Below are 72,089 nucleotides of genomic sequence, written 5' to 3'. Positions count from 1 at the left end.
GAGATGCCTGTCGAGAACTTAAGGTCCTGCAGGCTTCTCCCTGTGGCCAAATACCGCAAGGTAGCGACCAGCCTCTGCTCCGGAGTGATGGCTTGCCTCATGCAGGTATCCTGCCTGCTAATATAGGGGGTCAGCAAAGCCAACAAACGGTCAAAAACGGGGTCCGTCATCCGGAGAAAGTTCCTGAAATCCTCAGGATTATTCTCACGGATCTCACGGAGCAAAGGCATGTGACAGAACTGGTCACGCTGAAGCAACCAATTCTTGGTCCATGAACTCCTCCTCGCCCTGTTCATGGACTGGTCTTGGGCTGAAGAATAAACTACAGCACCAAGCACATACAATGCACGAGCTCTACGACGAGTACGTACAGGTAACATGGCTTCAAAACGGTCGGCTGGTCAGAACGCACTAAACAGAACGCACTGAAGAACAGCAAGGCCTGTGAAGAACGACCTGAAAATCAGGAACGAGCGGCCAATAAAACAAAGATTTCTCAATGCCAACTGACCAAACGCACTGAAAAGCAGATACAAACCTCACAAGCACAGACTGAACAACAGTTAAAACGAACTGAAAAATACGAGTCTCACAAGCGCGAATCGTCTCTCACCAAACTTCTACTAACACGAGATAAACACGAGATTAGCAGAAGGAGCCCAAAGGGTGTCGTACGGGCTATTGAACTTCCGTTTTATAGTCTCGTCGGACTTGGTGTACGTCACCGCGTACTAGGCTGTCGTACTTTTGTGTGGTCGTGTGTGTGCAAGTCCGTTCGTAAGAAAGTCTGCCGCAAGTCCGCCGAAGGTACGTCGGAAGTATGTCGGACAGGCTGTCGGACTTTTGTAGGTGAAAAGTCCGACCGTGTGTACGTGGCATAAGTGTAGTATTTTTCCTAAAGATGACATTAGGTTTTTCTGGAAGTTTAGGACCCAGAATGTTATCACTTTTTAATACTTGCCAATGTTTCTTCACAGTCTTGTTAGTCCACCAATAGGGATGAGCCGAACACCCCCCTGATTTAGTTCGCACCAGAACCTGCGAATGGACTGCAAATTCGCTCGAACTTTAGAACCCCATTGAAGTCTATGGGAGTCTATGGGACTTGAACGTTTAAAATCAAAAGTGCTAAATTTAAAGGCCAATTTGCATGGTATTGTCCTAAAAGGGTTTGGGTCCTGCCCCAGGGGACATGTATCAATGCAAAAAAAGTTTTAAAAATGGCTGTTTTTTCGGGAGCAGTGATTTTAATGATGCTTGAAGTGAAAAAAAAAAGTGAAATATTCCTTTAAATATCGTACCTGGGCGGTGTCTATAGTATGCCTGTAAAGTGGCGCATGTTTCCCGTGCTTAGAACAGTCCCTGCACAAAATGACATTTTTAAAGGAATAAAAGTCGTTTAAAACTGCTTACGGCTTTAATGTAATGTCGGCTCCCGGCAATATGGATGAAAATCAGTGAGACAAACGGCATGGGTACCCCCCAGTCCATTACCAGGCCCTTTGGGTCTTGTATGGATATTAAGATGAACCCTGCACCCAAATTAAAAAAAGGAAAGGCGTGGGCCCCCCAGGCCCTATATACTCTGAACAGCAGTATACATGCGGTGCAAACAAGACAGGGACTGTAGGTTTGTTGTTAAGTAGAATCTGTTTGTAATTTTGAGCTGGTACATTTTTAAAGTGTAGCTTCAGCCAAAAAAATCTATTTTTAAGCTTTTTGGAAAACATAGGGAAGGGTTATCACCCCTGTGACATTTGTTTTGCTGTCTGTGCTCCTCTTCAGAAGATTTCATCTCACATTCTGTCCCAATGTCAAATGTTTTTTGACAATTTGGGGTTTTTAGTGAAACAAGGATTGGTGATAAAGCATCAGTGGAGAGGAGACACATTTTTCCCATATTAACTCTTACAGGAGAGAATTTCCCTTCCTAGGGGTAGATTTCATCTCACTTCCTGTTGTCTCCTTCCGTTTGCAAGTAGGAGTCGTTTGTAAGTTGGATGTTTGAAAGTAGGGGCCTGCCCTATATACTCTGCAGAAATTGCGGACTTAGGTGTTGTGTTGCCACAACACTGTAAGCCCTCACAGTTACTCTTGGTGGGCGCAGGAATGGGCTCTGCTGTGAAATATTAGATCAAGAATTGTAATTACATGCTCCTGTTGAACAGAGTCAGAAAAATTGGGCCTATGGTGGTGGTGGTGCTGGTGCCACAACACTGTAAGTCCTCACAGTTACTCTTAGTGGGCGCAGAAACTGGCCCTGCTGTGAAATATTAGATCAAGAATTGTAATTACATGCACCTGTTGAACAGGGGCAGAAAAATTGGGCCTTTGGTGGTGTGGTGGTGCTGGTGCCACAACACTGTAAGTCCTCACAGTTACTCTTGGTGGGCGCAGAAATGGGCCCTGCTGTGAAATATTAGATCAAGAATTGTAGTCAAATGTCCCTGTTGAACAGGGGCAGAAAAATTGGGCCTTAGGCACTGGTGCCACAACACTGCAACCACTCACAGATACTCTAGTTGGAGCGCAGGAATAAGCCCTCCTGCAAAATATTGCATCAAAAATTGTAATTACACGCCCCTGTTAAACAGGGGCTGAAAAATTGGGCCTTAGGCACTGATGCTGGTGCCACAACACTGCAACCCCTCACAGATACTCTAGTTGGAGCGCAGGAACTAGCCCTGCTGCAAAGTATTGCATCAAAAATTGTAATTACATGCCCCTGTTAAACAGGGGCTGAAAATTTGGACCTTAGGCACTGGTGCTGGTGCCACAACACTGCAACCCCTCACAGATACTCTAGTTGGAGTGCAGCAACGAACTCTCCTTGCAAAATATTGCATCAAAAATTGTAATTACAGGCCCTTGTTAAATGGGCTGAAAAAATTGGGCCTTAGCCACTGGTGGCGGCGCCCAGAACCAAAAATATTCTTACATGCTATCAGCATGATCATTGAGGAGGAAGAGGATAGTCACTCAGCATAACAGGATTGTCACTCAGCATCAGCATAGGCCGTCTTGGAGGGATCTGACATTTCAAAAAAAATTATTCGGTTACATCAGCATCAGGTGCTTGGTAGCTGGTGGTGATCCAAGACTGATTCATTTTTATGAAGGTCAGTCGATCGACCAAATCAGTGGACAGGCGCACCCTGTGATCGGTTACGAAGCCTCCAGCAGCACTGAATGTGCGTTCCGAAAGAACGCAGGATGCAGGACAGGCCAGTAGCTCAATTGCATACTGTGCAAGCTCTGGCCAGTGATCCATCCTCAATACCCAGTAACCCAGAGGATTTGTGGTGGGAAACATGTCCAAGTTAGATCTTGCCCCTAGCTATTCCTGCACAATGTAAAACAGACGCTGGCGATGGTTGCTGGAACCGATCATACCTTGAGGCTGCGGACTAAAAAATTGTCTGAACGCATTGGTCAGACGGCCACCTTCTCCACCGCTCCTTCTGTGACTGACCGAAGCCTCAGCAACACGTTGTCTAGGAACAGGAGTTTGTAACCTCCCAGTCTCTGTGAACGCGTTGCACAGACCTTTCTGCAAGGCCTCCCGAAGATGTTTCATCCTCTGCTCCCTCTGCGACAGCAAGATAAGGTCCGCAACCTTACCCTTGTAACGTGGATCAAGGAGGGTTGCCAGCCAGTATTGATCCCTCTCCTTGATACCACGAGGATCCTTCCGCAGGCTTTGCAGGATCAGGGAGGCCATGCAGCGTAGGTTTGCTGAGGCATTCGGTCCGGAGTCCTCTGGGTCACTAAGAACGACATGATCCGCAGACACCTCCTCCCAGCCACGTACAAGTCCATGGGTTTCTTGAGACTGTAAATGATCCCTTAAAGACTGCTGCTGATGCTGAGTGCCAAGCTCCACCTCCATGCTGACACAATCCTCCTCTTCCTCCTCCTCCTCCTTGTCCTCTTCCTGTGTGATTGGCGGGCACGCATTAACACTGTCTGGATAAAGGGGGCCTTGAGAGCTAAGGAAGTCATCCTCTTCCTGCCTCTGTTCTGCCTCAACTGCCCTGTCCATTATTCCACGCAGCGTGTGCTCCAACAGGTGGACAAGGGGGACAGTGTCACTGATGCATGCACTGTCACTGCTCATCATCCTCGTGGCCTCCTGAAATAGTGACAGGAAAGTGTATGCATCCCTGATCATGGCCCACTGGTGTGGGGAAAAAACCAAGCTCCCCTGACCCTGTCCTGGTGCCATAGTCGCACAGGTAGTCATTGATGGCACTCTGCTGCATGTGCAGCCGCTGCAGCATGGCCAACATTGAGTTCCACCTGGTGGGCATGTCACAGATTAGGCGGTTCTTGGGCAGGTTAAATTCCTTTTGGAGGTCAGCCAGCCGAGCACTGGCATTATATGACCTGCGGAAATGCACACAGACCTTTCTGGCCTGCCTCAGGACATCCTGTAAGCCCGGGTACCTGCCGAGAACCACTGCACCACCAAGTTAAGGACGTGAGCCAAACAGGGCACATGGGTCAGTTGTCCCTGTCGGAGGGCGGAGAGGAAGTTGGTGCCATTGTCACAAACCACCATACCTGCCTTAAGCTGGCGTGGCGTCAACCACCTCTGAACCTGCCCCTGCAAAGCTGACAGAATCACTGCCCCAATGTGGCTCCTGTCCCCCAAGCACACCAGCTCAAGCACTGCATGGCATCTTTTGGCCTGCGTGCTTGCGTAGCCCCTTGAATGCCTACGGAGCACCGCTGGTTCCGAAGACAAATCAGTACAGGAAGAGGCCATGGAAGAAGAAGAAGAGGAGGGGGTGGAGGAGAGAGGTGTGGCAGAATTACCACTAGTAGTATTTTGGAGGCGTGGTGGCAGAACAACCTCCAACACTACTGCACCCTGTCCTGCATCCTTCCCAGCTGCCAGAAGAGTCACCCAGTGCACGGTGAAAGATAGGTAACATCCCTGTCCATGCCTGCTGGACCATCAGTCATCAGTAATATGCACCTTATCTCTGACCGCCCTGTCCAGCGAGGCCAAGACATCGCCTTCCACATGCCGGTAGAGAGCCGGAATCGCCTTCCGTGAGAAAAAGTGGCGTTTGGGAACGTGCCACTGAGGAACCGCACATTTCACAAACTCACAGAAGGGGGCAGAGTCTACCAACTGAAAAGGCAGCAGTTGAAGTGCTAGCAATTTAGCCAAGCTAGCATTCAACCGCTGGGCATGTGGGTGGCTGGGAGCGAACTTCTTTCGGTGGTGCAGCAGCTGGGGCAGGGAAATTTGCCTGGTACAATCTGAGGTCGTTGTACCGATAGCAGATTGCCCCCCAAGTACTTGGCTGTGACACACCTAATTCTACACCTTCATTCCTCTCAGTGCAGGTCTCAGAGAGGACTGAAGGTATAGTGGGGTTGGAGATGCCAGCTGATGAGTAGCAAGGAGAGGTCCTCTTTTCTTTGGTGTGGGTCTTTTAGGTATTTTCTGGTGCCCTCATCTCAAAAAAGTCCCACATGAAAGAACTTTTTGAATAACGCGCAGAGACAGCAGCGCCCTGCACATTCAGAGCTCTGTGGTGTGATGCAGTCGGTGTGCTGCCCTTAAGCTGGCCCCTGGAGGGCATCCTGCCTCGTTGGGGATGTGCCTCCTCTCTCCTATCAGACACCCACGTGGAGTCAGTGACCTCATCATCCCCTCCCTCCTAATCACTGGAGCAAAGCTGGCAGTATGCTGCAGCTGGGGGGAAATGACTGCCAGATTGCTGTCCTTCTTGGGCACCCCCTCTCTCTGGGTTCACATTACTGCCTTCCTCTAGCTGGGTACCATCATCAGAGCCTTCAAAACGCTTGGCATCCTCCTGGAGCATGTACACAACACTGTGGTCAAACAGTTCGGGGGACTCCTCAGGAGGACATGGTGGGGCTAGGGAAGGAGTGACTGATGCCATTGAACCAATGCCATTTTCTGCTTTGCCAGGCAAAGTACCCTGAGCCTGGGTAAGAGAGGATGAGGAGGATGAGGACGGCTTGGTCATCCACTCTACCAAGTCTTCCGCATGTTACTGCTCAACGCGGCCAGCTGCCGAAAAAAAGGACAAGCGTGTCCCGCGGCCACGTGCTGATGAGGATGCACCGTCTCCACGACCAGCACTGTTGCATCTAGACACAGAGCCTGCTTGCCCTCTTTTATTGGCTTGTGACTGTCTGCCTCTCCTTGTTGGCCTTCCAGACATACTAATGGCCTGCAGTGAGATGTAGCTGCACAAAGCTGGGATGTATATATATACTGATACTGCAGCTAGCAGAATCAACTGCCTGCCTGTAGTATTATTAGTATGAGAACACCAGCAATTGTCTTCAGGTAGCTTTAGGTGCACACTTTGCAGAGGACACAGTACACGAACAGTAAATACTGTAGCTGCCTGACTGTGGTATTAATATAGGATCAGAAGAACACCACCAATTTTATTCAGGTAGCTTTAGGTGCACACTGTGCAGAGGACACAGTACACGAACTGTAAATACTGTAGCTGCCTGCCTGTGGTATTAAAAGGAGCAGAACAACAGCAATTGTCTTCAGGTAGCTTTAGGTGCACACTGTGCAGAGGACACAGTACACTAACTGTAAATACTGTAGCTGCCTGCCTGTGGTATTAATAGGAGCAGAACAAAAGCAATTGTCTCCAGGTAGCTTTAAGTGCACACTGTGCAGAGGACGCACTACACTAACTGTAAATACTGTAGCTGCCTGCCTGTGGTATTAATAGGATCAGAAGAACACCACTAATTTTCTTCAGGTAGCTTTAGGTGCACACTGTGCAGAGGACGCACTACACTAACTTGTAAATACTGCAGCTGCCTGCGGTACTGTACTAATAGGATCAGAAGAACACCACTAATTTTCTTCAGGTAGCTTTAGGTGCACACTGTGCAGAGGACGCACTACACTAACTTTTAAACACTACAGCTGCCTGCGATACTAATAGGATCAGAAGAACACCATCAATTTTGTTCAGGTAGCTTTAGGTGCACACTGTGCAGAGGATGCACTACACTAACTTGTAAATACTGCAGCTGCCTGCGGTACTGTAATAATAGGATCAGAAGAACACCACTAAATTTCTTCAGGTAGCTTTAGGTGCACACTGTGCAGAGGACGCACCACACTAACTTGTAAATACTGCAGCTGCCTGCGGTACTATACTAATAGGATCAGAAGAACACCACTAATTTTCTTTAGGTAGCTTTAGGTGCACACTGTGCAGAGGACGCACTACACTAACTTGTAAATACTACAGCTGCCTGCGGTACTGTATTAGAAGGATCAGAAGAACATCACTCATTTTCTTTAGGTAGCTTTAGGTGCACACTGTGCAGAGGACACACTACACTAACTTGTAAATATTACAGCTGTCTGTGGTACTAATAGGATCAGAAGAATACCACCAATTTTCTTCAGGTAGCTTTAGGTGCACACTGTGCAGAGGATGCACTACACTAACTTGTAAATACTGCAGCTGCCTGCGGTACTGTACTAATAGGATCAGAAGAACACCACCAATTTTCTTCAGGTAGCTTTAGGTGCGCACTGTGCAGAGGACACACTACACTAACTTGTTAATACTGCAGCTGCCTGCGGTACTGTACTAACAGGATCAGAAGAACACCACTAATTTTCTTCAGGTAGCTTTAGGTGCACACTGTGCAAAGGACGCACTACACTAACTTTTAAATACTACAGCTGCCTGCGACACTAATAGGATCAGAAGAACACCATCAATTTTCTTCAGGTAGCTTTAGGTGCACACTGTGCAGAGGACGCACTACACTAACCTGTAAATACTGCAGCTGCCTGCGGTACTGTACTAATAGGATCAGAAGAACACCACTAATTTTCTTTAGGTAGCTTTAGGTGCATACTGAGCAGAGGACGCACTACACTAACTTGTAAATACTGCAGCTGCCTGCGGTACTGTACTAATAGGATCAGAAGAACACCACTAATTTTCTTCAGGTAGCTTTAGGTGCACACTGTGCAGAGGACACACTACACTAACTTGTAAATACTACAGCTGCCTGTGGTACTAATAGGATCAGAAGAATACCACCAATTTTCTTCAGGTAGCTTTAGGTGCACACTGTGCAGAGGACGCACTACACCAATTTCTAAATACTGCAGCTGCCTGCGGTACTGTACTAATAGGATCAGAAGAACACCACTAATTTTCATCAGGTAGCTTTAGGTGCACACTGTGCAGAGGACGCACTACACTAACTTGTAAATACTACAGCTGCCTGCGATACTAATAGGATCAGAAGAACACCACCAATTTTCTTCAGGTAGCTTTAGGTGCACACTGTGCAGAGGATGCACTACACTAATTTGTAAATACTGCAGCTGCCTGCGGTACTGTACTAATAGGATCAGGAGAACACCACCAATTTTCCAGGTAGCTTTAAGTGCACACTGTGCAGAGGACGCACTACACTAACTGTAAATACTGTAGCTGCCTGCCTGTGGTATTAATAGGATCAGAAGAACACCACTAATTTTCTTCAGGTAGCTTTAGGTGCACACTGTGCAGAGGACGCACTACACTAACTTGTAAACACTGCAGCTGCCTGCGGTACTGTACTAATAGGTTTAGAAGAACACCACTAATTTTCTTCAGGTAGCTTTACGTGCACACTGTGCAGAGGACGCACTACACCAGGGGCGGACTGACAACTCATGGGGCCCCCGGGCAATAGGAGATTATGGGGCCCCCAGGCAATAGGAGAAGATTATGGGGCCCCCAGGCAATAGGAAATGATGGGGCCCCCAGGCAATAGATTATGGGGCCACACAGTATACACACACATACAGTATGCACACAATATACACACACACACACAGTATACACACACACAGACACACAATATACACACACAGTATACACATACACACACTGAAAAGGTACTGGAGAGGCAGGGATCTTCAGGTAGCACTACACTAACTTTTAAATACTACAGCTGCCTGTGCGATACTAATAGGATCAGAAGAACACCATCAATTTTCTTCAGGTAGCTTTAGGTGCACACTGTGCAAGAGGACGCACTACACTAACTTGTAAATACTGCAGCTGCCTGCAGTACTGTACTAATATGATCAGAAGAACACCACTAATTTTCTTCAGGTAGCTTTAGGTGCACACTGTGCAGAGGATGCACTACACTAACTTGTAAATACTGCAGCTGCCTGCGGTACTGTACTAATAGGATCAGAAGAACACCACTCATTTTCTTCAGGTAGCTTTAGGTGCACACTGTGCAGAGGATGCACTACACTAACCTGTAAATACTGCAGCTGCCTGCGGTACTGTACTAATAGGATCAGAAGAACACCACTAATTTTCTTTAGGTAGCTTTAGGTGCATACTGTGCAGAGGACGCACTACACTAACTTGTAAATACTACAGCTGCCTGTGGTACTAATAGGATCAGAAGAATACCACCAATTTTCTTCAGGTAGCTTTAGGTGCACACTGTGCAGAGGACGCACTACACCAATTTCTAAATACTGCAGCTGCCTGCGGTACTGTACTAATAGGATCAGAAGAACACCACGAATTTTCTTCAGGTAGCTTTAGGTGCACACTGTGCAGAGGACACACTACACTAACTTGTAAATACTACAGCTGCCTGCGATACTAATAGGATCAGAAGAACACCACCAATTTTCTTCAGGTAGCTTTAGGTGCACACTGTGCAGAGGACGCACTACACTAACTTGTTAATACTGCAGCTGCCTGCGGTACTGTACTAATAGGATCAGAAGAACACCACTAATTTTCTTCAGGTATAGAGGATACACTAAATTGATAGGTAAATCTGATACAACATTGGTTGGATCTCAGATACCCCATAAATACATGTAGGGACTCCACGCTGCCCCCCCCCCCCCCACAGAAAGAAGGCGTCATCAATGTAGTGTTTCCAAAAAAAGGAGATGTGAGTCCCCACATGTAAACAAAAAATCATTTTCCCATAGGGCCATGAATAGGTTGGCTAGACTCTGGGCAAATTTAGCCCCCATCGCAACACCAGTGGATTGTAAATAAAATTCTCCTCCGAAATAAAAATAGTTATGCTCCATGGAAAATGCTAATAATTTTAAAATAAATTCCTTCAATGTATTTTTTATTGCCTGATCTTTATTAAAAAAATATCTAACTGCCATATACCCTATTTGATGTGGGATAATGGTGTATAGAGAAGAGATGTCCGCTGTAACAAGCAAGACCTCTCTCTCTATATTAAGGGCAGAGACCTCATTAATGATTTGTCTAGAATCCTTCAAAAAAGCCAGAGTTTTACTCAGCAACGGCTGTAAGAAAAAATCTATGAATTTTTCTATACGGAATGTTATTGAGTCAATCTTGCTAACAATAGGTCTGACTGGAGGTTTTTGAGAATTTTTATGCACTTTTGGCAAATAATAAATAATGGGTATCCTCAGGGCTAGAGGAACTAAAAATTATTTTTCCTTTTCGTTTATCAATCCTTTTCTATACAAACCCTGTATTAGGTTATTTAATAATCATTTATATTCATTGGTGGGGTCTTTTTGGAGAACTTTATATGTATTTTTATCTGACAATAAATAATTAAATTCCTCCAAATATTCCTGTTTCTTTAATAACACAATTCTCCCCCCCTTATTATTTTATGCCCTCATTGTCAATACTTTGTTGTTTATTGTTTTTAAAAAACACTTTTTGCAAATCAAGCAGAACCAACTCTTTAAATATCCCGTTGTTGGGTGGCTGTTTACCAGGAGGGTTAAATATTGATGTATTCCTCAAACCTGTTCCAGGTGGCCTAACCCAATTATCCTTACCTTTAGGCATAACAAGAAAATGCCTTTTGATTCTCATTTTTCTGACTTATTTTTGTACATCAATAAGTGTCTGAAATTTATTTAAGGATTTTTGAGGATCAAATTTGAGTCCTTTGTTTAGTGTGTTTTTTTCAGCATTAGTGAGTGCTATTTCACTCAAATTAAATATACCCTCACATGTTAACTCTTTCTCTTTTTGGGAATGGCTCCGCTTCCCTCCCCTTTATCCTCTTTTTGTTTTCTCTTTTTTACTTGTCCTTTCCCTTAAAAATTATCCATCTTAGTTCTTAAGGGGGACTATACCTTGAGACCCATTCTGACGTCTACTATTATCTTGTGATGGTCTGTACTCCCATTCACTATATGTTAGATCATCATCTTGGTTCTCCGGATAGTTTTGTATTGAACTATACCGGTTTTCTGTTGGAATTTCATACCCATAAGAGGCTCTTGGAGAATTCTGATACTCATTATGATAGCTCCCTCAATTGGGCTTACTTTCTGTATATTCATCATAATTATCAGTATAATCCATTTGGGGCTCTCTTCCTTGCTGGTATTGATATGAATAATCATAATTGTCATATTGTGATTTAAATCATCTGTTCTGATTATATTGTTGGGGTCTTCCTTGGTTGTTAGAACAATTTCTAGGTTGGGGATAGGGATGAGCCGAACACCCCCCCGGTTCGGTTCGCACCAGAACCTGCGAACGGACCGAAAATTCGCACGAACGTTAGAACCCCATTGACGTCTATGGGAATCGAACGTTTGAAATCAAAAGTGCTCATTTTAAAGGCTAGTTTTCATGGTATTGTCCTAAAAAGGGTTTTATGGACCTGGGTCCTGCCCCAGGGGACATGTATCAATGCAAAAAAAAGTTGTAAAAACTGACGTTTTTTCGGGAGCAGTGATTTTAATGATGCTTAAAGTAAAAAAAAAAAAAGTGAAATATTCCTTTAAATATCGTACCTGGGGGGGTGTCTATAGTATGCCTGTAAAGTGGCGCGTGTTTCTCGTGCTTAGAACAGTCCCTGCACAAAATGTCTTTTTTAAAGGAAAAAAAGTCATTTAAAACTGCTTGCGGCTTTAATGTAATGTTGGGTCCTGGCAATATGGATGAAAATCAGTGAGACAAACGGAATGGGTACCCACCAGTCCATTACCAGGCCCTTTGGGTCTTGTATGGATATTAAGGGGAACCCCGCACCCAAATTAAAAAAAGGAAAGGTGTGGGGCCACCAGGCCCTATATACTCTGAACAGCAGTATACAGGCGGTGCAAACAAGACAGGGACTGTAGGTTTGTTATTAAGTAGAATCTGTTTGTAATTTTGAACGGGTACATTTTTAACGTGTTTAGCTCCAGCCAAAAAATCTTTTTTAAGCTTTTTGGAAAACATAGGGAAGGGTTATCACCCCTGTGACATTTGTTTTGCTGTCTGTGCTCCTCTTCAGAAGATTTCACCTCACTTTTTGTCCCAATGACAAATGTTTTTTGAAAATTAAGGGTTTTTTTCTGAAACAAGGATTGGTGATAAAGCATCAGTGGAAAGGAGAAATGTTTTTTCCCATATTAACTCTTACAGGAGAGAATTTCCCTTCCTAGGGGTATGGCGAAACAAACACTAAACGGCCGGGGCAGCAAAGTGTAGCAGAAAAGGTAGGACCTTCCTAGGGGTAGATTTCATCTCACTTCCTGTTGTCTCCTTCCGTTTGCAAGTAGGAGTCGTTTGTAAGTTGGATGTTTGAAAGTACTCAGCAGAAATTTGGGCCTTAGGTGTTGTTGTGGCCACAACACTGTAAGCCCTCACAGGGCCCTGCTGTGAAATATTAGATCAAGAATTGTAATTACATGCCCCTGTTGAACAGGAGCTGAAAAATTAGGCCTTAGGCACTGGTGCTGGTGCCACAACACTGCAACCCCTCACAGACACTCTAGTTGGAACGCAGGAATGAGCCCTGCTGCAAAGTATTGCATCAAAAATTGTAATTACACGCCCCTGTTAGACAGGGGCAGAAAAATTGGGCCTTAGGCACTGGTGCTGGTGCCACAACACTGCAACCCCTCACAGACACTCTAGTTGGAACGCAGGAACGAGCCCTGCTGCAAAGTATTGCATCAAGAATTGTAATTACACGCCCCTGTTAAACAGGGGCTGAAAAATTAGGCCTTAGGCACTGGTGCTGGTACCACAACACTGCTGTCAGGGTACCACTGGCGCCAGACCTGGGCGTTTGCATGCGCCTATGCGCCGGCGCGCTCCGGTACGAACCTTGCAGCAAGTTCCTGTTGCTTCCAGGCATCAGCGTGGCGCTCGGGCACGCGCGGGTATGCGGTGCTTGTGCACGCGTACGGGCGTGCGCGCATTCGCGTTAGCGCCGGTTTGGCACCAAAGTACACATAAAAGTTCCCCTGGGCCTCTGGCACATTGCTGCTTCGTCTCAGCTCTGTGATTCCTGTAAATCTGCACCTGATTGATCGTTACCTATCTGACTCGGCTTGTCTGACCATCCGTCCCGCTCCCATCTGACCCGGCCTGCCTGACTACTCTACTGCTGCTGCCTGATACCGTTGCCGACCTCTGCCTGCCTACCGACTCTGCCTCTGCCTGCTGTTATTGCCTGTCTCATACCCCTGCTGACCCAGACCGTCTGACCCTGCTTGTGCCTGCTGTTGTTCTTGCTGTTGCACCTTCAGCTTCAGCTCCAGTGATCTCTGCACCTCCAGTGTTCCAGCTTGCTGCCTCCAGTCTCCACCTGATCTGCAGTCCAGCCATCCCTGTGGGATCTCTCATCACTTCAGCATCAGAGACTCTGCTCAACAGGCACTCCTACCCCACTGTGCTCAGGAGACCACTGTCCCCACTCCAGTGGCTCCTGAACCAGCGTTGTATGAGAGGTCTTCTCCTACAAGTCAGGCTCTACTACCAGGTACCTAACAACTGCAACCCCTCACAGATACTCTAATTGGAACGCAGGAACGAGCCCTGCTGCAAAGTATTGCATCAAAAATTGTAATTACACGCCCCTGTTAAACAGGGGCTGAAAAATTGGGCCTTAGGCACTGGTGCTGGTGCCACAACACTGCAACTTCTCACAGAAACTCTAGTTGGAACGCAGGAACGAGCCCTGCTGCAAAGTATTGCATCAAAAATTGTAATTACACGCCCCTGTTAAACAGGGGCTGAAAAATTGGGCCTTAGGCACTGGTGCTGGAGCCACAACACTGCAACCCCTCACAGAAACTCTAGTTGGAACGCAGGAACGAGCCCTGCTGCAAAGTATTGCATCAAAAATTGTAATTACACGCCCCTGTTAAACAGGGGCTGAAAAATTGGGCCTTAGGCACTGGTGCTGGAGCCACAACACTGCAACCCCTCACAGAAACTCTAGTTGGAACGCAGGAACGAGCCCTGCTGCAAAGTATTGCATCAAAAATTGTAATTACAGGCCCCTGTTAAACAGGGGCTGAAAAATTGGGCCTTAGGCACTGGTGGCGGCGCCCAGAACCAAAAATGTTCTTACAAGCTATCAGCGTGATCATTGAGGAGATAGAGGATAATTACTCAGGGTAGTCACTCAGCATCAGCATAGGCAGTCTTTGAAGGGATCTGAGATCAGCAGGAAGCATCAGGTGCTTGGTAGCTGGTGGTGATCCAAGACTGATTCATTTTTATGAAGGTCAGTCGATCGACCGAGTCGGTGGACAGACGCACTCTGTGATCGGTTACAAAGCCTCCAGCAGCACTGAATGTGCGTTCCGAAAGAACGTTGGATGCAGGACAGGCCAGTAACTCAATTGCATACTGTGCAAGCTCTGGCCAGTGATCCATCCTCAAGACCCAGTAACCCAGAGGATTTTCGGTGGGAAAGGTGTCCAAGTCAGATCTTGCTCCTAGGTATTCCTGCACCATGTAAAACAGACGCTGGCGATGGTTGCTGGAACCAATCATACCTTGGGGCTGCAGACTAAAAAATTGTCTCCACCGCTCCTTCTTTGACTGACCGAAGCTTCAGCAACACGTTGTCCAGAAACAGGAGTTTGTAACCTCCCAGTCTCTGGGAACGCGTTGCACAGACCTTTCTGCAAGGCCTCCCAAAGATGTTTCATCCTCTGCTCCCTCTGTGATGGCAAGATAAGGTCTGCAACCTTACCCTTGTAACGTGGATCAAGGAGGGTTGCCAGCCAGTATTGGTCCTTCTCCTTGATACCACGAATACGAGGATCCTTACGGAGGCTTTGCAGGATCAGGGAGGCCATGCAGCGTAGGTTTGCTGAGGCATTCGGTCCGGAGTCCTCTGGGTCACTAAGGACGACATGGTCCGCAGCCACCTCCTCCCAGCCACGTACAAGTCCATGTGTTTCTTGGGACTGATCCCTTAAAAACTGCTGCTGATTCTGAGTGCCAGGCTCCACCTCCATACTGACACAATCCTCCTCCTCCTCATCCTCTTCCTGTGTGATCGGCGGGCACGCAGGAACACTGTATGGATAAAGGGGGCCTTGAGATCTAAGGAAGTCCTCCTCTTCCTGCCTCTGTTCTGCCTCAAGTGCCCTGTCCATTATTCCATGCAGCGTATGTTCCAACAGGTGGACAAGGGGGACAGTGTCACTGATGCATGCACTGTCACTGCTCACCATCCTCGTGGCCTCCTCAAATGTTGACAGGACAGTGCATGCATTCCTGATCATGGCCCACTGGCGTGGGGAAAAATAACCAAGCTCCCCTGACCCTGTCCTGGTGCCATAGTCGCACAGGTACTCATTGATGGCCCTCTGCTGCGTGTGCAGCCACTGCAGCATGGCCAACGTTGAGTTCCACCTGGTGGGCATGTCACAGATTAGGCAGTTCTTGGGTAGGTAAAACTCCTTTTGGAGGTCTGCCAGCTGAGCACTGGCATTATATGACTGGCGGAAATGCACACAGACTTTCCTGGCCTGCCTCAGGACATCCTGTAAGCCCGGGTACCTGCCCGGGTACCTGCCCAAGAACCGCTGCACAACCAAGTTAAGGACGTGAGCCAAACAGGGCACATGGGTCATTTGTCCCTGTCGGAGGGCAGAGAGGAGGTTGGTGCCATTGTTGCAAACCACCATTCCTGCCTTAAGTTGGCGTGGCGTCAACCACCTCTGAACCTGCCCCTGCAGAGCTGACAGAACCTCTGCCCCAGTGTGGCTCCTGTTCCCCAAGCACACCAGCTCAAGCACCGCATGGCATCTTTTGGCCTACGTACTTGCGTAGCCTCTTGAACGCCTACGGAGCACCGCTGGTTCCGAGGACAAAGCACAGGAAGAGGCCATGGAGGAAGAAGAAGAGGAGGGGGTGGAGGAGAGTGGTGTGTCACAATCATTAGTAGTGGCATCTTGGAGGCGTGGTGGTGAAACAACCTCTAACACTACTGCACCTTGTCCTGCATCCTTCCCAGCTGCCAGCAGAGTCACCCAATGCGCGGTGAAACTTAGGTAATGTCCCTGTCCATGCCTGCTGGACCATGAGTCAGCGGTAATATGCACCTTACCGCTGACCGCCCTGTCCAGCGAGGCATGGACATTGCCTTCCACATGCCAGTAGAGAGCTGGAATCGCCTTCCGTGAGAAAAAGTGGCATTTGGGTACCTGCCACTGAGGAACCGCACATTCCACAAACTCATGGAAGGGGGCAGAGTCTACCAACTGAAAAGGCAGCAGTTGAAGTGCTAGCAATTTTGCCAAGATAGCATTCAACCGCTGGGCATGTGGATGGCTGGGAGCGAACTTCTTTCGGCGGTGCAGCAGCTGGGGCAGGGAAATTTGCCTGGTACAATCTGACGTCGGTGTACTGAAAGCACATTGCCCACAAGTACTTGGCTGTGACACACCTAATTCTACACCTTCATTCCCCTCAGTGCGGGTCTCAGAGAGGACTGAAGGTATAGTGGGGTTGGAGATCTCAGCTGATGAGGAGCAAGGAGAGGTCCTCTTTGTTCTTTGGTGTGGGTCTTTTAGATACGCTTGCCAACGAACTTCATGGCAGGTCAACATATGTCTGGTCAAGCATGTGGTGCCCAAGCGGGAGATGTTTTGGCCACGCGAGATACGCTTGAGACATATGTTGCAAATAGCAGCGGTGCGATCTGATGCACTCGTCTCAAAAAAGGCCCACACCAAAGAACTTTTGGAATAACGCGCAGAGACTGCAGCGCCCTGCACATGCGGAGCTTTGGGGTGTGATGCAGTCAGTGTGCTGCCCTTAGGCTGGCCCCTGGAGGGCATCCTCCTCCTCCTCCTCTCTCCTATCAGGCACCCACGTTGAGTCAGTGACCTCATCATCCCCTCCCTCCTCATCACTGGAGCAAACCTGGCAGTATGCTGCAGCAGGGGGAGCATGACTGCCAGATTGCTGTCCTTCTTGAGCACCCCCTCTGTCTGTGCTCACGTTACTGCCTTCATCTAGCTCAGTATCATCATCAGAGCCTTCCAAACGCTGGGCATCCTCCTGGAGCATGTACCCAACACTGTGGTCAAACAGTTCGAGGGACTCCTCAGGAGGACATGGTGGGGCTAGGGAAGGAGTCACTGATGACATTGAGCCGAGGGAAGAGGCCGCGTTGGCAGCTGCTTTGCCATACAAAGTACCCTGAGCATGGGTGAGAGAGGATAAGGAGGATGAGGAGGGCTTGGTCATCCACTCGACCAAGTTTTCCGCATGTTGCGGCTCACCATGACCAGCTGCCGAAAAAAAGGCCAAGCGTGTCCCACGGCCACGTGCTGATGAGGATGCACCGTCTCCACGACCAGCACTGTTGCCTCTAGACACAGAGCCTGCTTGCCCTCTTTTATTGGCTTGTGACTGTCTGCCTCTCCTTGTTGGCCTTCCAGACATACTAATGGCCTGTAGCTGCACTAAGCTGGGATATATATATATATATATATATATATGTACTGATACTGCAGCTAGCAAAATCAACTGCCTGCCTGTAGTATGAGAACACCACCAACCTTCTACAGGTAGCTTTAGCTGAACACTGTGCAGAGCTCACAAAAAATAACTTGTAGCTTATTTAGCTGCCTGAGGTAGTGATAGGAACAGGAAAACACCACCAACCTTCTACAGGTAGCTTTAGGTGAACACTGTGCAGAGCTCGCCAAAAAATAACTTGTAGCTTATTTAGCTGCCTGCGGTAGTGATAGGATCAGGAAAACACCACCAACCTTCTACAGGTAGCTTTAGGTGAACACTGTGCAGAGCTTGCACTACAGTAACTTGTAGCTTATTTAGCTGCCTGGGGTAGTAATAGGATCAGGAAAACACCACCAACCTTCTACAGGTAGCTTTAGGTGAACACTGTGCAGAGCTCGCCAAAAAATAACTTGTAGCTTATTTAGCTGCCTGCGATAGTAATAGGATCAGGAAAACACCACCAACCTTCTACAGGTAGCTTTAGGTGAACACTGTGCAGAGCTCGCACTACACTAACTTGTAGCTTATTTAGCTGCCTGCGGTAGTGATAGGATCAGGAAAACACCACCAACCTTCTACAGGTAGCTTTAGGTGAACACTGTGCAGAGCTCGTCAAAAAATAACTTGTAGCTTATTTCGCTGCCTGCGATAGTGATAGGATCAGGAAAACACCACCAACTTTCTACAGGTAGCTTTAGGTGAACACTGTGCAGAGCTCGCCAAAAAATAACTTGTAGCTTATTTAGCTGCCTGCGGTAGTGATAGGATCAGGAAAACACCACCAACCTTCTACAGGTAGCTTTAGCTGAACACTGTGCATAGCTCGCAAAAAAAAAACTTGTACACTAACTTGTAGTTTTAGCTGAACACTGTGAGGAGGACGCACTACACTAACTTGTAGCTTTAGCTGAACACTGTGCAGAGGTCACACTACACTAACTTGTAGTTTTCGCTGAACACTGTGAGGAGGACACATTACACGAACTTGTAGCTTTAGCTGAACACTGTGAGGAGGACGCACTACCCTAACTTGTAGCTTTAGCTGAACACTGTGCAGAGGTCACACTAAACTAACTTGTAGCTTTAGCTGAACACTGTGAGGAGGATGCACTACACTAACTTGTAGCTTTAGCTGAACACTGTGCAGAGATCTCACTACACTAACTTGTAGTTTTAGCTGAACACTGTGAGGAGGACGCACTACACTAACTTGTAGCTTTAGCTGAACACTGTGCAGAGGTCGCACTACACTAACTTGTAGTTTTAGCTGAACACTGTGAGGAGGATGCACTACACTAACTTGTAGCTTTAGCTGAACACTGTGCAGAGGTCGCACTACACTAACTTGTAGTTTTCGCTGAACACTGTGAGGAGGACAAACTACACCAACTTGTAGCTTTAGCTGAACACTGTGAGGAGGACTCACTACCCTAACTTATAGCTTTAGCTGAACACTGTGCAGAGGTCAAACTAAACTAACTTGTAGCTTTAGCTAAACACTGTGAGGAGGACGCACTACACTAACTTGTAGCTTTAGCTGAACACTGTGCAGAGGTCTCACTACACTAACTTGTAGTTTTAGCTGAACACTGTGAGGAGGACGCACTACACTAACTTGTAGCTTTAGCTGAACACTGTGCAGAGGTCGCACTACACTAACTTGTAGTTTTAGCTGAACACTGTGAGGAGGACGCACTACCCTAACTTGTAGCTTTAGCTGAACACTGTGCAGAGGTCAAACTAAACTAACTTGTAGCTTTAGCTGAACACTGTGAGGAAGACGCACTACCCTAACTTGTAGCTTTAGCGGAACACTGTGCACTACACTAACTTGTAGTTTTAGCTGAACACTGTGCAGAGGTCACACTAAACTAACTTGTAGCTTTAACTGAACACTGTGAGGAGGACGCACTTCACGAACTGTAAATAGTCTAGCTGCCTGACTGTGGTACTAATAGGATCAAAAGAACACCAGAAATTTTCTTCAGGTAGCTGTAAATACTGTAACAAGACAAGCCTGCCTGTCAGTAGGAAGATAATAGGAATGGATCTAGCTAAACTGAATACAGTGTATATATATATATACAACACCTGGGATGCATATATATACACAATACACTGTAAGTGCAGCGAACTCACTGACTGTCCTGCCTAATCTAGCTAACTCAAATGAAATGACACTGTCTCTCTCTCTCTCTAAGCACGCCGGAACACACTACACAGGGCCGCCGTGCTGGCGGCCTTATATAGTGTGGGGCGTGTTCTAAACCCCCTGAGCCATAATTGGCCAAAGCCACCCAGGCTTTGGCCAATTACAGCTCTCTCTACCGACAGCGCTGTGATTGGCCAAGCATGCGGGTCATAGTGCATGTTTGGTCAATCATCAGCCAGGATTGCACTGCGATGCCGCAGTGAATTATGGGCCGTGACGCGCCACAGGAATTTGGTGCGAACGGCCCATATCGTTCGCAATTCGACGAACGATCGAACAGACGATGTTCGAGTCAAACATGAGTTCGACGCGAACACGAAGCTCATCCCTAGTTGGGGATATGTATATTGGTTTCTGGGGGAGTTATAAGGTTTATTCCTATGTTGACTACCCCTTCCATTCTGTTGTTGGGGTGTACGTCCTCCCCTCCCCCAGTTTAAACCCAAATCCCTATTTTTAGGGGTGGGTGGATAAGAAAGAGACAGAGAAAGAGACAGAGACAGAGAAAGAAAGAGAAAGAGACAGAGAAAGAGAAAGAGAAAGAGACAGAGACAGAGACAGAGACAGAGACAGAGAAAGAGAAAGAAAGAGACAGAGACAGAGACAGAGACAGAGAAAGAGAAAGAGACAGAGAAAGAGAAAGAAAGAGAAAGAGACAGAGACAGAGAAAGAGAAAGCAAGCGAAAGAGAAAGAAAGAGAGAGAGAGAAAGAGAGAGAGAAAGAGAGAAAGACTACCGCAGGGCTGTGAGTATAGCCCGAGTAAGCCCCACCCACCACCTAGGAACACAGAGGAAGAGAAAATTGAACTGCTGTGAATCCTGGGAAGAACAAAGCCTGCTTGGAGGACCTTTGACTTGTGGGACATGTAGTTCCCTAGGGACTGGGGGAACTACCAACTCCCTATCGTTGGTAGTTGACCATGAACAGTCAGTGACAGTTCAGTCACAGTTCCAGTAGCAGGTGGTGTTTTTTTGGGGGGGCAAACAACCACCCATCCACCCTGAGTGGGACTCACCCCCGCGCTGTTTGCCAGTTGGTCCGGGACTTACCTCATCATGGCGGGTGGCAGGTAGCATGGTGCAGAGGCTCGGCGCCATGTCCCCCATGGCAGCTTCTAGCTCCTTCCCTCCTCCTAGGGGTAAAATAGGATTGCCTGTCCTTTCAACCAATCGGGTGACTGGTGTCAAAATCCGCTTCCTGATTGGCTGGGAGGAGGATCAGTGTTACAACAGCGAATATTGATTCGCTGTTGTAACACACCAGGGTAGGCTCAAAGTGCACTCTCTAAGACCCAAGCCCATCCTATATTGAAGCCTATTAGAGCCTCTGGCTCTAATCGGTGCTTAAAAAAAACAGCCCCTCCACATTGGAATCCATGCGCCGGTGTCCTGAAAAGGGACCGGACGCATGGATAGGGGAGGCGGCGATGGATGGGGGGTGGCATCCATGCGCCCTTAATGGATGGGCCGCCCCTGCAAAGTTCTATAGTGGTGCTGATGGAGCGCCCCCCAGAACAACACAGCAATGCCTATATGCAGAGGATGGGTGTTAAGTCCCACCATCCATGCTGCCATATATATGCCCAAAGAGGTTGAAGGAGAAGTCCAGCCAAAGCTTGTTTGGCTGGACTTCTCCTATGGATCTCAGGAGTGCAGTTCGTTTTGCACTCCTGTGACCCATTTTTAGCAGAGAGCAGGCTGAAGTCCGCTCTCTGCTGATGTCAAAAAAGTCGGTCCAGGCACCGCGCCATCACGAAAATAAAGTCTGGATCCAACAGGTGCCTGGACCGACATCCGGCTCAGCCTCTCAGCGAGCCGCTGAGAGCCCAAGCCGGCCACCCCCTCCTGTGAATGACAGTCTACAGCTCTCTGCACGAGGAGCTCTGAAACTCCATGCAATCAGCAGTGTTCGATCGCTCGGTTCTCAGTGCAGAGGTGACGGGGGACAGGAGGTAAGTATGATTCCGCAGTGAAAAAAAAAAAAACTTTTACTTCTCTTTTAATCAAGCACTGTAGACCTTAATTCATAATAAGGTCAATACCCTGGTGAGATCTTTTTGAGTACTGGTGTATGGAACTGAACTATTAGGAGGGATTCATACACAGTGATAGTTAGGAGATAAATGATCACAAAAGATACAAAGTTATATATTTAGAGATGTATTTCTTTATTTGGGCTTTTTGCTACATTGTCACAGTTGATATTTTGTCTCATTGTTCATGGTTTGATTTTATACAGAGAGGATTGCTCTTGAGTTTTCTTTTTATACATCTGACATACTAAAACTTTTGACATGGTCAAATACTGATCAGAAGGGTCTCCAGCCATGTCTTGCAGGGTTCAGCGTCGGTTTTCCAAATCAATGCTTCACTGCAGTTTAGAAGCCAACAGCAGGAGGTTTTGTAGCCAAACTTCCACCTCAGTTTCAGTGGAGGACGTCCCCATGATCCGAAGGAACCTGAAAGAGGATTCATGTACAGTATAGTCTGAGAACATTCCCAAACATTGAATAGTTCAAAAACTCCACTCAAAACATTTTTTTAGGTGGCTTTCAGTGGGGTAAAGGCTTAGTCAAACCTTTTGGACCATGGTTATATTATATTCATATTTAGGATGTAAAACATAAGTGTGCACAGTATATTTCATTAGGGTGTGCACCCCAAAGCTTCAATACACATGTGTGTGTGTCTATATAAAGTCTATATATATATATATATATATATATATATATATATATATACACATACATATTTTGAGAGGGACAGCAAATTTACACTGTTATACAAGCTGTACACTCACTACTTTACATTGTAGCAAAGTGTAATTTCTACGGTGTTGTCACATGAAAAGATATAATAAAATATTTACAAAAATGTGAGGGGTGTACTCACTTTTGTGAGATACTGTATATTTTATAATCACAAACATTGTCGTTGGATAATGCACCAGGCCAGTGTGCCCTCTGTTTTTATCCAATTACCAGTGTGCACTGTGATGGAGCCGTGTTCTGGATGAGAAAAAGCCCTGGGGAACAAGGTGATTAGGGTATGCCCAGCATCCGGAACACCCTGTGCGCATGCCTATATTAAAGACTTTTTAAATCTTCGTGTCCTTCTATGATCACTCTGTTCTCAGGGTGACAACACTGCTGCACAATTCATACCTTTCTTGTCCTCTCTTCCCTGCTATTTCCTGTCCCATTTTTCTACATTCTCACCTTTCCTCTACTGTTCTTAGCACTTCCTTTGCTTTTTCAGGCTCAGTCCTAAGATAGATCTGGAACGCGGAGAGGGTGGGAAAAAGACCCATCAGACTTGACAATGGCATTTGGATCTTGGTCACAATGTTTTCAATTCTGCAAAGGCAAATAGCCAATGTGAATTAATGAAGAGGTTATAGAAAACAAATGCAATCTTTACATTCCTATTATCAGTTATTTATATAGTGGGATCATATGCTGTGGCACTGTACAAAATAAATAAACAAGGATGAATAATACATATAATACCAATACATACAAGCCTGGTGACTAATTGCTGCTTCTGCAGCACATATAAAGTATACTGTATGTTAGCAATACATTAAAGCCCAACTCCGGGAAATGTGAAAATCCTCCCTTGCAGTGGGGCTGAGCCAGCATTGCACAGCAACGTTGACTGCTCACTTATTCTAGGGGAGAGTAACAGCATTTCTCCTTACCTGATCCTCCACTCCCCTGGCAGATGGCACTCCCCTATGCTCTGGTAGTGGGCTGTCCTTTGTCATCAACATGCCCAATGTAAGGCTATGGACCCCATATTAACCATGACAATGTCAGGACCTTAGAATGCTGGAGTGTGATGTAGAAGACCCTGAGGACAGGCCTAGCAGCATGAAGGACTAAGGATATAAATCTTTTTTGTTCCCTAGACCTAAACGAGCAAGTAACCCTTGTAATGTGGGAGTAGCCCTACTGCAAGGGATCATTTTTAAGTTTCCTGGAGTTAGGCTTTAAATGAGATCCCAGATGTGGTAATCTTATGATCTACCCCAGCCAAAGAGTAGGGACATCATGTCAGAGAAGAATTAAGCGGTATATGTGTATGCCTAGGCAGCATTGGCGGCGGCTCATAAGGGGTGTAGGGGTGCCAACCCCCATAATCCATGCGCCTGGTCCCTAATCTCCATGGAGGGTGCCAGATGCATGGATGTCAATGGAGTTTTTTTTTGAAGCACGTGATTAGAGCCTGAGGCTCTAATAAGCTTCAAAAAGAGTGGGCTCGGGGCACAGAGCGTTGCACTCCGAGCCCACCCACTTGTTTGACATTAGCAAATGAATATTCGCTAATGCCTTCCTGCTTCTCCTCCCGGGCAATTAGGAAGCGGGTCCTGAGACCCGATTGGCCGGGAGGGGATGCAAGGGGGAAGTTGCAACCTGGATGGGGTAAGTGCAGGGCCCGCGAGTGGAACGGGCGATCGATCAAGCAATGGCAGGGGGCGGGGGTGTTTGGGCTTAGTGAGGGAGCCAGATTTGTTTGCCGCCCCCTGTGTTGTATTTTTGCATTTGAGATAATATATATATGAAATTAATGTTTTTTTCCATCAGATTAGTTTTAACAGAAATCAGGTTGGGTTTGAGTGGATGCTTCTCAAACTAATGCCATGGTAACAAGTACACAGGCTGTCCTCAAACAATGGGAACTTAGATACCATTGTTGCATTTCAGTTGACAGTTTCAGTAGTCTATTGTCTCTCTAGAATAGATAAACCTATGGCATGTATGATACCAGAGTGCCATCTTGAGGTAGAATTTGAGAGTGCCTCTCTAATTGAAAGCTACAGAGATGTTTTTCTGTTGTTCAGTTGTTATGGTAAACAACTTGACATAAAATGGTTGTCAGGGATAAGCTGGACAAGACTCTCATCATGCCTTAAGACCCCATTCACACCTGAGCGTTTTGTAGCTTGAAGCTACAAAACGCTGGAGGGGAAAAAAAAATCAGTTATTCTCTATGGATATGGTTCACATCTCCACTCCAAAACGCTTGAAGCTCAAACAAGTTCTGGAACTTTTTTTTTTTTTTTTAGGCAGATTTGGGAGTTTTTCTGTTTTTTTACATTGGTGACCTTTTGACCTGTCCAAAATTGTGGTAAAAACCGTGGCAAAAATGTGCGACTTTCTGAAGCCTGAAAACGCTACGCTCAGGTGTGAATGGGGCCTAAGACCAAAGTGAAAAAATGTGGAACCAGCCAGAAGTCATTGAAGAAGAAGATACCGGATCTCCACAGCAATTGCTTTGGAAGAGTGAGTCCTAGTTGTCAACGGAGATGAACACACAGTAACCGGAGTTAAGTAACTTTCAAGTGTATTTCTACTGTTTACAGACCATAGTTTCTGCTTATTTTCTAGGCATCTTGCTTGATATGTCTGTCAGTCTTGATTTGTATTCCTAATATTGTGATAGTTTTGTATGTATGCCATTTTTGTTCAGTAAAAGCACATTTGCACACTGCAGAGGTCTCAGTTTCCTTGTTTATACTGCAAAGTAACCTTACTAGATAGACGCAAGCATAACACCCCCCCCCCCCCCTCAAAAAAAATTGAGCACCAGCCGCCACTGCTAGGTAGATAGTGGAGGAGGAAGCAGTGCTGGCTCAGAATTCTGTATATAAGGTGCTGGTGTATAATCCAGTGGTTGTCACTGCAGACATATCCGAGAGAAAACAGACTTGGATGCTCAACAAAACAAAAAATTCATATGATCCAAAAAGATAAGGTGACACTCCCAAAGCTTAAAAGGGGATCACCGTGTGACAAAGTCTATTTTGACATTTCATTAAGGTACAAGATTGTCAAAATGTCCTGAGGAAGGCGAGCTTCAGCATGAGCTTGTTGAGTGTTCCAAACCCCTTTATCTTTTCAATTATATGTATGTCTTGTCAGATAGTGGAGGAGGAAGCAGTGCTGGATCTGTAGACTTTCCATTAGAGAGACATGAAATGGAAGATTAAAGTTGAGAGTTCTATACATCCAGTGCATTGCGCACACACAGTTATATGTTTGTTTGTAAAATTATTATTTTAAATTAAATAGCAAAAGAAATCTGTAAATCAGATTATATTGTTCCATTTCTTAAAAGAAAAGCTTAAAATGAACCCTTTAAGCTATTTCTGAAAAGATTTGGCAGTAAATTCCCAACATTCAGAACCCTTTAAAGGGCTGGGGGAGCCGGTGACCAGAGGTTACTGTTGTAATATTTTGGCCGATTTATGTAGGATATTGTCTTAAAGTACCATATTGACCAGAAATTCAGTTGAGTTGTCCAAGCCAACTGAATTTTAACATATCAAAGAGACCCTTTGATATATTAATCTTATGCAAGTCTACCTAGGTGTGTGAGGTATGGCCTGTTAACCTAATTGAACATTTCAAAGGGTACATTGTTTACATACTTAAGGATTATGTAGGACCATAGAGGAAGTATTTATTGATGGTAATTAGACTTGAGGGGGTATTCATGGGAAACATTTGGTTGACCTAGCAGAACCCCCCCCCCCCCCCAGTGTCAGACCAGTACTTGAGAGGACATTCGAGCTGGCATTCAGTTAGTCTTGTCTGTGTGTGACTATGAAGGTGCAGGGCCAGGAAAAATGGGACTCTGAGTTATATTTACTCTGTTGGATTTTTGTCATCTGTGGACTTTGGACTTTGTTCTGTATTGAAAGTCAATAAAGTGCATCTCTCTGGAAGAATTGGGTTGCAGCGGAAGAGTACTTACATCAAGATTATAATAACTACTAATTAATTATCATACACCACTATACGATATATCACTACATTGGGGCCGTGACCCGTTCTTTGAATGAAATATCACTACAGTTACCACATATCAGATGATTGATATATAAAAGTAGTCGGACCTTCTTTTGTCGGGGTAAGGGATGGCTTCATACATTTCCTTGTATGCAGTCTTCATATTGTTAACCCTCTCATGCTGATATGGGGCCAGAATATTCATCACCTGAAAATAAGTGACATTTTTGTCTTTACACATGGAGACAAAAGGAGATATTTTTCAATAAATAATAATTTCATGATTGACCTGCATTTAAAAGGAGGGTCCACATTAAAACCCAACTAAACCTCCAGTTTTAGCCGGCTAAATACCTCCCGGGTGTATCAAAATAAAAGGTGTGCAAAGTCTTACACTTTCTTTTCTTTACAAAGCAGCCACAGTCTGAATAGAAAAGCCTATCCCCTGCCAGCAGCTGAAAAGATGAACCTTTACTCTCTGTGTGGAAGCAGTGGTCTCTCTCATGAGGTCCAACTTTGCCCCAGTTAAGTCAGACCCACAGCTCTGTAATCAGTAAAGCTCATGTGCCCTGCTGATTGTAAAGCCATGGCTATGACCAGTGGCGGCTGGTATTCTATGTAGAGGGGGGGACAGCAAACAAACCACTCACAACCGCCCGGTCATTCAGTCAAACACCCTGCCCCCATTTGATCGGCAAACCCCACACTTACCCCATCTAGGTCGTGGGCCAGCGTCTCCTCCTCGGTGTCTCCTGCTCGGCATCTCTTCCTCGACGTCTTCCCCTGTGCCTCCTCCTCCTCAGCGGCCAATACGATCCCTTCTCCCTTCAGCCAATTATTAGATATATTAATTCGCTATTATCACACAACTGGTTGGGCTCAGGGCGACCCTTTTTTTTAATTATGTGTTTAAAAAAAAAAAAAAAAAACATGATTGAAATCCATGCTTCGGGCGCCCTGTATGTAGATTAGGGGCTGTACATATGGATTAGGGGGGTGGCGTCCATGTTCCCATGTTCCCTGTATGGATGGGCTGCCACTGGCTCTGACTCAGCAAGTCAGGTGCCCGACCTCTGCAGAGAGACCGCTGCTTCTACACAGAGGGCAAGGGTTCTTCTCTGCTACCAGGGGACAGGCTTTTCTACTCGGACTATGGCTGCTTTTTCTGTTTAAGCAGATTGTAAGACATTGTTCACCTTTTTATTTTGATACACCTGGGATGTATTTCTCTTATTTCACCAAAATGTTCAACTGGGCTTTGAATAGAGCTGGTCACCTACTGCTGAAGCATCAGCCGATTCCTGCTGAATTGACCAAATTTAGATTCCTGTCACAACTCCCCCACACTCAAATTTGAAGCATTAATGGACAAATTAAAGCTGAACTCCAGAAAAAAAGTTCTCCCTTGCATTCGATCTACCCTGGCACTACAAGGGTTAATTGATTGTTTAGAAGTCAGGGGGGCCTCAAAAAGCTATTTTCTTTACCCAATTTAATTTTAAATGAATAAAACAAAATAGCATACCATAAACAATAGTAGGGGGCAGGGCAAGGGTAGATTTTTTTTTTTTTTTTGGGCTTTTAAATAAATAACAAAATGAATATGGTATGTGCCATACATTTCAATTCATCTCTCACTCCAGAAGACTGAGGACATCTAGTGGTAGGATTAGATTGCTGAGGGGTACAGGGACCTGTAGTTGGCAATCTTTGCAGACAGAGCCCCGGAAGGATTTGTCCCCTTAATGACCAAGCCATTTTTTGCGATACAGCACTGCGTCGCTTTAACTGTGCAGTCGTGTGACGCTGTACCCAAACAAAATTGACGTGCTTTTTTTTCCCACAAATAGAGCTTTGTTTTGGTAGTATTTGATCACCTCTGCGGTTTTTATTTTTTGCGCTAAAAACAAAATAAAAACTTCAATTTTGAAAAAAATACATATTTTAAACTTTTTGCTATAATAAATATCCAAAAAAATCCCAATTTTTTTCATCAGTTTAGGCCAATATTTATAAAAAAGAAATAAATAAAAATAAGCGTATATTGATTAGTCTGCACAAAAATGATAGCGTCTAAAAAATAGGGGATAGATTTATGGCATTTTTATACATTTTTTTTCTTTTACTACTAATATGGCGGTGATCTGCGATTTTTAGCGGGACTGCCACATTGCGGCAGACAGATCAGACACTTTTGGACACTTTTTTTTGGGACTATTGACATTTATACAGCGATCAGTGCTAACAAATAGCCACTGATTACTGTATAAATGTCACTGGCAGGGAAGGGGTTAACACTAGGGGGCGATCAAGGGGTTAACTGTTCCCTAGGGAGGTGTTTCTAACTGTGGGGGGAGGGGACTAACTAGAGGAGGAGAGAGATTGCTGTTCCTGATCACTAGGAACAGCAGATCTCTCTCTACTCCCCTGTCAGAACAGGGATCTGTCTGTTTACATTGATTCCCGTTCTGGCTCTGTGAGGAGTGTTTACGGGGTGGCTGGTAGACATCGCAACCTCCGGCCATGTGCATCGGCTCCGGCGTCGCGTCCCCTAGAGCCAACCTGCCGCAGTATAATGATGACTCCTGGTCGGCAAGCAGGTAAACACTGACTGGACTCAGGCATGTACTGGCCATCAGGACTACAGGGAGTTTCCCGGTGAGCCGATGGTTCAGTGGGCCAGGTCCTTATGCATAGTTCGGCAGCAGCGGGAGCAAACAGCGGCGAGCATTCGGGGAAGGTGGCCAGCGAGGAGGGCAGTTAGATGTGAGAGCTCCACCCCCTCCCTGACCACTGAAGAGGCAAACAGGAGCGGTGCTGCCACCCCGGCACTCCCAGAACCTTGATTCCTCCACCTCCTCCTCTCTGCTCCAAGAACAGTGAGGCCCGGGCTGGAGGACAGGCTGACTGGGGGGCCCAGAGGAAGAGGACAGGCAGGAGGTGGAGGCTGCCAAGGAGCAGAGCAGCGAGAGCACCCCTGGATCAAGAGGAAGACTCGGCGCTACCCGGCATCCTACACATACCTGTCCACACAGAGCCTGCGGAGGGACTGCAGATAGGGACAGTGCTATGTGGTCTGTCTCAGCCCTCCCCTCTGTCTCTCAGCCCCTCCTCTCTGTCTCTCAGCCCCTCCTCTCCATCTCTCAGCCCCCTCCTCTCTGTCTCTCAGCCCCCTCTTTCCCCCTTTCCCGCTGCCCCCTCTCAAACTCCCACCCCATCACGATATACAATAATGGCTGTGGCGGCCTTTTTGCTGGGCGTGTTTTTTTTTTTTTTTTTGGGGGGGGCAGCATTTTATTTAATTAAAGTGGGCCGGTCTGGATGAAGTCCAGGGCCAAATTTTTGTCCCAGTCCAGCCCTGACTGGGCTCCTTTCTATTCTTGGAGATGGGTTTTAAGCATTAATGGGGTTGATTTACTAAAGGCAAGCAGACTGTGCACGTTGCAAGTGCAGTTGCTCCAGAGTTTAGTAAAAGAGGTGAAGCTTCACTTTGCAAAGAATACCCAATCACATGGAAGGAAAAAAAAAAAGTTTTGCTTGCACATGATTGGATGATATAAGTCAGCAGAGCTTCCCCTCATTTACTAAGCTCTGCAGCAAATGCACTTGCAAACTGCGCAGTCTATTTGCCTTTAATAAATCAACCCTAATGTGTCTATATATGCACAACTATTAGATTATTCAAAGTGTTACTAAACCCACAACAGTAAAATCAGTCTTTATATGCAGTAAAGCATGCTTGATATGCTCACTGTGGAACCCAAGGGGTTAATCCTCCGTACTGTGTAAAAAGACTGTTTGAACCTGTCTTCTCTGATCCTCCCCTTCTTCCACTGTCCCCAGTCCATCTCCTGATACAACAGAGCCTTGGAAACACTGCACATGCTCAGTTTGGTGTGTATTGCTAGAGAGGTTTTTTTTTCTTGTGGAAGGGTGCATGTGATCAGCACAGGGCCAATCAGCACTGTCCAGGCAGAGGGTCAGGGGTCCTGCAGCCTCATAGGACAGTCAGAGGAGAATGAAAACTCCTCCTACAAGCTTTAACCAGACATTGATAGAAGTCATCACAAGACTGCTATATACTGATGATGAGAAAAGGTATTTAGCAGTTTATATTTACTAAAACTATTACATTTCCATGTTCTGTATACTGTGGGAGACCAGATATAGTGAATGCAGGGTCCTGGGTTTAGTAATACTTGAATGCATACTGTGCACTGTGTAATCTATTTGGAGTCAACACTGGACTCTCAGTAAGTTAAAAAATGAATAATTTACAAGTACCTCCGGGTTAATATTGTATTTAAAGCAAACATCTTAACACAGAATTACTGAAGCTGATAAAAGTTTTTAAAATCAGATCACACAAGGTACCAACATATATTATATTCATACTGAGGAGCCCCTGAACTCCCAGGAGCTTGGAATTCATACGAGGTCTACCAGCACACCCCCAGTACAATGCACTGCCACTTTCCGACCAATGGAAAGACAAGTATTGTACATGGAGTGGGAGGGGCATAGCTCTGACTTTGGAATCAGTCAGTATTTGCATATTGAGCGTCCCAGACCTGGAAGCCTCCAGAGTGCTCGGTACAGTGAAGAAAGGGGAGTGCAGGTGACTGCTTCCAAACTCTTATACTGGATTTTATATCATGCCAGGCCTACTTATCACTCACAAATACAACAGCGATATTTCAGACAAGGCAGTATGTAAGACAAGGGACACTGAAAACACAAAGATACTTACTTCTGTAAAGACCTCAGTCATCTGTTCTGAGCGGTCCTTGTAGTGAACTTCCATATCGGCAAAGTAGGTGAAGATAGCAAGACAACCTCCTGGCTTTAAGACCCGATCGACCTGAAATGATGACATCTACATTAATATATCCGCAAAAGTGTGCCCCTTCACTGATGAAATACTGATTTTATTAAAAAAAAACAAAATTGTATATTCTAGCATATAGAGTTCAGTGATGTGGGGAATATAATGTATAGCACAGGGTATAGAGTGCAGGTGTTTGGTGTATGTAATATATAGCATAGATTGCAATGATCCACTGTATGCAATATGCAGGACAGCATACATATAGTAGTTTAGGCTATGTAAGTTAAATCATAATGTACACTGTGGGTTTATTTACTAAAGGAAAATCCACTTTGCACTAAAAGTGCACTTGGAAGTGCAATCGCTGTAGATCTGAGGGGGACATGCAAGCAAAATAAAAAGCAGCATTTTTGCTTGAACATGATTGGATGATAAAATCAGCAGAGCTTCCCCTCATTTTAGATCTTCCCCTCAGATCTACAGCGACTGCACCTCCAAGTGCACTTGTAGTGCAAAGTGGATTTGCCTTTAGTAAATCAGCCCCACAGTGTACAGAATTCAGCAGTCAGGTGTATGTAATGTACAGCACATTTTATAAGGTGCAAAAGTCAGAAACAATGAGGCCCCTTTCACACTGGGGCGGTGGGTGCATCGGCGGTAAAATGCAGCTATTTTTAGCGGCGCTTTACCGTCAATTTCGCTGCGCTATTCGGCCGCTAGCAGGGCATTTTTAACCCCCCCCCGCTAGCGGTCGAGAAAGGGTCTGAAACAAGAAGACTTGCTTGTTTTTACCTCTTTTAGAAACTTCTCAACGTCAAACTAATGGGCAGAAGCAGACGCTGTTATTAGATCAACAGAAGCGTCACCAAGCGCCACCTCTTCAGCTGGACAGACACTGCAGAAAATGATAGGTTAGACTTTTAGTGACACCATCTGGTTGGATTGAAAGCATAACCCTGGGCTCTGCGCTTCTGACTTTTCTGCCTTATCCCTTCCCACATGACACAAAGGGGTTGGTCTGTTTATAAAGAATTCACAGAAAAATCACCCAATGAATCCTTTACTGACATGCTCCAGTCACATTCAGCCTGTTTTCATTGGAATGAATGTGTACCAGGCCAATGAGGCAGCCAGTAAACCACCAACAATGTCACATGTACAGTAAAACTTCCTCCCTAGTGGTGAACTGTGTTTATTACACACTAGAAGGGCCACGTTTATTAATTTATTTTACAAATGTAAGCAAACAAAAGAAAACAATATAAATTTAGGAATACCCACCAATTACCCCAAAAATGTCCTTTTGGAATACCCATCTATTACCCCAACATCACCCAACAATGTCCTTTTGGAATAACCACCAGTTACTGCAGGACTATGGCACACTTTGCATGGTAAACTTTCTTTAGCCCAAAGAGGTCTATCTATATCAGGAAAGGGGCTACTTGGTTGGGTGTGCTCACCCCAGGCCAAAAGGTTCCTGGTCCTCCCCTAAACATAACTAATGAAACATGTTTAGAATGTCCCCACCTGTATGTGACATTGGGTGACCCCGGGGCTTTCTTGGCCACCTCTATCTGAGCCTCACTGATGTCGATTCCGAGAACTTTCTTAGCGTATTGACAGAGAATTCTTGTGTTCTGCCCCGTTCCACAGCCAACGTCCACAGCAAATCCATACGGTTTGTATAACTAGGGAGACAGAAACATCTTCAAAATACATCACAAGGACACTGGTGTTGTTTTCAGTTTAACCTCTTGCTGCCCACATCATGCTTGTGTGTGGCTGCAAAGAGGGTGGGCTTTAAAGCCCTCACACTGCACATAGGAGTCCATGGAAAGCCAAGATTTCTGTGCTGTGAACACGCTCACTGCATGCCCCCAGCACAGTCATAGCCACAGCATAGCCAGCTCTCCGTCTCTGGTCCCAATCGGAAGCTGGTGGGACAGGCTTCCAATCATGTGTCCACTAAGAGCAAATCACGGCATAAAGACCCATTTAAAATGATGCCAAAGCTGGGTGGGAAGGGGTTACATTTATAATGTCATAACATTGATATGATATAGTTTGTATTTGGTTGAAAACAATTACAACAAATTTTTATTTCTTGCTATTGTCACCAATAACTTTAACTTTGTCCTTACTTAAATTGGACCTTCACTTGAAAGTGAAAGTTCTTCTCATCCTCCTCCTCATTCCCTACTCTGCCAGAAATGGTGTTTCTTTTTTTTTTTTTTTTTCTGGGAGCGGGTGCCATTTTCTGACAGGCCTAGGTGAGAACTATGCAACTTGGCATCACACGTCCCAGGAGGCTGCGGGACCAGTTTTAAAGCGCTGCACAATCTCTCACATGTGCAGTGGGGAGTGGGATTTCCTGAGGAAGTCACAGTCGGCTCCCAACATCAAGTTGGTGGCACCAGGGTCCTGCAACTGTGTGAAATGGCTGTGGGAGGAAAGTGAGGGACTCCAGGGACTGGTAAGTATCTTGGCCGGGCTACACACTCCAGGAGCATAGAAAAGGGACCCAAGAAGAGGAGGATCCAGGCTGCTCTGTGCAAAACGACTGCACAGAGCAGGTAAGTATAACATGTTTGATATTTTTAAACAAAAAAATAATTTAGTATCATTTATTTAATATTTAAACTTTTTTTGTTTTGTTTGTTTGTTAATATTTTTTACACATTTAACATATATTTACACATTTCCCATTTTAAAAAGTGCAAAATTGAAAAAAAATACACTTGATTTAATTTGTAAAGAACTTTGCAATGCTTTGTGCCAGAATAATAATTTTAGTGTCAACTTAAGCAGGACAAATTACAGAATAAAATGTATACTTTTATGTGCAGTAACACTATTTATTTTAAATTAACAATGCTCAAAAAAGTGATTTTTTTTTTCGTTTTGTTACAGTTTATTGTCTAAGGATTGTGCAAAAAAAAAAAATCAATGTTGCAAGACAATATCATTATTATTATTATACAGGATTTATATAGCGCCAACAGTTTGCACAATGCTTTAAAACATGGGGCAGACAGTACACTTACAATACAAATCATTACAGGAGGGATCAGAGGGCCCTGCTTGTTAGAGCTTACAATCTAGGAGGGAGGGTCAAGTGGAAACAAAAGGTAATAACTGTGGGGGATGAGCTGATGGAAAAAATGAAAATACAGTTGTTAGGTGTGGGTAGGGTAGGCTTCTCTGAAGAGAAGGGTTTTCAGGGGTCTTCTGAAAGCTAATAAAGTAGGAGATAAGCGGACAGATTGGGGTAAGGAGTTCCATAGAATTGGAGAGGCTTTGGAAAAGGCCTGTAGTCTAGCATGGGAGGAGGTGACAAGGGAGCTAGAGAGCAGAAGGTCTTGAGAGGAACGAAGAGAGCGAGTAGGTTGGTATTTAGAGACTAAGCTAGTGATGTAGCTGGGGGCGAAATTGTGGATGACTTTGTACGTAGAATTTTGAATTTAATTCTTTGGCCGAGCGGAAGCCAGTGGAGGGATTGACAGAGAGGAATGGCAGACACAGAGCGATTGGTAAGGTGGATGAGTCTGGCAGTGGCATTCATAATGGATTGAAGAGGTGATAGACTATGTAGAGGTAAGCAAATGAGAAGGGAGTTGCAGTAGTCGAGGTGAGAGATGACCAGCGAGTGAATTAAGAGCTTTGCTGTGTCATTGGTTAGAAAGGGGCGTATTTTGGAGATGTTGCGGAGGTTGAGGCGGCAGGATTTGGACAGTGATTGGATGTGTTGCTTGAAGGAGAGTTCAGAGTCCAGGACTACACCTAGAACCTTGGCATGTGGGGATGGGCTTATAGTTGTGCCATCGATTTTGACAGAGAGATCAGGGGAAGAGGCATATGGGGGAGGAAAAATTATAAGTTTGGTTTTGGCTAGATTAAGTTTAAGGAAGTGGTGATCCAGACTGATATATCTGAGAGTAAATTACTGATACGTGAGGAGACAGAGGGAGTGAGCTGAGGGGTAGAGAAATAGATTTGGGTGTCATCAGCGTAGAGGTGGTATTGGAAGCCATGGGTGGCTTTCAGTTGACCCAGGGAGGCAGTGTAGATTGAAAATAGTAGAGGTCCAAGAACAGAACCCTGAGGGACCCCAACAGAGAAAGGAAGAGGAGAGGAGGAAGTAGAGTTATAAGAAACGCTAAAGGTATGGTTGGATAAGTAGGAAGAGAACCAGCGAAGTGTACAGTCACGGAGACCAAAGGCCTGTAGTTTTTTTTGAGGAGGGGTGGTCAACCGTATCAAAGGCAGCAGAGAGGTCCAGGAGTAGGAGTACAGAATAGTGTCGATTGGTTTTGGCCGTTAGTAGATCGTTTGTTAGTTTTAGGAGAGCAGTTTCTGTGGAGTGTTGAGGACGAAATCCAGACTGAAGGGGATCAAGAAGGCCATTATCAGCGAGGTGGACGCGCAGTCGGTTGTAGACCAGACGTTCAAGGAGTTTGGATAAGAAGGGGAGCAAGGAGATGGGGCGTGGGTTGTTAAGATTGGATGGGTCCATTGAGGGCTTTTTAAGTATGGGTCTGACAAGTGCATGTTTTAGAGAGTTAGGGAAGATGCCAGAAGAGAGGGAGAGATTGAAGATGTGGGTTAGAGAGTGTAGTATAGGGCCAGAGAGTGAACGTAGCATTTATGAGGGAACAGGATCCAGAGGGCAGGTGGTAAGGTGGACAATATCATGAAAAGAAAGTTTTGTTTCTCCTTAAAAAAACAATTTATGTATTACCTTGTTATCTTAAAGTGGACCTTCAGTCATCTTTTTCAACTTTCCATCTATTAAATCTTCTTCCCTTGTTGTTGTTGTTTTTAATTTCGATAGTAAAACATTTTTTTTTTCTACCAGTAAATCCCTTATACAGCCCACTTCCTGTTTCTTGTCTGGTCATTAGCCTAGGTTCATGACATCATGATCAGCTCTCTCTCTCTCACTCTCCTGAGAGTTTGCCAGGAAGGGAGGGGGGATGAGTCATAAAAGGGCCAATGGGAGCTGCAGCTAGAGGTGTGCCTCTGTGTAAATCCAGGAAGTGAACAGGCAGCAGCTTCAGCTGCCCACAGTTAAAATGCATAGTTGCCAACATTGCAAAAAAAAAATGTGGGGCACTTTTTTGGCTGTAGGTGGAGCCGTATAATAATTAGGGGGCGGGGCATGCATTTGTGGGAGTGGCTTAGCAATAAAACAAAACAGCGACGTGCAAAAACGGAAATCATGGGCTTAAATGGGCGTGGCTCAAAGGGGGTGTGGTTAGAGTCTGAGATGAATAAGGGATGGAGAGGGAAAGGGGGAGAGAGGAATGAAGGGACAGCAGCCCCAGATCCTACACAACAATGAAATATGTGTATTCTAGAAAGTTTAACAATCAGCAGATAAAGATACTCCAAACACCTGGTGTTAGCTCTTCAATCATCCCGGCACCATGATTGTTATGGTGTCAGGATGATTGAAGCGCATTATTATTTCTATTATTACATTGTAATATAAAAATAAATCATTAAACTCACCATAATGCAGAATCAGTGGGATCCCTGTGTGTGTCACCTGCCACGTCGCCTGCCACCAGCAGAGTCTGTCCTTGCATCAGGTGTCCCCAGCAGAGTCTGTCCACGTATCAGGTGCCCCCAGCAGAGTCCCTCCTTGCATCAGGTGCCCCCAGCAGAGTCAGTATAGACCCCCTCAGTGCAGACCCCCCCCTCAGTGCAGACCCCCCTCCATCAGTGCAGACCCCCCTCATCAGTGCAAACCCCCTCAGAGCAGACCCCCCCTGCATCAGGGCAAACCCCCTCAGAGCATACCCCCCTCCATCAGTGCAGACCCCCTCAGTGCAGACCCCCCTTCATCAGTGCAGACCCCCCTCCATCAGTGCAGACCCCCTCAGAGCAGACCCCCCTCCATCAGTGCAGACCCCCCTCCATCAGTGCAGACCACCTCAGAGCAGACCCCCCTCCATCAGTGCAGACCCCCTCAGAGCAGACCCCCCTCCATCAGTGCAGACCCCCCTCCATCAGTGCAGACCCCCTCAAAGCAGACCCCCCTCTATCAGTGCAGACCCCCTCAGAGCAGACCCCCCTCCATCAGTGCAGACCCCCTCAGCAGAACCCCCTCCATCAGTGCAAACCCCCTCAGTGCAGACGCCCTCAGCAGACCCCCCTCCATCAGTGCAGACCCCCTCAGCAGAACCCCCTCCATCACTGCAGAAACCCCTCCATCAGTGCAGACCCCTCAGCAGAACCCCCTCCATCAGTGCAGACCCCCCTCCATCAGTGCAGACCCCCTCAGCAGAACCCCCTCAGCAGAACCCCCTCCATCAGTGCAGACCCCCTCAGCAGAACCCCCTTCATCAGTGCAGACCCCCTCCGCAGAACCCCCTCCATCAGTGCAGACCCCCTCAGCAGAACCCCCTCCATCAGTGCAGACGCCCTCAGCAGAACCCCCTCCATCAGTGCAGACCCCCTCAGCAGAACCCCCTCCATCAGTGCAGAACCCCTCAGCAGAACCCCCTCCATCAGTGCAGACCCCCTCAGCAGAACCCCCTCCATCAGTGCAGAAGCCCTCAGCAGACCCTCCCCTCCCATAACGCCCCCCAGGCCCCAGCAGTGAGCACATAGATAGAGCGGCCGCCGGTGCAGCGTCCGGCGCCGTGTGTTCAGTGGAGAGGGGAGGGGCCGATCCGTGCAAGAGGAGAAGCCGATCCATTGGCTGCACGGATCGAGCCCCTTTCCCCGCTCTACTGAACACAAGGGGGAGCGATCAAGCGGCGGCGGCAGGACCGGCCGCCATTTTACTGAAGCCCATCCCCAAAAATGCAAATTGCAAACATTCCCGATTTTCCCTGGGCAAATCCCGATTCGGGACAGCCTCCGACCGGGACGAGGGTCCCAAAATCGGGATTGTCCCGGGAAATTCTGGACTGTTGGCAACTATGAAAATGGCTGCAGCCAGACTCAATGGAGATTGATTTCTGCAGCATATTTGGCAAGTACAGAATCACAGTATATATAAAATAATATGTAAAGTGGTTGGAGGGAAGCTTCAGAATGGGAAAGATGTTTTTATTACAAATTATGTGAGCAGACTACAGTTCCTCTTTAAAGCGGAGTTCCACCCAAAAATGGAACTTCCGCTTTAAGTGCAGGCATGTCATTTTTTTTTTTTGCGGGGGGAGCGGATACCTTCTTTTTAGAAGGATCCAGCTCCCACTTCCTCCTGGGGCACAGGAGTTCACCTCTCTCCCCCTCCCTCTCGGCAATCATCCGGGACACGTCACAGGTCCCAGATGATTACAGTGCACAGCACGGCTCGCGCATGCGCAGCACGGCTCGCGCATGTGCATGCACAGTGAGTACCCACAGTGACAATGCCGGTGCCACAGAGAGGAGGGGGAAATGAGTGGGGCTTCGTTTGCCCACATTGCTGGACTGTGGAACAGGTGAGTGTCCAATTAATAAAAGTCAGCAGCTACACTTTTTGTAGCTGCTGACTTTTATATGGGTGGAACTCCACTTTAAGTAATGACAAAGTTATTACCAAATAATCAGGTCCGTAGCAGAAATGTGAAAACTGCTCTGCTCCATAGGGGGGTGAACAGGTGTGGGAGGGGAAGTGGTTACAATAAACTAATACATATAAACAAAGGCTTTCTTTTGGTGCTGCTGTCTTGCAAAAATTGTAATCCACACAAAGAAGTAACAAAGCTAAAAACAAACCACCTTTTTTCTGCTTTGACCGGTGTTAACCACTTCAGCTCCAGAAGCTTTACCCCCCTTCATGACCAGGCCATTTTTTTGCGATACGACACTGCGTTACTTTAACTGACAATTGCGTTGTACATAAATAAAATGTATGTCCTTTTTGTTCCCCCCACAAATAGAGCTTTCTTTTGGTGGTATTTTATTTTTTGCGCTATAAACATAAAAAGACCCACAATTTTGAAAAAAAAAAACAATAATTTTTACTTTCTGCTATAAAACACACCCACACCCTTCCCTGCTCTGTCCAATAGAAAAAAGGTGTTGGCTGGACAACCCCTTAAAAAAATAACTTTGCTTACTCTGCTCTGCTTACCTAAGCAAAGTAATTCTCTTTTAAATTTTACAAATGTAAGAGAGATAGTTGCACTACCAAAAGAGGTGAACCTGTGACTGTCCAAAGACAACTGTGCAAAAAAGAAAAAAACTATTGTCAAAAAGAGCAAATGATGAAACGCACAATGCAATAAAAATCTAATAGTCCATTGGTGCTATTAGTGCAAGGTGGAACCAAACGGCTTGACAGAAGATTAATCACACGTTCTGTTCATCAAGCAAATGTAGCACTCACCCCCGTAGGAGCTGCTGATAAATGTTCAATTCTGCACCCTGCCTATCAACCCCAAGAACAATCTCGGCCCCTCTGGCACACCTGTATGATGATATTAGTGCAAGACCCAACAGTATAGAGAAACACAGCAAAAATACACTATACAGTATATTTACCGTAACCAGGGGCATTACTAGCTCTACAAAAGATCTGGGGCTAGAGCCCATAGCAGCGAAGTAAAGAAAGTCATACGCTTGGGCGGGCATACATATGTATATAATATACGTGTGTGTGTAAATATATATATATATTTACACACACACGGTGGCTGTGTTTACGTTCCCCAGCAACATCCTAGCAGGCATCTTCACTGGTGAGGCTGTAGTGTTACAAACACTGACTGAGATCTTCCTGTGACTTCTTTGTAGTGCCCTGGTTGAGATCACTTCTGGAATTATCTCCAACCCTCTGTCTTCCTTCTGACTGTCTGCTTCAAGGACAATGAACCTGGCTGTTTCCAATTCAGCTTGATTGACACTCTCAGACAAACTACCTCACTGGGCTGTAACACCTTCTCATTCCGGTCCAACCGCCAGATCTTTCCCACTCCTTCAGGTGGGGCCTTCTCTTCCTGCACCAGGCGCTGATAGGCTTGCACACTGGGGGTTGAAGTGTTCTGTTCTTGAATAAGAGGTGCTAGCAGCCTTCTCACAAGATCAGTATTAGTCCCTATGATGAGGGAACTTTTACTAGCCCCTGGGGGACGAGGACAGACTACCGACAATGCATCAAAAGTCTCTGCCTTCCCAGCTACGGAGGGGTCAAAGACCAACTTGATTGGTAGATAGCCATCATAGGGGAAGTTCTGAGTCCCGAGGCGCCATATCTCCAGCTCTTCTAACTTCTGTGGCAAGTGTTTGAGGTGCTTGTCGTAGAAGTCCCTGTAAAGAAGAGTCACTTGAGCTCCAGTATCCAAGAAGGCATCGGTATAGATTCCCTCTACCTGGATGGAGACATCTGGAGAAGGTCCCACTAGTTTGGGAGGGAATTTGTGAGGATTGGCAGGCTGGGCCTGTTTGATAGCTTGTATCCCTACTACTTTATTATGAGGAGCCTGATTTGGGCTTGGGGAGTCTGGTGTGCACTGACTTCCCGATGCCGGACTGTAGGTGGCAGAAGGGGTAGATTTTTTTGGTCACTCGGAGGCTACAATGGAAGCCCTCTGCAAGGATTTTGACTTCCGTTGCTGTCTGGTTGCATTGTCATTTTTGGGGTGAGCCACTGTAGATGGGCACCCGGTTGGCTCCTTTAGCGGGGGCCCCTGGAGTTTTCCGCTGGCTTCTTGGCAGACATTTTCTTCAATGCTTTAGCAACTTCCACTGCAATATCTGCTAGGTTTTCCTCACTTGGGCACTGCGCGATAAAATGTCCTACCTCCCCACATTGATACCATATCGGAGCTGGGGAAGAGGTCACATTTCTTCTTCCAGCCGTAGAGGTGGGCACGACGTGTTTCACTTCTGAGAGAGACTTTTGTATATCAGCTTGGGCTTTCATCACTTCATCCACTTTCTGCTGAATCCCGCAGAAGGTTTTTTGCACAACAGTCTGCACTTGTGCCAGTTGAGCTATGGCTTGTACCAAAGTGTCAATGGGGTGGCAAATCTCTTCCTCTCGGCTGGTTTCTATTTCAGGTCCCGGCTGTATGATGCAAGCTAAGGCACCATGTTTGTGTCCCTTGGTAAGCTCAAGCCTTGGTACCTTAGCTGTAATCAGTGCCTCCTCTTCTCTGATGGTTTTTATTAGTTTAGAGCCCTGGGCCCGAAACTGTATCACAATGGGATCCAGTGGCTGTGCTCCTCTGATCATCTGAGACACTAAGTTCTTGGTTGCTACTTTGCCTTCCATTCCACCCTTCATTGTGATTTGGTGTAAAATCTGGTCTAGCTTCTCACCCTCCTTCTAATAGGTGTGAAAGAAAAGATAGAGTAACTCTGTGCAGTCCTCAGTTCCCCCATAGTTCTCTCGAAGTGCTTCTAGACACTCACAGGCAGCACAGCTGGGCTTGTCTCTTTTCAGGTTCCGAATCACATCAGAAGCTGGAGCTCACAGGCTTTCAATCAATCTCTGTCTTTTCACTGTGTTGGCTACCTCCCATTCTTCAAGTGCCTGGACAGCTTGACCAAACCAAGTGTCAAAATCGTCCTCTCCAGAGGGAACTCTCCCCGAGAAGAATCATAGCTCCTGATAGTCAGCCCCAGCACAAAATAAATTGCCCTTCTGGCATTTGGATACAAAGTCTCCCATGGCTGTAAAGAACTCTGGCCCCATCATGGCCAGTGGTCCCGAGGAGGGGGCTACTTCTTCAGCTCCCTTTGCTTGGCTGGAGCTTGTTGCACCATCATCTTGAACATCAACTTGAACATCTTGGTCCATTCTGGTGCTTATAGGGGTGCAGTCTAGAGGGGGGAAAGTAACAGCGCATCCAGGACGAGCCCCCACGTGTAGCACTCACCCCTGTAGGAGCTGCTGATAAATGTTCAATTCTACACCCTGCCTATCAACCCCAAGAACAATCTCGGCCCCTCTGGCACACCTGTATGATGATATTAGTGCAAGACTAAGCAGTATAGAGAAACACAGCAAAAATACACTATACAGTATATTTACCGTAAACTTGGTACCCGTCACTGCACCAGCTGCAATAAAGATAGATACTCACACATGGTATCAATTAACCATATGAAAGTTTACTGAGGTAGAAATTTAACACAATGAACAGTGTGATAACTCAGAGACAGTAAATGGCAATATAACAGTCAATGTAAATGTGAAACTGTATTCAAGGATCACCATAGATAGCATATGCAAACAGGTGCACAGTGGAACAGGTACCCAATACTAATCAACTGCTATACTGAGCACCTTCCCACTGAAACCTCCAAACACATACACATACCAACACTGCAGCAAAATGCTATGTACATGCAACAGCACAATACAATATATTTATGTCCTGTACTCAAGGGCTCCCCCTAGGTGTTAATACAATGTTCCAAAAGTAGAGTAAATGGTGATAAAGGTTCCTTGTCTTCAGAATCTTCGCTAGCCTAATGGTATTAGACTGCAGTATTTGTAATTCCAAATGGGGAAATAAGTAGAGAACGAACTGTAGAATAAGAAGATGCTGATAATTATGTACTGGCAAACAGAAGCAGTTATACTAGTTTCTCCTTAGCAGTGGATGTGATGCAGCATTAACTTCGTAGCCCAGGGAAGACAACCCTGAAGTTCCACTGCATGCAGTCTATGGATTAAGTGAGATCACTCTGGTGGGACTACAAGTCTATCTGGTAGTCTATAGATGACACACTTAGTCAACAGTACACTATATTGATCTGGGCAAGTGCCCACTCACCACAACAGGCCCAGATGCTTGCAAGGCTCCTTTCCTGATATCTTAGTCCGATTCAAGCCGGCACCGTCACACCGCACCACTCCTTCTGATGGCTAATGACTGTAATGCAGGAAACCTTTAGAAATCTTGGGTCCTCCGGTCCATCCGCATGCTGATCCAGCTGACTGTGCCCTGGAACTCCTCAGAGGCCAAACGATTCAGCTCCAAGCCTCACAGGCCGCAGTTTGTCGGTCCCACTCACAGACCTCACTCCAGGCAGGTGATGAATGGCGTCCCAAGAGGCTGGAAACATGCCATGCCTGTCCCTCTTATCTCCTTACCCAGCAGGCTGTGCTGTGACCTGGCATTGTGGGTAGGTGAACTGGGCATTGTGGGTCAGTAGTTCCCAAACTGATTTAAACACATGAGTCACTTCCTCAATGGTTTTATTTAAAACACAATACTGACATCCAACAAATGGTGTTCGATCGAACCAGCCCAGAAACAGATAGTATACAAGGAATTTTTATGAGATTGAAAAAATGTATTAACATCCGAATTACATTCCTCATGGGATATAGCTTTTCTGGAACGATATCTTAAAGAAAAGATGATCCCCAGAAGCCTTAGGTGGCATGGATATCCAGACAGAGGTGAAAATGAGTTAAACGTTTGGTTCTTATACCTCAATGCGGTAGATTTGGCCTTCCTGGAATTCTTGATAACAAGAAAGAAAACTAAGGCGGCCAGACTTCAACAGGAAATAAATGAAATAAAGGAAAAACTTATCCCTATGAATAAGGAAAGTTTATACCAGGTTTATACTAAAGAATTACGGGATATTATGGCAGAGGAGGAAGAGGAACAAAGAATAAAAAAGCGGAAAAAATACTAAAGAGACGTGGAGGACTACAAGTCCCAGAATGTCTTTAAGTGGCAGGGGATATATAAGGAAAATTCTATACAGCCATCAGAAGCTGTCAGTATGGAGAGTGAGGGATCTGCATCAAATATACAGACCCTTCCTCCTTCTGACAACTTTAGAGCCCAACCTGAACCCCAGGTTTTGGGACATAGAGAGGTGGGACCCCCAAGGACAGGTGGGAACCATACACCGCAGCAACATAAAAAGAAAGAGAATGGTCATAATGGTGGAGTCAAAACACAAAATCATACTACAAGGCATTATCACTATCAGTATCCCCCTTAACCATAACCCCAGAAATCAGGGTAGGTTCCCTAACCCAGGGGGTAATAGGGGAAATAGGCATACTCAGGCACCATACAATAATTACCATACCAATTATTATCAATATCCCCAAGGGAGACAACCCTACATGGATCATAATGACAGATATGATGATCCGTCTCAGAGTAGACCCTCAGGAGGAGGATACTATGAAGGTCCCCCAAATTCCCCAAGACCTCCTTGGAGGTATGATATCCCGTAGGAAACAGTTTTGGCCCACTGGGTGAATTTGGAGAGGAGAATGAGGCAGAAAGGGAATACCCCAACACAGGATATGGGTCCTTAAGGGACACCCAAAGACATTCTAATGAGGGACCCCCAGGGGCTGCCCCATTAAGAAACAAAACGGATAATTTTTTAGGAAGGGGACAAAACAAAAAGTGGAGAAGTGGAAAAGTAGAGAAGTATTAACGGAATCTGAAAAAGTAACATTAAATCAAGGTCTAAAGTATGCCCCTAAAACATCCTTAAACAAATTTCAAATGTTTATTGATGTGCAAAAATATGCTAGAAAGTTCAGTATCAAACGGCACTTTCTTTGCAACCCTATTACTAAGAATAGTAATCATCTGAATGGAAGAAATAAGGTGGGGACCGGTTTAAGGAATGCATCATTGTTCAACCCCCCAGGGAAACCAGCTTCGAGTATAACAGTTTTTAAAGACTTGTTAATACGCAACTTGCAGCATATAAAATTTAAAAAAGAATCCCAGAAAGATATTGAGGAGAGTGTAGCATCTCTATGTGAAAGGAAAAATGTAATTATACGCCCAGCTGATAAGGGGGGAGGAATTGTGCTATTAAAGAGACAAGATTATCTCAATGAAATAGAGAAGCTTTTGTCAGATAGGGATATGTATCCCACCAATTTGTATAGAAAATCATTAAACAATATAGTTCAGGAAGGATTCAGAAAAGGGATCATAAATCAGAAAGAGTTAGATTTTCTTATCCCATTAGCCCCGAGAATACCCATCATTTCATATATCCCCAAAGTGCATAAGAACCCAGACCATCCCCCGGGTCGCCCCATTGTAAGTGGCATAGACTCCCTTACCTCACGGGTAGGGAAATTCATAGACCAATTTTCACAACCATTAGTGAAAATCATGCCGCAAGGTACTTCTTAAATCAAGAAACCTCTCTCCAAGCTTCTATTTTGGAGTTCATCATGAAACTATTGCAATTTGCAATGGAGCATAATTATTTTTACTATAGGGGGTCTAATATCTACAAAGAACCGGGGTAGCTATGGGGGCTAAATATGCCCCCAATCTAGCTAGGAATGAGCCCCGTCTCCTTTTTTGGCATCGCTACATACACAACGTCTTCTTTCTATGGAAGGGGGAGGAAGACTATCTTTGTATGTTCATGGCTAGTTATCTTTAAGTACCAAGGGGTTTTATCTACTAAAACATTCCTCAAAAGTACTGATAGGAATGGCTACATTCCAGCCAATAGTAGCCATCATCCCAATTGGCTCAAGGCCATACCCAAAGGGCAGTTCCCTTTGGGTATGACCTTGGATAGTCTTGGATTCGCATTAGACGAAACTGTACCCACCTTGAGTATCTTCAACTCCAGGCTAATATTCTGAGGGATCGTTTTGTGGAGAAGGGATATGACCCAAGAGTTCTGGATAAGGATTTGAGGGAAGTCTCTCTTCTGAACCGAACAGATCTACTAGCCCCCAAAATAAGGAATAAACAAAGTGGTACAAATGACTTTGAATGGTCTTTCTTGACCACCTTTTCATCCCAGTACTGGTGGGTCAACAGAATCTTTAAAAAGCACTGGCAGGTTTTAAAGTACGATAAGATTCTGGGGCCTATATTACCAGATAAACCTAATGCAGCGTACACACGGGCGGACTTTTCTACTGGACTGGTCCGACGGTCTATCCGACATACTTTCGGCGGACTTCCAACAGACTTTCCCAATGAACGGACTCGCCTACACACGATCACACCAAAGTCCGACGGATTCGTACGTGATGACGTACGACCAGACTAAAATAAGAAAGTTGATAGCCAGTAGCCAATAGCTGCCCTAGCGTTGGTTTTTGTCCATCGGACTAGCATACAGACGAGCGGACTTTTCGACCAGACTCGAGTCCATCAGAAAGATTTCAAACATGTTCCAAGTCTAAAATCCGTCAGATTTTTGACCGAAAAAGTCCGCTGCAGGTCCGATGAAGCCCACACATGGTCGAATTGTCAGCCGGACTCGGTCCGTCGGACCAGTCCAGTCGAAAAGTCCGCTTGTGTGTACATGGCATAAGATTTTATATAGGAAAAACTGAACTCTCAAAGACCTAGTGGCACCAAGTGCCATAGATCCACCTACAAAAACTGCTATGTTTAGGAATTTAAAAGGGTTTTTCCCATGCAAGAGGTGTTTGGTGTGTAAAATGTCCCAAACTATAAAAACCTCTACCTTAGTCTCTCATGTTACTTCTAGGGATTTCGGAATTCATTACATGTAGCACTATAGGGGTGATATATCTTCTCAGGTGTCCATGCGGGTTTCAGTACGTAGGGAGGACCACCAGGGCTCTCAATGTACGTATAAGGGAGCACCTCTCTAACATACGCAGGGGTTTCGTTAGCCATAGTGTCTCTTGGAACTTTTGCCAACTTAATAACCGGGACCCTTCCTTACTCCAAGTTATAGCTATTGAAAGCTTTGTTCCCCACTGGAGAGAGAGTAACCTTAAAAGACACATTTCACGTAGGGAAACCAGATGGATTTTTGACATCCAGTGTTACAGTCCTCTGGGACTCAACGTGGAATGGGACATCAATTGCTACATAGATAACAGTTATCCCCATGTCTCCGAGAGTGCCTGTCCATATCCTGCTCCTCTCTGTTACTTTCCCTGGCAAGGACTTGAATAGACATTTTCGTTGATATTAATTATCCGTGTTTCCAAATGTTTTTAAAAATGTTGCTGATATATAATATTTGTTTCTATGGCAATATCTCTCAGAGATGATATAAGCAATGAAGGTTTAACAGATCTATGCACATCTTCCTAAATAATTTTAATATATGCACTTTGGATAGGGTACATGTGGTTCCGATTTGGAATCTTCTGAGACACTTATACAGCCTTTTGCCAATAGCATATAATTTTACATATTTCATATATATATATATATATATATATATATATATATATATATATATATATAAATAGTTTTTTCTATGACATTTATCTTCTTCTTTTTTCTTTAAGAGTTAATGCAATATATGTTTCAATGCATGTTATATTTTTATATATATATGACAACATGTATATTGGTTAATGTATATTGGACATGTGACAATGTTTTGATATATGCACATGCCTACAAGTACCGGTTGGGAATACTATAACCCCTTGCTAAGCATTACACACCTTGGAGTGACTCCCGGTGCTTGTTGTGTATGTGCTACACCGGTGACACCCCTGGGTAAGAGCTCAGTTCTGTTTCTGGTGTCCCTCTTGTGTTTTCACGCTCTTTTCTTATTTAAATAGCTTGGTGTGTGACGTCTAGGCACGGCCCCCTTCCCAGTTGATTCTATGGGGAAACGCGTCGGGTGGAGCTACAGTCTCTGACGTCACTGTGGCTGTGTTTTTAATACTTCGTTTGAAAGGACTTGAATAGACATTTTCGTTGATATTAATTATCCGTGTTTCCAAATGTTTTTAAAAATGTTGCTGATATATAATATTTGTTTCTATGGCAATATCTCTCAGAGATGATATAAGCAATGAAGGTTTAACAGATCTATGCACATCTTCCTAAATAATTGGCAATATCTCTCAGAGATGATATAAGCAATGAAGGTTTAACAGGTTTAACAGATCTATGCACATCTTCCTAAATAATGACACACCTCTTTTCTTATTTAAATAGCGTGGTGTGTGACGTCTAGGCACGGCCCCCTTCCCAGTTGATTCTATGGGGAAACGCGTCGGGTGGAGCTACAGTCTCTGACGTCACCGCGGCTGTGTTTTTAATACTTCGTTTGTTGGATGTCAGTATTGTGTTTTAAATAAAACCATTGAACCGGCTACTGCACCATGAAGTCTCTTCTTCTTTATCCTTGTTAAACTGACACTGAGAGTGAATCTTGCCTTATCAACTTACCAACCTACCAAGAAACATTGTAGCTGGAGCTTAAGCAGCAGTGAGAGGAGAAGTTTATCATTGGAGGAATCCGTGGACATATCGCCCTTGGCTAGCTAAGCCCCCTTTGATGTGCCTATATGATCTCTATAACCTGAGATCCACTCCATCTGGTAAGCGGTGGTGTTTGATTGTTTGATGAACAGAATATGTGATTAATCTTCTGTCAAGCTGCACTAATAGCCCCAATGGACTATTCGATTTTTATTGCATTGTGTGTTTCATCATTTGCTATTTTTGACAATGGTTTTTTTGCACAGTTGTCCATATCCTGCTCCTCTCTGTTACTTTCCCTGGCAAGGACTTGAATAGACATTTTCGTTGATATTAATTATCCGTGTTTCCAAATGTTTTTAAAAATGTTGCTGATATATAATATTTGTTTCTATGGCAATATCTCTCAGAGATGATATAAGCAATGAAGGTTTAACAGAACTATGCACATCTTCCTAAATATTTTAATATATGCACTTTGGATAGGGTACATGTGGTTCCGATTTGGAATCTTCTGAGGCACTTATACAGCCTTTTGCCAATAGCATATAATTTTACATATTTCATATATATATATATATATATATATATATATATATATATATAAATAGTTTTTTCTATGACATTTATCTTCTTCTTTTTTCTTTAAGAGTTAATGCAATATATGTTTCAATGCATGTTATATTTTTATATATATATGACAACATGTATATTGGTTAATGTATATTGGACATGTGACAATGTTTTGATATATGCACATGCCTACAAGTACCGGTTGGGAATACTATAACCCCTTGCTAAGCATTACACACCTTGGAGTGACTCCCGGTGCTTGTTGTGTATGTGCTACACCGGTGACACCCCTGGGTAAGAGCTCAGTTCTGTTTCTGGTGTCCCTCTTGTGTTTTCACGCTCTTTTCTTATTTAAATAGCGTGGTGTGTGACGTCTAGGCACGGCCCCCTTCCCAGTTGATTCTATGGGGAAACGCGTCGGGTGGAGCTACAGTCTCTGACGTCACTGTGGCTGTGTTTTTAATACTTCGTTTGAAAGGACTTGAATAGACATTTTCGTTGATATTAATTATCCGTGTTTCCAAATGTTTTTAAAAATGTTGCTGATATATAATATTTGTTTCTATGGCAATATCTCTCAGAGATGATATAAGCAATGAAGGTTTAACAGATCTATGCACATCTTCCTAAATAATTGGCAATATCTCTCAGAGATGATATAAGCAATGAAGGTTTAACAGGTTTAACAGATCTATGCACATCTTCCTAAATAATGACACACCTCTTTTCTTATTTAAATAGCGTGGTGTGTGACGTCTAGGCACGGCCCCCTTCCCAGTTGATTCTATGGGGAAACGCGTCGGGTGGAGCTACAGTCTCTGACGTCACTGCGGCTGTGTTTTTAATACTTCGTTTGTTGGATGTCAGTATTGTGTTTTAAATGAAACCATTGAACCGGCTACTGCACCATGAAGTCTCTTCTTCTTTATCCTTGTTAAACTGACACTGAGAGTGAATCTTGCCTTATCAACTTACCAACCTACCAAGAAACATTGTAGCTGGAGCTTAAGCAGCAGTGAGAGGAGAAGTTTATCATTGGAGGAATCCGTGGACATATCGCCCTTGGCTAGCTAAGCCCCCTTTGATGTGCCTATATGATCTCTATAACCTGAGATCCACTCCATCTGGTAAGCGGTGGTGTTTGATTGTTTGATGAACAGAATATGTGATTAATCTTCTGTCAAGCTGCACTAATAGCCCCAATGGACTATTCGATTTTTATTGCATTGTGTGTTTCATCATTTGCTATTTTTGACAATGGTTTTTTTGCACAGTTGTCTTTGTACAGTAACAGGTTCACCTCTTTTGGTAGCACAACTATCTCTGTTACACATCTGCATGAACTGATTATTTGGGTTTTTTAGTTGCAGCACCTAACAAATACACATATATACTATATATTTCCTATATAGGGGTTTAGCGCAGATATTCTACCACATACAAATTTTACAAGTGGCCTATACCGGACAGAAGCCGTCACTCACCCTTTCATCCACATAACTGAAGATAAGGTCTGTTATTTCTTGCGATGGGTCAAACCTGAATTTCTGATAATCAGATGCTTGCTCCTTTCCTTCAAACCGCCGCGTTGTCATTTTGGACTCAGATTACCACCTATAATGATAAACAAACAGAAGAAATAAAATATTTTATAAAAAAAAATACATAAATTATAAAAGAGACCTTTGGGGGCATTCCTTTGCAGATACACTGACACTTTATCCTGTATGGGAAAGATAAAACTGTCTCTCTTCAAAGTGGACCTGTACCAAACTTCAACAATTCAGACTGAGAATATAATGGGAAAAAATACATAAGCAGAAGTGACTTGTAGAGAAGCAATCATTAGACTGCGAGTCGTAGAAAGCTGAAGTTCTAAGCAGATTTTTCTATATGGGGGTAAGGTGTTCTATAATCTTAGCCCTTAGGAGATTCCATCCCTAAAGCATTGGATGCAGAAATAAAGGGATTACATGGGACTTTATATCTAACTCCTTGGGTATAATGTAAACAAAAACAAACTATATATAAAAATATAACATTTTATTTAGAAATATTACAAACATTAAAAGAGATGGTTATTAAAATTATCCACATAAGGCGCATGTGCGGCAGCCTGAGGTGAAGGTAATGTTACCTTAGAGCTCCGCTCCTCGGGAGATTTCATCGGAGGACTACAGGTCCAAGTGAACCAGCAAATATCCCAAAACTGCAGAAAATCCTACCTAATACTGTCAGCTTCACTAACAATGGTCTTGAGAGCTCCTAAAACGAAAATTAAAGCAGGAAAAACGAAGGAAACGGCACACAGGCTGGCGGCTGGAATGGCAGCGGTATCCTCTCCCCCACAGCACAGTGGTGAATACACTGGAAAATCTTTACCTCACAGTCAGCACAGCGGTGAATACACTGGAAAATCTTTACCTCACAGTCAGCACAGCGGTGAATACACTGGAAAATCTTTACCTCACAGTCAGCACAGCGGTGAATACACTGAAAAATCTTTACCTCACAGTCAGCACAGTGGTGAATACACTGAAAAATCTTTACCTCACAGTCAGAAGACACAGGCTGCTAACGGTGAGTCTGAGTCTGAAAATGAATACTGTGAATTACAAGCTGCTACACAGTCTGACATCTTCAAAAAATTTGAATGTATGCTTCAGAAAGCCCTCAAACAGACTTCTGATCATATAACTGACAAACTGACTAAAGAAATTAGAGAACTAGGTCAGAGAACAGCTGAGGGTTGATGAAATTGATAATTTTACACAGAACTACATGTCTGAGATGAAGGTACTAAAAGAGGAAAACCTTACATTACAAAATCGTTTAGAGGACCAAGAGAACAGAGATCGTTGATCGAATCTGCAAATCAGGGGAATCCCTGAATCTGTTCTAGACCTGCAGGCTAATATCACGGCGCTCTTTCAAGAATTATTACCTGGAACCCCTATTGACAGGTTCGAAATGGATAGAGTGCATAGAGCGTTAGCCCCACGCAAAATAAATGGTCCCCCGAGGGATATTATAGCTAAATTGCATTTTTACAGAACCAAAGAACAGATACTAACAGCTGCCAGAGGGAGAGAATCTCTTAGCTTCCAGGGCAATACCTATCAACTCTTCACGGATTTGTCCCCACTAACGGTTGCAAAAAGACGTGCACTTAAACCTCAACTCCAGGTACTCCAGAGAAATCAAATTTCCTATCAATGGGGATTTCCTTTTTGTCTCAGATTTACTCATTTGGAAACAAAATATGTTTGGCGCTCCTCAGAGGACTTGAAGTCAGCCCTATTTGATATGGACCTAGCCGAAGCAATCTTACCAAATGACCAGTCTCATAGGCGCTCAGCTTTTCGTTCTACACAGCAAAACAAAGACCCAAAACCCAGCTATTCCACATCTTCCCATCAAAATCTTAACAAGCGAGGTCGATATGAACATTCACCACCAAACAATGAGAATTCAATGGACTGACAATCTAAGCCAGACTAGTTATTTGTCCTTGCTACTTTTTTCCAGCACAGTATGCTGACAGAGTTAATAAACTGGCCATATTCATGACTAAAATGAGTTATGGCTACATACTACTGTTATGTTATAAAAATTTTTTTTTTTTTTTTTTAATATTTTTTAAATTTTTTTATATTAACTTTTTTCAGTTTTTTTTTTCCTCTCAAGTTTTTGAACTTTATTTTTTCTTTTTTTGTAACAATTTAAGCAAAATTTTTCCATGATAGTAATGGAATAGTTCCTGTGGTCCTCCGATGTTATACATCCCTTAGGAATTTCTTGTTGCCCTTTATTCCACTTAAAGGACTCCTACCATTGTTATGGGGGTCTCTATTGGTGATCCCGGACCCTCTCAGAGAGTTCTAAAAACTCTCCTGAGATGCTCCTACACCCTATTATTTAGCCTTTATATACTGCTAAATTGTCTTCATATTGGGTTTGTTCGATTCTCCTCTCCTTTTTTCTTTTTCTGTTCTATTGCTTCTTTCTTTAATCTTTGCTATTCCCTCCTGACTCTCGGGTTGGTGATCCTGGCTCTCGGTGAGTACTCTGCTTGTTATGCTATAATATTCGCATTCGTTGTTTTATGGCTCCTATAAATATCTTGTCATTAAATGTACAGGGGTTTAATACTCCACATAAGCGAACCAAGGCTTTACTCTCTTTTGCTATGAAAAAAGCTAATATTATATGTTTGCAGGAAACGCATTTTACTGACAAAGTTTATCCCAAATTTCTTTCATCATCATATCCACAATTCTATAATGCTTCAGCTACGGTTAAACAGCACGGAACTCTCATTGGTTTTCACCGTTCCACTCCGTTTAACCTTGTATCCAAAATAACAGACCCTGAAGGACGATATGTTCTCCTAACAGGATTTATTTCTGATAATCCTATCACTATTGGGTCTTATTATGCCCCTAACAAACGCCCAACTGCTTTCTTATCCCACCTTTTTCAACTTATAGAAGTACATAAGTTTGGTACTGTTGTTATTTGTGGGGATTCTAATGCTACTATTTTCCCGTTCTTAGATAAATCTCCCCCTGGACCCACCACAAACTCAATAAACCTAACTTTTCAACATCTACTCACCACTCATAGCCTGGTAGATACTTGGCGAGAGATGAACCCTATTAGTAGGCGCTTCACTCATTATTCTTATTCGCATAACTCTTTTTCACGAATAGATCATATTCTAATCCCATCAAGTATGCTACCAGAAATCATATCATCCAAAATCATTCCTTTTCCATGGACAGACCACTGCGCAGTATTCATTACCATTGCTTCCACAATTCCTAGATCACACGATACCACTTGGTGTATAAACGATTCAATTCTGACCCACCCTTCTCATCGTGTTGAGATTGAAAAAGCACTTTCTGATTAACTAAAATCCAATGATACAGACGATGTCTCTGCTATTACATTATGGGAGGCGCACAAGGTAGTCATTAGGGGTAGACTGATACAACAACCAACTAACCTTAAAAGAGAACGCAAACTGTTGTTTGCAAAACTTGAATCTACCTTTAATGACTGTCATCAAACTTTTCAAACCTCCCCGAATGCTACCAACAGTACCAAACTAGAAAAGCCCGCCTGGATCTAGATCTTTTTCTTACTGATACTGCAGATAAACTTATAAGTAAACGCCAGCATGTTCAATATCGCAGGGCAAATAAACCTGATACACCTATGGCCAGAATTTTAAAAAATTCACAACATATACATACGCCTATCAGATTGAAAGTATTCCGGGAATCTTACACTAGTAACCCAGTGAAAATACTTGAAATTTTTCGCTCTAAGTTATCTAAACTATATTCTTCTGCCTCAAATTTTGATAAAACTAAAGCAGACACACTGTTCTCCAATATCACGCTTCCTAACCTTGATCAGCAACAGAAAGATCTTCTTGAATGTCCAATTACAGATACTGAAGTCCTTAACGCAATAAAATCTTAAAAATTACGTAAAAGACCAGGCCCAGATGGATTTTCGGCAACATATTATAGACAATTTGCATCAATCTTAACACCTGTCTTAACTAAAGCCTTCAATTCGATCCTTAAAGATAACTCATTTAGAACAGAGACTCTCACCTATATAATAGTAATGATCCCCAAACCACATTCTGACTCCACCTCCTGGACTAATTATCGTCCTATATCCCTCCTAAATCTCGATATAAAATTAATTGCTAAAATTTTGGCCACTAGACTGAATAATATTATTGGCCTACTAATCCATAAAGACCAAACAGGCTTTATGCCTAAACACCAAGCTGGAGATAATATCAGGAGAGCACTCTTACTTATTAATGCGGCTAAAACTAGACGAATCCCAGCTTGCCTTGTATCCTTAGACATAAGGAAAGCATTCGATTTGGTTACATGGCCTTATATGGAATATGTCCTTGGTAAATGGGGATTTGGAAACAATTTTTTAACCTGGGTCTCACCCTTATACAATAATCCTAGAGCATATATCAAATATGCAGGCTATAAGTCAACAATGATTGATATCAAAAGAGGCACTAGACAAGGATGCCCTCTTTCCCCTCTACTTTTTGCCCTAATAATAGAACCCCTGGCACACCTTATTAGAACCAATCCTGACATTAAAGGTATCGAACTAGGTGGTTATCACCATAAATTATGTCTCTTTGCGGATGACATTCTCATATTTTTGTCTCATCCCCATATATCCACCCCTAATCTACTAAAAACACTAGATAATTTTGCCCAAATATCAGGACTACATGTTAATCCAACAAAATCAAATGCATTAAATATTTCCTTGGCTCAATTAGAACTTCGGCAGGCACAAACTTCCTTACCCTTTACTTGGGTTCCAAAGCAGCTTCCATACCTAGGAATAAAACTCACAATCTCTCTTAAAGACCATCTTGCGGCAAATTACTTACCCCTCCTTAAACAAACTTCCGGCTTCCTGAAACAATGGGCTCTTCTATCATTGTCATGGTTGGGAAGGATTAATGCGGTAAAGATGTCAATCCTGCCAAAATTCTTATGTTTATTTAGGGTACTCCCTATTTCTTTACCATCTTACTTTCTTAGACTTACTCAACGTAGAGTTATGTACTTCATTTGGGGTACCACCAAACCTCGTATACCTAAATCTACGCTTTACCTAAATAAATTGAGTGGTGGTTTGGGATTGCCCAACTTTTCCTCCTATTTCTACGCTGCACAGCTAGCACTTATACCCAAGTATCATACTTCTGTAGAAGCTCCCCTATGGGTAGCTATTGAATCAGTGGAAAGTGACCCTATCTCAGTGGCAAATATGTTTTGGCTCTGTCCTGCTGATAGAATACATCTTTCTAATCCTATCACGAAACAGACCATAGCAGTATGGGATAAATGTAAATTTGCACATAATCTTCAATCAACACATAATCCCTTGCTTTCATTTCTTAATAATCCAGCCTTTTATCCTGCCTGGAAATTCCCAAAATCATTCTCTGCATGGACCTCTACGAACCTGACTCGTTTATACAATCTTTCCTCGACTAAAGCTATTTATACATTTCCTGTACTATGTGAAACCTTTGGGTTACCTAAAACTGAAATATTTCGATATTTACAAATTAAAAATTTTTATGAACCACTTCTTAGTACAGGCTCAACTCTTAATCAAATGACTCAATTTGAGCGCATTTGTATAAGTGATCCACACATTAGAGGACTTATCTCAATATTATATTTCCAACTTAATATGATATCTGGTGAGTTTCTACCCTCATACACAACTAAATGGGCACAAGATATGAATCGAGTGTTTAATAAACAAGATTGGTCGAATATATGGTCAGCCACCAAAACTTTCTCTTCAAATTGTTTTGCTGTAGAAACTAATTACAAGGTTCTAGCACGCTGGTACCCTGTACCAGCTAGAATAGCTAAATTTGTCCCCACATATTCACCTAATTGCTTTAGAGGATCTGACACAGCAGGAACACATTTTCACATATGGTGGCAATGCCCCGTAGTTGAAGAATTCTGGAAGAATATATTTCTTATGGCTTCTAAAGCCCTGGAAGTCACGATTCCTCCAGATCCTGCAACGGCACTCCTAAACCTTAAACCCACAATACTCACCCATACTCCATTCCAATTGTTTATCCAACTTAGCACTGCAGCTAAACAAACGATTGCCAAGGCGTGGAAGTCCCAAAATCTAATTCTTGCTGAAGCTAAACATAGAATGAACAGAGCACTTTTATACGCCAAGATGACAGCTATTGAAGAAAATATAATAAATAAATTTCGCATAATTTGGCAACCATGGGTTAAAAACTACCTCCCTACAGATTTTGACCAATCTCTGTTGTTACCACACTAATGCCCCGTACACACGGTCGGATTTTCCGATGGACAATGTCCGATCGGAGCGTGTTGTCGGAAATTCCGACTGTGTGTGGGCGCCATCAGACATTTTCCATCGGATTTTCCGACACACAAAGTTGGACAGCAGGAGATAAAATTTTCCGACAACAAAATCCGATCGCGTCAATTCCGACCGTGTGTGGCCTGTTCCGACGCACAAAGTGCCACGCATGCTCAGAAGAAATTCCGACACGGGACAGCTCGTTCTGGTAAACTTAGCGTTCGTAATGGATAAAGCACTTTCGTCACGCTGCAATGTTCAAAATGGTTTAATACAGCGCACTCTCTTCTTCTTTATAATGTGACAAGAATTAAGTCGTTTTGATGCTCATATTCACACACACTTCTCACAAACTTTTTTCGTTACTATTTATCGGGATTCCCTCAATATATTTTGATTTCTCACATCTGACAACATATTTTTTTTTTTTTTTTACTTTAATGTAGAATCTTTTTTTGTGTTTCTCTTTTTATTTTTTATTTTTTGGTGATTTTGATTTGTACTCCCGAAAATGTTTGTGTGTTTTTTGTGACAAGTTCCCACAACACCATTGATATGTTGTTCTATTTAATCTGTAGGAGGAGATTGTTTGGTGTTGTTGTCCCTTGTTAATTTCACATTGTACTTTAGAAATGTACCTGAATACTCACCAACAAACTGTCCTTTTTGGATGAAAACACACACAGGAGAGTAGAATTTACCTAAAAATATTTTATTAAGGGGCACAACTATAAACAAAGAGGGAGGCAACGCTGGAGAAATTGCAGAAGTGGGCGAAGCCTTGGACTCCCAGGGCAGACATCAATTATTTAAAAGCAAAATTGGTGGCCTGGGGAGTCCATATCTAAGGGAGGGCAGTCTGGTCCAGAAGTCCCAGAGATCCGGAAAGCAGCAGATGACATCTGTGTCCCCAGGCTGTGGTCATACGAGAGACTGCATCTTCTGTCAGACCAGACTGAACCCAGGGCAATCACTCTTTGGTCTTCCTTCCACGCTTCCTTCCAGCCTTTGGCTGTGGTGGTGGAGTTGTGGCAGCAGGAGGAGGAGGAGGAGGAGGAGGATGGTCCATCTCAATGACATCCGTCTTGGGTGTCAGTTCCCCACTCTCCCCCTTATGAAGGACTTTATAAATCAGGTCCTCAGAAATCTTGCGTTGGCCCTCCTGCATGCCCTGCAATTTGGTGGCAGCCATGCAGGCAAAGGCCTCTTCAGGACTGGGGAAGGCTCTGAGGGACGCCGAAGCCTCCTGGATCAGCCTGTACGCTGAATCCTGCACAGGACTGGGAGTGGCCTTCCTGGCCCTTTTATATGGCAGGCAGAGGGGAGGGACGTGAGACTCAGTCAGGCTGCGACTTGTCCCTGGCTTCTCTTGGCTGACACTTAGCCCCGCCTCCTCCTGGCTGCCACTAATCCCCGCCTCCTCCTGACTGCCACATTCCACAGCCTCCTCCTGGCTGAGGTCTTCCTGTGTATGAAAAAGGGACATAGTTTTAGTATTGTTTTCATCAATCACACACAATTTTCACCTCCTGACTGCTGCAAATTCAATGTTAACAAATATAACAGACTATCCTTCTGAGCCCAGCATTTTGCATTCTTGTCCCAATTTTGGGTGCCCACTACTGTGTATTGATATGTAAAACACTTTCAAGCAGCAATTAGTGATCAATAATAACATCTAGTAAACATCATTTATTTATTGCCCAGAAATCTGTAGAAGAATGCTATACCTGACTCCAGCCTGGCTCCTCCACTTCTTCCTGGCTGGAAGGCCTAGGTTGGACATCAGAAGCCTCAGCTGGTGTGGAAGGAAGCGTGGAAGGAAGAGTAGAGAGGGATTCCCTGACTTCAGTGTGGTCTGACAGAAATCGCAGTCTCTCATAGTACCACAGCCTGGGGACATAAACGTCATCTGCTGCAGCTCCGGACCTCTGGGAATCTGTGACCTTCTTGCGCTCCCTAAGATAAGTGCTCCTCAGGCCACCAATTTTAGTTTTTAAATAAGGGATGGTTGCTGTGGGGACCACCGGCTTCACCAACTCCAGCAGTTTCTCCAGCTCTGCCTGCCTCTTCTGTTTGTGGTTATAGTGGGGGTGTCTGACCTGCCACAGACAGGGCAGCTCTCTGTACTTGTCAATAAACAGGGGCAGGAAATTGTGGTCGTTGAACCCATCCATTTTCTCTGCAAGACACAACACAAGACAAACCCTAATGTCAGGCCAAACTCCCCTAATCTTGTTACAATATAGGCTTCAATTTCGAAGCAGTATAGGCCCAAGTTTAGATCCTACCTTCGTTAGCACGATCGGCTTCTCCAATGCTCCTTCCTCCGCTCACAGATTGTACGTAAGACGCGCGCGTTACGATTTATACACACTGCGCATGCGTATAACTCCGCCCGCCCCTGACGTTCTTTCTATTCTATTCCCCGCCCCTTTTTGTTCGGCGCAGTGGAGGAAGAGCACATGGCGGATAGACAGCAGGATCGTGCTAATTACAGCAACGAGGAGGAGGAGGAGGAGGAAAGGCCGGAGCCTGAAACGTCCCGATCCAGAAGGAGATTAAAGGACTCAAATATGTCCTTTGGGGAGATGTTGGAGATGGTGGACATCCTGAAGAAGGCCGACTATGATGGAAAGTATGGGCCTTACCCCAACCACAATGTCCGAAAGGCCAAGATCATGGCGAAAGTGGTCAGGAGTCTGCACCGGAAATTCAGGGTACGACGATCGAAAGATCAGCTCAGGAAGCGGTGGTCGGACCTGAAATTACGAGAACATGAGCAGTACAGAAAGATCCGGAGAGTGCTGCAAAAAAGTAAGTAGTTGTGCTGTGTTCCTATTGTTCTTGTGTTTATTACGTTCGTGCTGCTCCATGTGCTTTTAGGAACTGTTGTACAGTTTAAAATGGCAACTTTCATGTTCATGGGCACATTATTCGTTCGGATCACACATTTTTTTTTCGGACTATAAAATACCATTGTTTAGCCCATATGCATTTGGCCACCATTTTGAGGCCCTATACTTGTCTTCAAAGAATTGGGTTGTGTAGATGGCTTTGTTACTAGAATGAAATGCAAATTAGATTCTGTGTAAGGAGAGGACACTGAGCAGCTGTTTTCACATCTAGACACTGGAGCACTAGTGTGGGACCCCAGAACACCCTTTTTATTAGGGGGGCCACACAGGTGCTGCAGTGTATACTATAGGGGGGTCTCCATCTGTGAAGCTTGTACAAAACAGGTAAAGTATTGCAGCTTGACAAAGGACACTAAAAAAGCTACATCTTGGAACTCTGCTAAAATAGACAATTGTACCCCACTTCCAAGCAATGTTTCATCTTTAGAGTTCTGCCATCAAATATCTGTGTGCTAATTATACCATTTTTGCATTACATAGGGGAGAAAAGACTCGGAGGACACCCCTCATCCAAGGAGACCAGAGCCCCCCCCCTCTGGAAGAAGGGGAAATCCCCCCAACACAAGATGAGCAGGAGGATGAAGACGTGGTGGAACTAGTCACCACAACAGGTGAGTGTCTGCGACCACAGGCTCAGATAAGAGATGGATGGCGGCATTTTTTTTAGACCTAATTTATTTTGGGTTTCCTTTCTTTTTAGGTGATCGTGAGGTTGTGGATGAAGATCCTTTCACATCCGAAAGTGCCCAGATCCTGATCGGGGAGATCATGGGGTGTAATTTACAATTGGAAAACATCAAGCAAAACATCAATGATGTTATTCCAAAATATAAAAACATCATTGATGTTTTGGGGCGAGTTTAAAGCCCCTCAAAATCACTTTCTTCTTTTGTCTGCTACAATGTGCGAAATGTTTTTGTGATTTTTCCCAAAGCCAAATTTGGAGGATGCACACAGTGTGCCAACATGTGCTATCTGCCATCACGGGAGATCAATGGACGCGTTTTGGGGGTGCAACCCCTTCCTCAATAATAAAGTAACGGTGAGGAAGGGCTTTCTCCCCCAAAACACGTCCCTTGATCCCCCGTGATGGCAGCTAGCACATGTTGACATTGGGAAATTTGTGTGCATCTTCCAAATTTGGCTTTTCCAGGGGTGATTTCCCCCCATCTGAACGCAATATCAAACACAGTTCCTAAATACTCATGTCTGATATTGCCTTCAAGTTCTACCAAATGTGAACTTTGTAAGATCAAGATTTGTGTCTTTCTTGTGGGTTTTACACAGGCCTGTTTTCTATAAAATGCACATTTTGATTTTGGATAATGACACCACAAAAATTGTTATACAACAAACATGTTGGTTTGTCAGAAAAACCTTTGGTAAATGCACATGTGATTGTGCTGGTATTAAAAAGATTGTTCATCAAGAATGTGTGGATTATTGTCTCAACGCTACAACACTTTTGGGGTGATGTAATTGTTGTTTGATGAGAAAATGGGGGTAATTTCCTAAGGGCAAATCCACTTTGCACTACAAGTGCAGTTTCAGTGCAGTTGCAAGTGCACTTGTAGTGAAAAGTGTCTTTGCATTTAGTAAATAACAGCCAACAGTGCTTTGTATAAGGTTACACAATCACGACATTTTCCGGACTCCACACATTTCTGTCAGGGTCAGCTAAAACAAACACAAGCAGTAAATGTCCACAAAGAAGAGCCTGGGGGGAGATGCCTGTCGAGAACTTGAGGTCATGCAGGCTTCTCCCTGTCGCCAAATACCGCAGGGTAGCGACCAGCCTCTGCTCCGGAGTGATGGCTTGCCTCATGCAGGTATCCTGCCTGCTGATATAGGGGGTCAGCGAAGCCAACAAACGGTGAAATACGGGGTCCGTCATCCTGAGAAAGTTCTTGAAATCATCAGGATTATTCTCACGGATCTCACGGAGCAAAGGCATATGACAGAATTGGTCACGCTGAAGCAACCAATTCTTGGTCCATGAACTCCTCCCCACCCTGTTCATGGACTGGACTTGTGTCAAGGTCAGGACCCCAACACCAAGCCCCCGCACAGCACGAACTGTACGAGGAGTACGCATACGAAACATGGCTAGAAAACGGTCGGCTGCTCAGAACGAAGTAACAGAACGCACTGAAGAACAGCAAGGCATGTGAAGAGCGACCTGAAAAACAGCAACGAGCGGACAAGATCGCACAGAAAACTCCGATACGAACTGACTGCACGCACTGAAGAGCAAATACAAACCCACAAGCACAAACTGAACGGGAGAAAACGATCTGAAAGCCACGAGTCTGAAAAAGCACGAATCGTCTCTCACCAAACTTTTACTAACACGAGATTAGCAAAAGGAGCCCAAAGGGTGCCGCGCTTGGTTCTGAACCGGCCTTTTCTAGTCTCGTCGTACGTGGTGTACGTGACCGCGTGGTTGTCGATCGGAAATTCCGACAACTTTGTGCGACCGTGTGTAGGCAAAACAAGTTTGAGCCAACATCCGTCGGAAAAAATCCTAGGATTTTGTTGTCGGAATGTCCGAACAAAGTCCGACCGTGTGTACGGGGCATAAGATATATATCATATTATTACTGAAATGTATATTATATTTGTATACCTAATGAGAGCTGGATCATCATCCCGGGAAACTCTCTTTTTTTTTTTTTTCTCTTCTTTCCTTCTTTCCATCTTTATCGCTCCTCCCTCTCCTTTTCTTTTATTATTTCCTAAAATATTCCTGTGGATACTTAGTCTAATAACTTGATTTATTTCTCTAATCTTACATCTAGAATCCCAACTAGTGTATAGTAAATATGGTTGTAAGATATCTCTAAAATTACTTTATTTTATTAACTTATTTATTTATCTTTTTTATCATACTGCAAAGATCTTCTGACGATTGATATGTATCCATGTATTGTATCATTTTATTTCTTCTTCTGTGAAAACTCAATAAATATATTTAACAAGAAAATTATCCACATAAGTTAACCATCTAGAATAGTGTGCTTTCTGGTCTCAAGATCTGTTTATTCAGGCCAACACGTTTTGCAGGCAGACCCCTCTTCATCAGGGCCTTAGATCCTATTATGGAATAATGTAACAATATACATGAATAAACATATTCATGCAATATACATGAAAAAAACATGAGCCAATGGTTATTAAACAGTACGTTGTATTAATTGTATTGGTTTTAATGAGTTGTAGGATTTCACGTTATACACTAGATGGCACCAAATTCCACTGATAGCCACTATTTACTAAATAATATAGAAAATAATTTTTTTTCAGACAAAGTAGGGGCACATAGCATAATTAATAATAATGAAAATAGGGAGGCTGTATTAAAAGGGATTGTAAAGGCAGAAGTTTTTTTTTATCTTAATGTATTCTATGCATTAAGATGAAAAACCTTTTGTGTGCAGCAGCCTCCCCATTACTTACCTGAGCCTCATCTCTATTCAGCAATGTCCCCGAGTGCCTCGGCCACCCAGGACTCTTCCTCCTGATTGGCTGAGACACAGCAGCGGCGCCATTGGCTCCCTGTCACATACCTGGTGAGATCGAGCTGTAGAGGGGGCTTCTCTTGCACCTCCTGTCCAACACCCCTGGTAGTGATGACATGGAGTGGAGGACACAGAGTGGCACGAGGGCCGATGTAGCAGATGGCTCTGGCTGGATCTTGGCAGGAACCAGGTGGCTTGAGAGCGCTGGGCTGGAACTGAGAACAGGAGTTCCATGTCGCTGAATCAGTAGCTGGAAGCGTAGCTGGGACGTAAGCCAGGGGGTAATCAACAGCCGGACAGAGCAGGTACCGAAACGTGAGGTAGAGGCAAAGACGGGACACAGCCCAGGTTCAGTACACAGTCGGGCAATGAGGCACAGGAACATCAGGCAGAAGCAGAGTCAAACACAAGCCGGGGTCACAAGTAGGCAGGCGGAGGTCAAGGGGAAGGTTCAGGCAAGCCGGGTCAGGATACAGGAAACTGGTACAGATCAGGTAAACAGGCACTAACTGAAAGACCACTCAGCAAAGTGTGCATGTCACTGGCAGGTTTAAATAGGCGGACTGGCGCCAATGCGCGCACGTGCCGACTCGCACCCACGCGTGCTCACGCATGCACCAGTACATGTCCTTTCTTGTGCATCTCTTGGAAAGTCCATGCCTGTGCACCACTTCGTGCTTGTTACCCGGGTTTCTCTTACACTCCCGCTGCTGTCAATTAAACTCAGTTAGCCAAGAGGGAGAGAGAGAGGCTCCATGTCTGAATGGATACAAGGAGCAGCAGCTGAGGTGCCCCCATAGCAAGCTGCTTGCTGGTGGGGGGCACTCAACTGGTGGGAGGGGCCAGGAGCTCCAGTCAGGGACATGAGAAGGGGAGGATCCAGGCTGCTCTGTGCAAATCCACTGCCCAGAGCAGGTAAGTAGAACAAGTTTGTTATTTAATAGAAAAAAAAAAAAAATAAAAAAATAAAATTAAAAATGTAAAAAAAATAAATAAATTTAAAGAAAATTTAAATTAAAAATTTAATAGAAAAAAAAGACACATTACAATCATTTTAAACTAAACTCATTAAATTATGAGTGAGGTAGTATTTAATATATGAAAAGTTTTTTTTACAAGCATCTTTACCTGTTGTTTTGGGATATTAAATGATGTGTTTTTATATAATGATTTGTTTATATATTGAACATGTATGTGGCAATTTTACATCAACATATACAGCCGGCTTACATAAAATATATGGTTCTAGCCTTTCGTTGAGAAGTAAATTTAAATTGATCCAATTGACTTCTTAGGCTCCGTTCACACCTGAGCGTATTTTTTTCAGGCAGAAAGTCGCACAATTTTTACTGCAATTTTTGCCGCGATTTTGTACAGGTCAAAAGATCACCAATGTAAAAGAATGAAAAATACCTGTAATATGATAGAAAAGAAGCTACTGTACTTTAGCGACTGTCGTTTTGCTTTAGGTGACAGAACGCTCAGATGTGAACAGGGGCCATTGAAATGAACAGGATTTGTCTTGTTGGGCATTTTTAGAGCTGAGGCTTAGAGCAGAAAAAACGCCCAAAACACGAAATTGTCATTCAAAGTACGACAGCGCTGAAAGCTGAAAAATGGCCTGGGCAGGAAGGAGGTGTAAGTGCCCAGTAGGCAAGTGGTTAAACTGAGCCGCATCACCATAACTGGTTAGACACTTGTTCAGCTTCCAAAGAAAGGCTATGACAAGCACCCTGTATCCAGACATTACGACCAGGTACATAACAGGGACCCCTCCAATACCCTGTTTGTGGCTATTGATAAGTACAAACCACATTGGCGGGGTAGCCTGTTGGTCAGGGAGATCTCTAAGAATGAGATGTCCTGGATCCACAGGCTCAAAAGCTATGTACCACACGGCATGAATGCCGACGTGGACGTAAATGCCTTTATTAATAATTCCTAAGGAGGGATACAACTTTTTGCCATTAACCAATATACATGAATTATGCAGCCCAATTTCTAGGTACTCAGATGAGCTGCGTTTGAGAGATGGTATTGTATTTTGATGTTCAAACTGTGCCCTTGGTGAATTTTTTGAAGGCTTATGCTTTGACTTCCCATCCATCTAGACCACCTACATAGCTCCATTAATGAGGTGGTGGGGTAAACATACCGTCCTTTATTATCTTTCTATGGCCCATCCGATTTTTCCTTTTGGGATCTATTCTTGGAATGTTTTCTATCAATATTTTCCTCAAGACGAATTTGTGGGGCTATGGTCCTATTACAGTCACGATTAGGTTTATTGGTTCCATTTGATTCAATATATCCATTGGGATTAGTTTTCTGACATGGCTCTATAGTGCTGTGCCATTTTGAATACGGCCACTAGGTGGCCACCGTGCTTTTCATTGACATGTCTCCTTATGTCTTTTATAAGCCGGTTCCTGTCTGTGACATGGACCATGCTGCTAGATGGGACCTATTTGTTTAGGATTATTTTGAGGCTTTTTTGCCTTTATTTTATTTATACAATATAGGTATGACTTCTGTGTGTTCGTAAGGATACACAGCTCTATTACCTATAGTTTATTTTATTTCTATTTTCTATTTTCATTTATATATCTTTTTGCAATTTTTAACATGGCCACCGGGTGGCCTTTGTTTATTTAATCTTTAGAATGTCCCCTTATGCTCAAGTCAATTCATGTCCTGTCTGTGACATGGATCGCACTGGTTGACTTGACAATTTTAGTAATTTGTTGACATTTTATTGCTTTTTTTGGGGTACCTATCTCCATATGAGTTCTGTGGTTCCCAGACACCTGACCTCATACCCCCTTCCAGCCTGCGGTTTATTGCAATTCATGATTAATTCTTTCTCCAGTGATTGTGCACACACTTGCGCACCTGACACCACTCAGTGTTTGGGATTAGCTGACCTGGGTAGGCTCGCTGATGATTCGGCATTCACAGTGAGGCTTGGTTTAGTGAGGCACCAATCAGCGCTTGGGATTTTTCAATTTTTTGTGCAAGTCTGCTGATGGAGTGGAACTCAAAGCGAGGCTTGGTCAGGCTCTTAGTACTATAAGAGGAGGTGATGAGACGTGCCGCCCGTGCCCCTGGATGATGTGACTCTATCACGAAACGCCACGTAGGGCAGTGTATTAGTGAGTGATGTATCTTAATATCTTTAGCCAATCAGCTTATCACTTTTGTGTCTGAGTCACACTGCATTCCTGAATATTTTTAAAGTCAGTTGAGGAGGAGACTGAGTCAGCTCTCATGACTCAGGGAGTGGACTGGAGTAAGCACAGGACTTATTAGAAAAGCAAGCATATGATTATTATTCTTTATTTACTATGAAAGTACGAATCAATGAAAAAGGCAATCTCACAAAAGTAACAATTACTAAATAACGAGTAGTGTACCGAATAAACGTAAACTATTATATAACAAAATTACGAATTTCAAATCAAAGAAAAAAACGGAATTACGAATCGTTAGACTAACGGAATTACAAATCATTTCGTATCAACGAAAATATATCTGTTAGGAAAATACGAATCGAATGTGTTGTGCACATGTCTACCAATCAGGGTCCAAAGAAGCTGAGTGCAAGTTTACCTGTAGCCTTCACACTGGAGACTTGTACACCATCGTCATGGCGTCCAAGGACAGTGGGTACCGGGTCCCCCGAGGGCAGAGCGCATGTGTGACCCGCTTTGAGGTCACTGGTGGCTTAGGGAGAAGGAGAGGGCCCCTGGGTGGACGTAGGAGAAGGAGAGGTCCCCTGGGTGGACAAGGGAGAAGGAGAGGACCCCTGGGTGGACGTGGGAGAAGAAGGCTCCTCGGTGGACGTGGGAGAAGGAGAGGGCTCCTGGGTGGACGTTGGAGAAGGAGAGGGCTCCTGGGTGGACGTTGGAGAAGGAGAGGGCCCCTGGGTGGACATAGGAGAAGGAGAGGGCCCCTGGGTGGACATAGGAGAAGGAGAGGGCCCCTGGGTGCCCGGTGGAGAAGGAGAGCCCCTGGGTGGCCGGGGTAGAAGGAGAGAGCCTCTGGGTGGCTGAAGGAGAAGGAGAGGGCCCCATGGTGGCCGGTAGAGAAGAAGAGAGCACCTGGGTGGCCATTTAGTGAATAAGAGGGCCCCTGGGTGGCCGGGGGAGAAGGAGAGGGCGTTTGGAGCAGGAGAGGTCCCCTGGGTGACCATTTAATGAAGAAGAGGGCCCCTGGGTGGACGTTTGGAGGAGGAGAGGGCATCTAGATGTATAGAGTAAAAGAGGGCCCCCAAGGTGAATGGGGGAGGAGGAAAGGGCCTCCAGGGTGATTAGCAGAGAAGAAGTGGGCCCCTGGCTGTATGGTGGAGAAGGAGATGGCCCCAGGGTTGGCCAAAATTGGAAGAGCTGGTCCTTGGGTGGGTGAAAGCGAGGGTACCACCATTCTCCCCTGGAGGACAGGGACACCCTTCTCCCTGGGAGTACAGGGACACCCTTCTCCCTGGGAGGACAGGGACACCCTTCTTCCCCGGGAGGACAGGGACACCCTTCTTCCCCGGGAGGACAGGGACACCCTTCTTCCCCGGGAGGACAGGGACACCCTTCTCCCCCAGGAGGACAGGGACACCCTTCTCCCCAAGGACAGGGACGACCCTTCTCCCCCGGAGGACATGGACACCCTTCTTCCCCCGGGAGGAGGGGGACACCCTTCTGCCCGGGAGGACAGGGACACCCTTCTGCCCCGGGAGGACAGGGATACCCTTCTCCCCGAGGAGGACAGGGACACCCTTCTCCCCAAGGACGGGGACACCCTACTCCCCCGGAGGACAGGGACACCCTTCTCCCCCGGAGGGCAGGGACACCCTTCTCCCCAAGGACAGAGACACCCTTCTCCCCCAGAGGACAGGAACACCCTTCTTCTCCTCTTCCCCGGGAGGACAGGGACACCCTTCTCCAAGTGAGGACAAGGACACCCTTCTTCCCTGGGAGGACAGGGACACCCTTATTCCCCCGGAAGGACAGGGACACCCTTTTTCCCCGGGAGGACAGGGACACCCTTCTTCCCCGGGAGGACAGGGACACCCTTCTTCCCCGGGAGGACAGGGACACCCTTCTTCCCCGGGAGGACAGGGACACCCTTATTCCCCCAGGAGGACAGGGACACCCTTATTCCCCCAGGAGGACAGGGACACCCTTCTCCCCCAGGAGGACATGTACACACTTCTCCCCAAGGACATGGACACTCTTCTTCCCCGGGAGGACAGGGAAACTCTTCTTCCCCGGGAGGACAGGGACATCCTTCTTCCCCGGGAGGGCAGGGACATCCTTCTTCCCCGGGAGGGCAGGGACATCCTTCTTCCCTGGGAGGACAGGGACATCCTTCTTCCCAGGGAGGACAGGGACATCCTTCTTCCCCAGGAGGACAGGGACACCCTTCTCCCCAAGGACAGGGACACCCTTCTCCCCCGGAGGACATGGACACCCTTCTTCCCCCGGGAGGAGGGGAACACCCTTCTGCCCCGGGAGGACAGGGACACCCTTCTGCCCCGGGAGGACAGGGATACCCTTCTCGCCAGGAGGACAGGGACACCCTTCTCCCCAAGGACGGGGACACCCTTCTCCCCAAGGACGGGGACACCCTTCTTCCCTGGGAGGACAGGGACACCCTTCTCCCCAAGGACAGGGACACCCTTCTCCCCAGAGGACAGGAACACCCTTCTTCTCTTCTTCCCCGGGAGGACAGGGACACCCTTCTCCAAGTGAAGACAGGGACACCCTTCTTCCCTGGGAGGACAGGGACACCCTTATTCCCCCGGAAGGACAGGGACACCCTTCTTCCCCGGGAGGACAGGGACACCATTCTTCCCCAGGAGGACAGGGACACCCTTATTCCCCCAGGAGGACAGGGACACCCTTCTCCCCCGGGAGGACAGGGACACACTTCTCCCCAAGGACATGGACACTCTTCTTCCCCGGGAGGACACGGACACTCTTCTTCCCCGGGAGGACAGGGACACCCTTCTGCCCCAGGTGGACAGGGACACCCATCTCCCTTGGGAGGACAGGGACACCCTTCTTACCCGGGAGGACAGGGACACCCTTCTCCCCCGGAGGACAGGGAACCCTTCTCCCCGGGAGGACAGGGACACCCTTCTTTCCCGGGAGGACAGGGACACCCTTCTTTCCCGAAAGGACAGGGAAACCCTTCTCCCCAAGGACAGGGACACCCTTCTCCCCCCCCGGAGGATAGGAACACCCTTCTTCCCCGGGAGGACTGGAACACCCTTCTCCCCAGGAGGACAGGGACACCTTTCTTCTGTGGGAGGACAGGGACACCCTTCTTCTGTGGGAGGACAGGGACACCCTTCTTCTGTGGGAGGACAGGGACACCCTTCTTCTGTGGGAGGACAGGGACACCCTTCTTCCCCTGGAGGACGGGGACACCCTTCTTCTGTGGGAGGACAGGGACACCCTTCTTCCCTTGGCGGACAGGGACACCCTTCTCCCCCAGGACAGGGATACCCTTCTCCCACAGGAGGACAGGGACACCCTTCTCCCCAAGGACAGGGACACCCTTCTCCTCGGGAGGACAGGGACACCCTTCTTCGCCGGGAGGACAGGGACACCCTTCTTCGCCGGGAGGACAGGGACACCGTTCTTTCCCGGGAGGACAGGGACACCCTTCTTTCCCGGGAGGACAGGGACACCCTTCTCCCCCGGGAGGACAGGGACACCCTTCTTCCCCAGGAGGACAGGGACACCCTTCTTCCCCGGGAGGACAGGGACACCCTTCTTCCCCGGGAGGACAGGGATACCCTTCTGCCCCAGGTGGACAGGGACTCCCTTCTCCCCCAGGAGGACAGGGACACTCTTCTTCCCCAGGAGGACAGGGATACCCTTCTCCCCCAGGAGGACAGGGACACTCTTCTCCCCAAGGACATGGACACTCTTCTTCCCCGGGAGGACCGGGACACTCTTCTTCCCCGGGAGAACAGGGACACCCTTCTGCCCCAGGTGGACAGGGACACCCTTCTCCCTTGGGAGGACAGGGACACCCTTCTTCCCCGGGAGGACAGGGACACCCTTCTTCTGTGGGAGGACAGGGACACCCTTCTTCCCACAGGAGGACAGGGACACCCTTCTCCCCAAGGACAGGGACACCCTTCTCCCCGGGAGGACAGGGACACCCTTCTTCCCCGGGAGGACAGGGACACCCTTCTTCCCCCCCGGGAGGACAGGGACACCCTTCTTTCCCGGGAGGACAGGGACACCCTTCTTTCCCGGGAGGACAGGGACACCCTTCTTTCCCGGGAGGACAGGGACACCCTTCTCTCCCGGGAGGACAGGGACACCCTTCTCTCCCGGGAGGACAGGGACACCCTTCTCCCCGGAAGGACAGGGACACCCTTCTTCCCCGGGAGGACAGGGACACCCTTCTTCCCCGGGAGGACAGGGATACCCTTCTTCCCCGGGAGGACAGGGACACCCTTCTTCCCCGGGAGGACAGGGATACCCTTCTGCCCCAGGTGGACAGGGACTCCCTTCTCCCCCAGGAGGACAGGGACACTCTTCTTCCCCAGGAGGACAGGGATACCCTTCTCCCCCAGGAGGACAGGGACACTCTTCTCCCCAAGGACATGGACACTCTTCTTCCCCGGGAGGACCGGGACACTCTTCTTCCCCGGGAGAACAGGGACACCCTTCTCCCTTGGGAGGATAGGGACACCCTTCTCCCTTGGGAGGATAGGGACACCCTTCTTCCCCGGGAGGACAGGGACACCCTTCTTCCCCGGGAGGACAGGGACACCCTTCTTCCCTGGAGGACAGGGACACCCTTCTTTCCCAGGAGGACAGGGACACCCGTCTTCCGCGGTTGGACAGGAATACCCTTCTTCCCTGGTTGGACAGGAACACCCTTCTCCCGGGGAGGACAGGGACACCCTTCTTCCCCGGGAGGACAGGGACACCCTTCTTCCCCGAGAGGACAGGGACACCCTTCTTCCCCGAGAGGACAGGGACACCCTTCTTCTGCGGGAGGACAGGGACACCCTTCTCCCCCAGGACAGGGACACCCTTCTCCCCCAGGACAGGGATACCCTTCTCCCCCAGGAGGACAGGGACACCCTTCTCCCCCAGGAGGACAGGGACACCCTTCTCCCCAAGGACGGGAACACCCTTCTCTCCCAGAGGACAGGGAAATCCTTCTTCCCCGGGAGGACAGGGACACCCTTTTTCCCTGGGAGGACAGGGACACCCTTCTTCCGTGTGAGGACAGGGACACCCTTCTCCCCAAGGACATGGACACTCTTCTTCCCCGGGAGGACAGGGACACCCTTCTTCCCCGGGAGGACAGGGACACCCTTCTTCCCCGGGAGGACAGGAACACCCTTCTTCCCCGGGAGGACAGGG

General features: G+C 45.5%; 1 pseudogene; it reads right to left on the bottom strand.

Annotated features, from left to right (window-relative positions):
* Nucleotides 1-22,177: 22,177 nt before the first annotated feature.
* LOC141148419 (putative methyltransferase DDB_G0268948) lies at nt 22,178-50,920 on the bottom strand (annotated as a pseudogene).
* Between the last annotated feature and the right edge of the window lie 21,169 nt (nt 50,921-72,089).

Source organism: Aquarana catesbeiana, linkage group LG06 (genome assembly GCF_042186555.1).
Source record: "Aquarana catesbeiana isolate 2022-GZ linkage group LG06, ASM4218655v1, whole genome shotgun sequence".
Lineage (NCBI taxonomy): Eukaryota > Metazoa > Chordata > Amphibia > Anura > Ranidae > Aquarana > Aquarana catesbeiana.
This window is presented reverse-complemented; position numbering and strand designations above follow the sequence as displayed.